Source organism: Clinocottus analis, unplaced genomic scaffold (assembly GCF_023055335.1).
Source record: "Clinocottus analis isolate CAN_PGR_092001 unplaced genomic scaffold, fCliAna1.0.p SCAF_24, whole genome shotgun sequence".
Classification (NCBI taxonomy): Eukaryota; Metazoa; Chordata; class Actinopteri; order Perciformes; family Cottidae; genus Clinocottus; species Clinocottus analis.
This window is the reverse complement of record NW_027175976.1, coordinates 5,610,438-5,682,526: the sequence shown is the minus strand read 5'-3', so window position 1 is coordinate 5,682,526 and position 72,089 is coordinate 5,610,438. Positions and strand designations below refer to the sequence as shown.

Sequence of the window (72,089 nt, the reverse complement as noted above, 5' to 3'; positions counted from 1 at the left end):
TGTTCGTTTAGTAGAGCATGAGCGTGTGTGTGTGTGTGTGTGTGTGTGTGTGTGTGTGTGTGTGTGTGTGCACACGTTTTGGTTAAACAATATGCTAATCTCCGGCGTGGAGTAGAGGGATTTGCTGTATAAAGGAGAGAGAGAGGAGCATGCTTGTTAGCGATAGCCTGGCTGAAGATTCCTACACACACCCACCTCTTCCTGATCCACTTCCACAGGCCTTAGCGTTGTGTGTATGTGTGTGTATGTGTGTGCGTGTGTGTGTGTGTTTGAATGAGAAGGATCTGTCAGTATATATGGTTTCATATATACGTTTCCTGTTTTGTGTCACTTGCGAATGTTGCACATTGAATGATATCCGTGTGATCCATGTGTTTGGTGTGAGCATGTCGATGTGTGTCTATGCATAAGTGCGTGCATGTGCGTGTCTGTGTGTGTGTGTGTACGTCTAAGTGTGTGTACAGGAGGATGATCTGTGTTGGCAGACAGTAGTTGTGGACTCAGATTAAACATGGAGAGGGATTCAGTCTGAGGTATTTACAGATTCTCATTATAGCCTCAGAATATGAGTGCACACACACACACACACACACACACACACACACACACACACACACACACACACGCACACACACACATACACACACACACACACACACACACACTAATCTCATCACCTATAAAGCATAATCTGTTTACTGTGATTAGTCCAAATTCGAATGTAACATATTTCTACTTTTTAACCTGGTGTCTTTGCTGGAAGTGGAACACTAAATCAAAAATGTAAAAACTGAACAATCAAAAGGTAATAACCGGGTTGTCTGCAGTGCATGCTGGGATATTCTCCTATGCGTCGTGGCTAATAAAGACAATGAATAAAAGACTTGTCATTCCAGAATAACGTGTGAACCGTATCTGACCTCCTCGCCAACCCAAATATGTCTCACCAAATCTAATAATTTGATCAATTCAGGAACAAAAGCTGAATTACTCACTCACAGTTTTTCTTCTCCTCTGTCCACATAGCTGCGAGGGTCTGAGTGACTCGCAGTGTAATCGTGATCGCGAGGTACGTGGGAACTTCCTGTGCAGACACGCAACGCAGTAAAAACACATACGAGTATCAGGACCTTCAAAGGTGGTGTGTGTGTGTGTGTGTGTGCGTGTGTGTGTGTGTGTGTGTGTGTGTGTGTGTGTGTGTGTGTGAGGTCAGCAGCAGACTGCAGGAGAGTAATTATCATTTCTGTGGGCTTGTCACAACGAGTGACACCTGTCAAATCACACATAAACTACAGTAATTTGACACATTGTTAATTAAACATATGAATTCCTCTTAATCTTTAGTATTTGATCAGTTGTAATGAGCAGCGCGCTGTTAAAGGGCCGCTTTTTAAATGCCAGAGTCACTTACATACAGATAATAAAGAGAGAATCTGCCCTCTGAAACCCGGCTTGCTCTCCACTCATGTCAAACATCCCCGCAGGAAAGTCAACACAATGCAGACGTTTGTTTGGACAAAACTTTCTCCGTTTATTTTAATTTTTTTTCAGTCGACAACTTGGTCGGTGGAGGGGAAAGAGGGAAGGAGGGAGCGATCGCGAGGGATGTGGAAGGATGAGAAAAAACAGAGGGAGGGAAGAGCGGTGCTGAAACACAACAGGAGCATCCATCCTTTAACCGGTGGGGAGTTATCGCCCAACGACAGAGCCTTTCCAAACGCTTTAAAAAGCACATTTGAAGATGTATTAGTGCATCCCTGAATCCACTTGCTGCCAATAGGGGGCTGTTCGCTGGGCTTTGTGCATGTGTATATGAGTGCGTGTGTGTGTGTGTGTGTGTGTGTGTGTGTAATTTTTTTTTTTCGTAGCTCCCTCCAAATTCCCTTAGCGAGCGTTGCTAAGGTGCTTTAGGGATGGGATTAGCTGGAGGCTCATCACACATTCCATAACAGAAAGAAAAAGTATGGAGAGAGGGAGAGGAGGAAGAATTAAAGAGAAAGAAAGAGGAAGAGAAGGTGGAAAAACTGATAAAAAATGAAATGATGGAAAAACTGGAAAAATGAAAGCAAGCAATCACCGAAAGAAGGAAGGAAGAACGGACGAAAAGTGAAAAGAAATTAAGGAAAGACTGGAAAAAGAGAGAATTAAATGAAGACAGGAAGGAAGAAAAGATGAGGCAAAGTCCAGTCGGAAAGAAATAACAGAACAGAAATAAAAAGAGAGGACTGAATAAAAGCAAACGGAGCAAGGAATGCACTTGTAGGGACGAAAGGAAGCATCAGAGACAGAAGGATCGGGAAAGGATGAAGGAGAAAATGTGAAAATGTCACAGGAAAGTAAAGAGTGATCACAGTGTGGTCGAGAGAGGAGAGACGCAGGGAGGAGAGGATGAAGGAGGGAAAAGAGGAAAGAGTAGGACGAAAGAAGGAAGAGGAGGTAGAGGAAAGGAGGGAGCTTGCCTACTGTTGCATCAGCATGTTAACCGAGGGCAATATGATGAGAATAAGCTGCATAATGAAGCGTGGAGGCAGCAGAAGGAATGTGTCCAGGAAGCCACCTTGTCTCCTCTGCTCTGATGTTACAAAATCCATCAGAGCGGCAGTCTGGCAGTTTGGCATCCTGGTTCACACGACACTGGAGATTAAAGACATGCAGGCAGATGAAACCACTAATCTTCAAGATCCTGGTTTATTTTTGGTGCGATGTTTCTGCAGAGAGAGATCGGCTGTCAATCAAACGGTGTGGGCGGCGCTCTAAGGTCTTTGCCGCGATAGTCATCGCTGCTCTTCCAGCAAGGCCTCCAAATGAAATGAGGAAATGTTGTTGTTTTTCGTAATTGCTCTCCAGAAAGACAAATGTAAGTGTTTTCTCACCAGCAGGACAACAAATCATCGATTTAAAAGTGTGTTCTGATCCTAAAAAGTGTATGACTTTGACACTTAAGACTGCTGTTTGTAGCTGTTTGATATTAATAGTAAGTGTTGGTTACTTTTAACATGACCGCACAACCACGATTCCATCACATTGACCTTTGACCTCCACGATTGTTCCAAATTTGCTCAAGATGTGACCGAGATATTATTTTCACGAGAATATACGGACAACCCGAAAACCTAACGGCAACATGCAGATCTAACTCCGACACAGACGACAAGGGCCGGGCCTGCGTCGCATTTACAATCTCCGTTTAAACCGTTTCTTTTGTCTATCAAGATAAACAAGAAGTTTGTATTCATATTCCATGTGCTCTGAGAGAGTGAAAGATGCATCGTGTCTGTAAAGGGAAACATTAATGTCAGACCTTCAATAAAGACAACACGTGATCTGCTTTCCTTTCACACAACCAGAAAAAAATGTAAATAAAACACAAAGTGCGCTAGCCAGTGTGTGCATGTGAAGCAGGGGGATAAGGCTAATACCTGTTGCGTAGGTGTGGTCTGTTAGCTCTCCTGTTACCTGGTCCTCCACTGCAACCTGAGCCTCCTCTGTTTGGACAAATTGACACACTGAACCGAGCTGACAGGCAGCCAGATTTCCCTCTCTGTTTCTCTCCATGCCTCTATTTTTCTGTTTACCTACTTATCACTCACTTTCTCTCTGGTGAAGCAAATCAACACAGTAGAAGGAAACGAGGACATCAGGATTGATGGATGTGTTTTTTTGGTCTTTTTTTTGTCTTGTCTTGTGATTGTTTCTCTCTTTTTTTTTTCGTTTTGATTCCGAAATAAAACTGTTTAAAACTTTTCATAATTGCTCTGTCATTTTCTCCCTCTCCCTCCCCCTCCCTCCCTCTCTCCATCCGTTTAGGGTTTCCATGATCTCATTATGTGTCTATGAAAAGGGACAGGTAATGCAATCTGGCCTGGCGTGGCACGACTTTGTGTGTGTGTTGATTACCTGAACAACAGTCAACAGAGTCTCTAGTCTCTATTTCACCCACTTATCTCGTCTCGAAATAATCATCTAATCAGGCGCACGCACACACACACACACACACACACACACACACACACACACACACACACACACACACACACACACACACACACAATGTATATTGATATGTGTGTGCACAGCTTCTAATCCTACAGTGCATACAGTGCAAACAGGCATGAACACATGCTGCTCACACACACACACACACACACACACACACACACACACACACACACACCTTTTTGCATCGACTCACATTAATTCCATGGAGACTAAACCATAAACTCCGCCTGAGAATAAGGTCGGTAACACATCAGACTTTCTCGCTATCAAATTTGATGGCGTTGAAATTCTGCAGGCGTCATCTGAACAGAAGCCTTTGATGTGATTATGCCATATGCCATCTGTGTACATGCTGTGTTGCTGCGTGTCGTTGTGTTCTTTTTGTCTTCTGTACTTTCCGATGACCTGTTGTGTATTTTGTAGACGTGTACTGTTCGGGTGCGGATACGTGAATCTAATCTAAAATCTAATCTAACAGTAAATAAAGAAAAACACTGCGGTGAACACACGGCGGCTCGAGGACTGAAAAATAGATCAATCGGCCGATGGGAGAGAGGGGAAAAAGCGGCGAGAAGAAAAGAGAGGTGGAGGGAGGGAGGGAGGCCGATCGACTGGAGCTTTGACCTCTCAGTGCACACAAAGCCCCCCTCCGTGAAAAAAAAAAGCCTCCGAGCCCTCCACAGCCAGGGCATTTTACTGTATCAATTGCCCCCCCGCTCCTGCGCCCTCTCAGCCACCCACCCCACATGGTTGGACAGCCGATAAGTTGGAGCTGAGGACTAAAAGCTCCCGCAGGGCGAGCGACAATAGGACTCCTACAGCCAAGGAAAGCAAAGTGCTCTCTCTCCTCTCCTCCCTCACTTTATTTCCTCTCTCTCTCCACACACAGTGTGAGACGAGGAGAATTAAGAGTAATTCTTCATCACCGAGTTTCTTCCAAAAACGGAGGACCAATGTCACACATTTTACATTTCACACACACACACACACACACACACACACACACACACACATACATACTCAAGGATAAGGTACATTTGTAGGAGTTGAAATCAAATAATGTATTTAGAAAAAGCAAAACTGAATCCTCCCGCTGAGGACTCAGTTTTAAATAATTCTGCATAATGATCAATCGTTGGTGGATAGCAGGCTAAGAAAGAACACCATTGATGTGATGATGCTCATTACAGTGTGAGCACAAGATGAAAACACTGACACACTTGTTGGCTTTAAGACACACACACACACACACACACACTCTCCTGTTAATCTGTCTGCTATCAAATGCTCTTAAAAAGTTGTTCTCCGTCCTGAAAGACAGCAGCTATAAGACGTAAATAAGTTGGAAAAGGAAATGAAGCGTGCTCTGCTGCAGACGAACACGTGTGTGGCGTTCGTCCAGGTGACGCCGTCGTTGCGTTGCTTCGTGCCGACTGCAGCTCTGTGGAAAGCTGCTCTTTCCTTGCCAACATCCCACTTTCAATACCAGCATAAACGCCAGTCGGTGCAAATTAACGGGGAGCGTTGGCCATCAATCACTTTCTAATACGCAGAACTCGACGCGCAAATCACGGCGCCGCAACCCGAGGTGAGCAGTTATACAGGAGAGCGATTCAGATGTCATGAAGAATGATGCTCTGACTCTGTAAAGAACCGGATTTGCCGTAATAAATTTCGAGGCCGGACCAATTACACCTAATCTAAATGTTACAGCCAGGCCAGGTGAGGTTGGCACATAGCAAGCCAACAAAACTGCAAAGACGAGCGTGAGGATCTGTTTGTGCGTTTGCCAGAGAGGCAGACGTTGTCACATGACGGTACGTTTCACATCTCCCCATATATTACATGGCTGGTGATGGCTGGTTTTAAGTGGGTTAATCCCAGACGGACTATTCTGTGAGGAGGCTTTGTTACCAGGTCTTGCATCTCTGAATGCAGCGTCGTTTCTTTAGCTAGCGGAAGTGAGCTGACCCTTTTATCCGGCTGATTTTGAAAATCCATATAATAATTGTCCCTGTTCAAGAAGCACAGAATCTGTTTCTGATGTAAGAGATTTACAATTTTGGGGGGAAATATTTATCCCAGTTTAAATTTTCTAAATTCTTTTTGTTCAGTTTCTTCATGGGAAAACATGCACGAGGTGCTTCATTGAGTTAAGAACGTGAACAAACGTAAAAGTGAAGCGTTATTTGTAAATCTTAGTGAGAAACTGTTCCTTTGCTCAGAGAAAAACAATCTTCATCAGTGAAACTGGATCGCTGCGTTATCGTCATCATCGTCACTAATCGTGACGTTATTGATGCATTTCTCATGTTAAACGTCACCATCGGGTTTCCTTCTGCGGTTATCACCTGTGCCATTGACGTGATGCTCACCAGAAACCTCATTGTCAACCTCATCATCATCATCACCGCTGTTGTCCTCCCCTTCATCATCCTGACCTCTTCGCCACGTTCCTCTTTAAGACCTTTGATTGTTCTGGACCTCTTGTGCCTTTTTAGCCCGTGTCTGGAGAGGGCCTTTAGCTTTTAGGCTGAGCGACTGATGGTTAGAGAGAAAAGGGGCTAAAAAAAAAAAAAAAAGAGGAGAGAGGGCGGAAGAAAGAGGGGAATCGGCTGTAATAGGAGACACACAGCAGGGGGGCTGTTTACTGTCACTGAAGGAGGACAAGAGAGAGCTGGGGGGGAGGAGAGGGAGACACAGGGATGCAGACAACGAGAGGGAAAGATGGAAGATGAAGAAAGGAAGGCGACGTTCAGGGCAAAGAAACAGATTGCACACATCCTATAGCGACAGAAAGTGTTTCTTTCGGCCCGCAGGATGCTTCACTGGAGCGGTCGCTGTACAGCAACAAAGAGCCTTTATGTAACTTCTCCAAAGCAGTCTGATCTGCCAGTGATGTGTCGTCACAATTATTAGGAGTTTTTTAAAGCGAGCTCCGAGCCGGCTCCTCCGTGGCATCTCATGTGCTCTCCCGTAACAGTGTGACTAAACGACGTTAAGATAATGGCGGCTCAGGCTGGAGCCTGCTCACAGACCGGTGACTGCATTCACCGATCATGCACAAACATCACACGACTTCTGCACTTGTGATCCTTTTCCAGCAAACTGGCTCCTCGGTTCTGTTTTATGTTGTTTTTTAACGTCGCACTAAACTCAATTTGTTTTCCCTGCACACTGAGGATTGTATCCGGAGAGAATGAAAATAGATCCTGAACCCTTAGTTCATTCTTTTACTCGTATTTCCCTTTGTAACAACCTGTTATTAGGACGCCAGCTCTCTCCGACTCTCTTCCTGCTTTCTCCTCACTAAACATGAAGTGGGACTCGGCTCCTTAATTAAAACAAGATATCAGGACTGTATCAAACTGTAAACTTAAAAAAGCACACACATTGTCTATTTTTGTGTGCTGACTTACTCAATATTTGTCTGTTGATGTGAAAAAAATAAATGTTGTCTTTCAACTCCAGAGAGAGAAACAAAAATAAAAAAACACTTATACTGATTTGAAATGAACACATTTCCAGTTCTGTATCTGGAATTAGATCGTTTGTGTACCAACACTCTTAAGGAAATGTCTCTATGCTGCATCACACACACACAAACACACACACACACACACACACACACACTTCGAGTGTGTCTTCCAGACGCTGTTGGGAACATTCACACACTGACACTAATGTATGCTGCTGCTTTGAAGATAGCTGAGCAATAGAGTGCGAGGGAGGAGGGAGGGAGAGAAAAGGAAAGGTTGGTGAGGGTCTTACAGTGCTTTCCAGCAATCAATAACAAAAAGTCTTCCAAGAGTAAGAGGAGACGTGTGTACCGGCATGTTTCGCTGCAGCTTCTCAATGGAAACGACTTCGACTGCGTCCTTGCTGAGGACTCGACCTCCATCAGTGTTTACTGTCGAATGCGTTGACTGGATCTTAATTGTTGTCACTTCTTTCTGCTAGTCAAGGATTTAAAAATCAGCTTCAAAATGATTAGCATTCATATTTGTATTTTCATAAATTGAAATGCCCATAAGTGATACACTCTTGGTGTATCGAGGCGGGGCATTAACCTGGCAGACTAATGGATGAATGAAAGCAACAAAAAAAAACTAGCTTGAAGTTGGTGAGCGAGGACATTGACATTAACGTTGGACATTTGCATAAACAAAACATTTTAATGCAAAGCTCCCATTTAATTGAAAAAAAAACATGATTAATTTTGTCATATTACCACATACAGGAGCTCTGATTGACTCGCTTTGCATCCTACTGAACGCGGCCGTGAGTGATTGTGGGTGAGGAAGCTGGTGAGGGATGATGCTATATTACTTGTACTAGACTTGACTTGTACTAGACTAAGTTCAGCAAGTCCTGGGGCTTATGGTACAAATAGGGATCAAGAATACTTGCAGGGGAATCGGTCAGAGAAGATAAACAGCTCTGCTTTCACCGTGTGACATTTGTACATTTTACAACCGAGCATAAAATATTCAACATTGCCTTCATATAAACCGTAAAAAAAAAGACCCGGCCAATACAGATGAACATCAGGTTCCCACTTTGAAAGGTTAGCATTATTCAAACTCTATTCAAAGTGTGTAGGATAGAGAAGAATAAAACGATAACATTTCTGAAAAGGAGCAGACGGCCTTCAACGTGCTCGATGTATAAACGCAGCGTACCAAGTCGGACAACTTCATGTCCAAATGCAAATACCAAACCAAATACCTCCACATGTATTGAAGAGTCGTTCATTTTGAGATGCCAGCAGCTCTCTGGACTTCATTCACAGCGTTATAATTGTGTGGCTGGACTCTGTTTACGTTCAAACATGCACGGAAACCTCATCCCAATAGAAGTATATCTGCTGTAGTTAGTATTAGCCTTCGTGCTAAGCTAACAGTCCCTGGGTTTAGCGTCCAACATGAGCGTGGTAGCACTCTTCCCATCTAACTTAAACCGTTTGTTCCTGAAAAGATGCTGTTTGTAAACACTTCAGATGCTCTTCAGACAAAATGATCGTATCATACATTAAAGAGGGCTTCCTGCTTGTTCACAGAAACACTCTTAACCTTTAAGACTCCTTGTCATCAGATAACGTGGCCCTGGACTGCACCGAGGCCTCACTTTCCACACAAATACATCCACTCAAGCTCTCACCTGTCGAGCTCTTCCAGCGTTCTTTACCTGCCGCTGGGCCCGGCTCCAACAACTGTCAATTATCCGTAAACCAATCCCACAAGCGATTGACAAGCCAGTAGAGCCAGGGATCGAGTTTAGTCTCTTGGGGATCTGTGTGTGTGTGTGTGTGTGTGTGTGTGTGTGTGTGTGTGTGTGTACGTGCTTGCGTGGAATCAACCAGCAACACTACTAAGCTCTGACTTCAAGCAGCTCAGGTTGACTAGAAGTCGATCGGCTGATAAAACTGCCAAGTGTGTGTGTGTGCTAGTGCGTGTTTTAGTGCGCGCATGTGTGTGAGTGTGTGTGTGTGTGTGATATAGGCTCTTGTTGTCTGAAGACAGAGACCATGGGAACACATGGACGCCGCTAATCCTGTAACTACCATCAGGAGAAACCACACCAAACACACACAAGAAGTCTGTTCGGCTCTATTTAACGTCGGTGTTTGTTGAGTTTTCCTCACGACGCGTATATTTCACAAAGTAATGATTCAGCTGGCTTCGCTCAAAGGCCAGAGGGATGATTTATTGACCATGAATATGCACAACTGGGTGTTTTACATGTATCCATGTGCGGGATGAAGGGAAAGATCATTCAATGGAGCTCGTCGCCTTGACCCCAACATAAGGATGGAGATAGCGGATGCTGCATGTGCTGTATGAACATTTCAGACGCCAGGTGACTGTAAGCACATCGTGTGCACCTGATAACCCTCTGTCACATGTTGCAAAGGAGGAAATGGATCCATTACAATGAAGCGCGAGAACAACAGACGACAGTCAAGTCTTTCTCAGATCCCAGAGGATTGGAACAAAGTTATCACTTGAATGATATCAAAAACAAGACAATGTGAACCCGTGGAAAGGTTTAAGGATGGCTCTCAACCTCATTTTACAACTAGTGTGTGTGTGTGTGTGTGTGTGTGTGTGTGTGTGTGTGTGTGTGTGTAGGGCGTGGGGCCGTATTAATGTCCTGCATGCAACACAGTGACTATGCATCTGCTTTGTCTCCATAATACTGGTCTATCAATCATAATCTGACGGAATGATGAATCAAAGAGGAAACTTTCCTATCAGATGACTGCTGGGAGTGATGGGAGGAGACGGGATGAGGGAGATCATTTCCTTTACTGCTCTGCGTATTTATCTGTGTCTTGCAGATGGAAGTGGAATCAAAATAAATGCCCAAGTTGTTGTGCAACTTGACTTAATGCATCTGACATATCTGGCAACTAAAGAAACATAACAGAGTGCATTTTGACGAGTACACTTTATTGCTCTTTCTCACATGGCGTCGCAGCTCAAGAGAGACTTAAAACCAAAGCACCCCTGTTTAAGCATGTTGTAATGTATGTGCCACATCATATTATTCATCGCAGCGGCAACGCAGATGGTTGAGAGGAAAAGTGACGTTGCTGCTGGCTCCGCTCTGGTTTGATAACATTAAGGAGGAACTTGTGGCGCGATACGCATAATCACACACATTTTTTGTTACTACTAGATGCACAAACACCTGGCAGACGGCCATTATGTTGAACCGCACCAACACACCAAGCACTGATTCTACCAACCAAGGAAATCTAGTTACTGGCTTTAACTTGTGCAGCGCCTACTCAAACGTGACAAAATATTATATATATATGTTTTAAAAAATCAGACCAAATTCCGCCAAACAAAATAAAGAATCTTTTAAAATGACGGCGGAGGGTTTTATGAGCAGATGGAGCTCATTCCACATCATTAAAGTTTGAGGCCTTTGCACCTCGATCATAGTCAGTTTAATCTCATATTAAATGCTTGTACTAAACCTATTAACTGCTGTGGTCAGGGAAGAAGCTTTGCGATAATGAAATGAGTGACACCAATTGGCTCTACCTATCGACCCAACCTCCACTGACATTGTTTTCATCTCCACAATCCTTGAAAACTCCCAGAGGTTAGAAAACTTCAGCAAGTACCACAGCTCCATAGACATGGCCCATTGTCAACGGAATAGCGGCTCTCAGAAGCACCCAAGGTTGGAGAAGAAGAAGAAGAAGAAGAAGGAGAAGAAGAAGAAAAAAACAGAGCTGGAGAGGCAAGCGAGCGGAGAGAGAGAAAAAAAAGAGAGACGAGGAAGAAAGGCGAGAATGAATGCAAACAAAAGTGAATACAGTTTTACAAGGCTGCTCAGATTGGATCAATTCAGCAGGGACTGAGGGCTGTGAAGAGAGGTAAACATGTTACATGGTGCGTGTGTGCGTGTGTGTGTGTGTGTGTGTGTGTGTGTGTGTGTGTGTGTGTGAGACTCAAGAGTGTAGGAGTTTTAATTCAGTCAGTGAGGTCTTTGTCTTCAAGTGAACTCAGTTAAAAGGAAGGACGAGGAGAGATGTGAATCATCGGTCCGAGCCAATTGGACACGCTTAACTAATGTAACAGTAAAACATTACTCGGGACAGACAGACGGCGAAAGTCAAACAATGATATCAAGAACCTCTTTTCTCTGGTTGACAGTCCTCGCTCCTTCATCTTTTATCCCTCGGTCGAGGATCGAGTGTGGAGACGTCACATTCCACCGCATTCAAAAGATCGACCACTTCAAATATAATTCATTAAATCAATGCAGGCGATCAATGAGCTGCTTTTATGCCATGTATTCTTGAAGGTTCGTTTTGTGTCTCTTGTCTCAATCCTCTCGTGGCTCTTTAACATGAAGCTGTCGTCAAAGCACGACTTAAATCTAATCTTTGCATTTCGCATATCAAGTTGAACTCAGCTCCCATCCTGCCCGGTCAGATCAGGAGCTGTGTCCCATGTCATGGATCTGTTCCCCCAAAGACTACACCTCATGACCGCCAAAACTCTTACACGCCTTTCTTCCAAATGTGGGGGGACGATCAAAAAGCTCTTTCATCGACCTGTTGGCTTTTAAGTTCCTTTTTTGTTTTGTTTTTCTTGCAAATATATTCCTATTTTGTTAATAATCGTTTCGGGAAATGCAGGCACTTGCAGAGAGTTACCTTATAGGCTACCTGATGGGATGGACATTAACCATCTGGACGGAAAATATAGTTTTAGAGCCAAGAAACAGTGTTCAGCTCAGCACAGACTGGAGGCGGAGGAGGGGAACGGCCAACCAGCAGCACACTGAACCACCTGTTGTGCTTTCAGGGTTTATCTGCTGGACGTTATCTGGGTCGGGCTCTGAACCACAGCGGTGGCCTTTTAAACTGAAACAAAGATCTACCGCCATGCAAGTGAAAGTTACTCGTTGGAGCAGTAACTTCCTGAGTTCATGAGAGAAATACACATACCTGCTGTCGGCCCGGTGCCAGTCAATCGACAGCAGGTGGCGGCGACGTGAGAAGAAGAGCGGCGAAGCGCCAAAAACATGAAGGAAGAAGAAGAATGCAAGCTAGGAAGGATTGAAGTAAACGATGCAATATTTAACTCACCATGATTGTGAAAGTACGTGTGAAAAAAAGGGTTTTGCATAACTATAAACGAATGGAAACTTAATGAACGGATCAGAATCAGAACCATTTATTTCTATGTAAGATTTCAAGGAATTTGTCCTCGTGGGAGGTGCATACGTTTAACATTGAACATAAATAAATATTTAGCAGTAAACAGAATGCAATAATATTTACAATTGAATCTAAAAATCTGAATCTCCACTAGAATACAGTTCATATAAAATATGAAATTCAAGTGAAGGCGTACTCATCACAACGCTCCCGCTCTCCGTCCCCTGAAGGCCACCACTTCACTGGCAGCATCCGGAGAAGGACCATCCACCTGAGGAACACAATAAGCGCCAAAACGTTTTTGATTACATCTGGAAGGTTTTTTGAGGCAAATAATATTCAACGCTGCTGCCTGGGCTTCTCATAATGAGGTCCAAACTGTAATCACAGTCCGTGTTACATCCGATGAGGACGTTTTCTTTTTGAAGCGCTTCTGCCGACCATTCATAAGCGAAGACAGTGGCATTGGACCAAACAGAAAGAGACGCATCTCTTTCACTTCCTTCTGCGAGTGTGTGTCCAATATTTACTTTCAAAAGCTGTATGATTCAGACGGGTCCTCTTGAATTCATTGGAATTGCCTCCTTGCTTTCTTCTTTCTCTGGTTGACCTGGCCTAATTATCCATGTAATGATATAACCCTAGGGGGAAAGGGGATCTCCCTCACACACACACACACACACACACACACACACACACACACACACACAAATAAACTGGGCCTCCCTATTCCCACAGAAAACCCAGAAGCCTGCTGCTGAAAGAAGCGACGGCAGGGAACGCATTTCACCCACTAATTAGACTCGACCCTGCCTCTTGTTCGCGGCGTGGAAGCAGCAACTCGGCCATGAGAAGAGAATATCATCGAATAGGAGAAATACACGGTGTCCAAAGAGGAGTTCACGAGTACATAACTCCCTTTATACGCCACAAACCCTTTCCCGATGAGACAAAGATGCTTCAGTAAACGATGAACAGAGAGATAAATGGGCAGATGCCTTGAAACCAGCAGCACGGCCTTGTGGGATATGATGGACAAACCTGGACCTTCAAAGCGTCGGCTCCTTTCATGCACGTATGTAACGAGTGGGTTGAGCAGTTTTAAGCATTTTTGTCCGTTTCTTTTGTCTTGAGCCACATATTGAACCAAAATGTCAACATTTATCAAACATATACAGATCACCATGAAATTATTTTTGTCAAAAGGATGAACCCTTTTTGATTTTATTGCCGAGGACAATATTTTCCTGTGGTGCCATTTTCATGTTTGAACCTTATATTTAATTGTGTTGACTCAAATGAGCAGTCACTTTACACTCTTATGTGCAATCACAGAAAAGTGATGAAGCGATTCTTTAGCGCGGACAAAGAATCACTTCACTGATTTCAATGAGTGCAAAACGTGTCAAACATGAGCAGAGTTCACATTCCTGGTACTGGCATTCACACTGTTTACCAACCATCTTTGTCTCTTGTCATAAAATCCTTTCTCATCATATTATAAAGGACTGCACAGTGTTTCTCGTAAGACTTCAAACTAATGGATCTATTACTTCCTGGATCGTATTTCATTCTCGCTCGTACCTGAAGCAAAACGCCCAGCAACTCAAATCTGTGCAAGAGTTTAAATGTTTTTGTCTTTCTTCAAAAAAAAATATCAAAGAAAGAAAAATTTTAATGAATAATATCAAAAACACAGTACAGTGTGTTACATTGGGCATCGAAGCAAGTACAGTTTTTTTTCCTCTTTTTCTCTACAGAAGACATCCATCAACAGCCCTTTGAACAGTGAGGCAGGTCAGAGCAATTATGTGAGATTGATAGCGTCTACACTTAAACACACACACACACACACACACACATACAGAGGCCCACGGATAGAGACAGTGTATCTCATGGGTCTTCCTCCAGTGTCTTCATCTATATGTATGTGAGTAGCAGCTGAGGTTAGCAGGTCAAGTTTGTTCTCAGTCGGGTCACAAAGTCAATTTGACAATATGTGACGAGTGAAATTAGGATTTCCTTCTTCAGATTAAAAGCACACTTTAGGGAGTAAGATCACAAACAAGTGTGTTCTTTGTTCATTCCCCTTCTCTCAGTGTGCTACTCTTCTTCTTCTTCTTTTAGACACCGTGACACTGTGGTCATAAGACTTCTGTCAACAAACAAACAAAAGGTGGCTTTGGTGAAAAGCTACCACCAGGAGAGCGATCCACAAAAACTGAATGATGTGGGTTTTTTGTCTGCGGTCGTGTGAAATTGAGGAAAAAGACACTGGCAGGAAAAGCATTCTGGCACATTGTCAAATGGTAAAACATCTGAACGCATTGAAATGACAGTGAAGCGGAAACAGAGCAAAAAAAAAAAAAAATGGCTTTAACAGTTTTTTTGTAAAACGTGCAGAGCTTCAGGTACAATTCGGCGACCGGATTTAAAACAAATCCCAGCATGTGGCCACGACTTGTTTTTATCCTTCACCGACAGATCAGCAGGGTCTTATGTACACAGCACTGGAGCATTACAGTTTTAACATTATCTGTTGTAACCAGCAGAAGTCCCTGGCTGTTGATGATGGAGGAAACACAACGAAGAAACTACTGCGAACGCTCTGCGTCCTGTTTCTGAACGTCAATCGTGCAGTGTTCAAAACAAATGTTGTATGCAAAATAAATACATCTTTTGATACCAATAGACAGACGCCTCTACAACTTAACTACACACTACGAATGACAGCAATGGAGTGAATTATCTGGGATAAAAGATTAAAAAAAAGTAATAGCTGAAGACTACAACTGTGTGACAAAATGTGCATTTGAACTAGTCATCGTAAACAGAAAAACACGAGCGTACTATTCCGTTTATTAAATACCACATGGTTTTCTTTACCCTGTTTTCTCCTAATTCTTGTTCACCGAGCTGCAATGGGCTCTGATCTGCCCCCAGAGGCCAGAAGAAACCAACTGGTCCCCCACAATGAGTCCTCTCACAACTCGTAAATTGGACAAGTGACACAACAGGAGGGTTTCACAGTTCTGCAGAAGACTTTCTTTACCGTACTTTCCCTTTGGAAGACTTCAAGGATGAAGACTAAGTTGTGAGCTTGGCAATAGTACGTCCAGTGAAGAGAAGCACACGGCTGCTGCCCTTGGCTTTTCTGCGAGAACATTTACTGCGTGGGAATACAACAAGTATGCTAAGAACTATCACTCTACAGCTGACAAATAACAAGGACTAACCTGCAGTGTACATGAATGTAAAGCCACTGACAATTCAACAAATTATAAATGTTAAAAGGATTCCGTGTAAAAATTTGAGATTCATGCCCAAAAGATATCAAGTCTCTCGTGATCGATAAGTCAGACTAGTAAAGTGACTAGAGTAATAATATCAAAGGGAACCCATGTGGACTCAGAATAAAGATTTTGTTTTAAGGTGTGTGTGTGTGTGTGTGTGTGTGTGTGTGTGTGTGTGTGTGTGTGTGTGTGTGTGTGTGTGTGTGTGTGTGTGTGTGAGCAGAGACAGACGCCATTTATTGACAACGGCTGCCCGCTCGATAAGAGGAGGCATTAAAATCAATCGACCTGATTGGTAGACAGGAGGGAGGGAGTACAGAGGACTGGAGAGGAAGTCATACAGCATGAAAAGAAGCTTCATTATAAAAATATTTATAAAAAAAAAACAGAACCAATGACACCATGTACAAATACTCTTTTACAAGTAAAAGTCCTGCATCGAAAATCCTATTTAAATGATACGACAGTAAAAGTATCAGCTAAATTTACCAAAAAGTATTACAGCTTAAAAGTACTAATTTAGCAGAACACCTGCCTTATGACTGATATAATACATTACATTATTAATAGTGAAGCATCAATGGAGTGTAGTTTGAACTACTTTGCACTAGTTTAGTCCAGCAGTTGCCAACCTGTGGGTCGGGCCCCCGCAAAGGGACACGAGATTAACCTCAGGGGTCGGGAGACGATTGATGAGAGAGGCAAGGTTTTTTTTTAGCATCGAGACGACAGAGTAGGAAGAGACTGTTTCTCTGTGGCGGTTTCGAAAAAACAAAAAACATTCTGACTAATTGTGATTCAGAGATTGGTGAGAGAGAGGGAATGAGTTCGCGGCTAACAGCGCTGCTTTGGAAGAACAGCAGAGAAACGACAGTTTTGAGCCACTGGCACTTGGACTCGGTTCAGCATCGAGAAGGGGGATACACGCTAATCAGATTAGTTTGTTTCTGCACTTGTAAGAGGAGACAGTCAGCAGTGTGATGCAGTCTGTGTCCCACATTTAGCCTCCACCAACAGGAAACAGGCTATCACCTGCTGTCTGTTAAATGACACTGTGGCCCATTTAACCCCCAGAGGCCAGATGGGGTCAAGCTAAATGAACTAAGCGTTAATTTCACAGGTTGGTGTTCACATTAAACTCAATGCACCTATTATAGATGTGTGACTTACACATGTTTCTCATGTATATTCCCAGCCACAGGCTCGATATCGTTTTAGATTTTGGGTACCGTTTGTATGAAATTGTGTCGTGAACTGCAGAAAAAAGAAGAAAAAAACATTTTGGATTTTAGCTGAATGACAGTAGTGTGTGTCGAGTGTCCATCCATCCCGCAGTAACACTTTGAATGAGTTGTTTCCTGCATTTTCTGCCATAGGTTACTAATTCTCAAAATGTGTCGCCTACGAACGCATATGTGAAATGAAGAATTGTGCGGTGGCCTTGAGAGAAGCCAGCGTGTGCGCACATGTCGTATAATGTTCTTGTGTATTCCAGATGACGCCTGTGCAGCCTCTCAAAGCTTTCAGCGGACGAGAAGTCTTGAAGCCTCAGATTGTCTTGTTTTGTGTGTTATCTGATTCTATTGTGTGTCGAGACATTGATGAGATTGACAAAGGAGAGACAAGACTGGAGGACAGATGGAATAAAGTTTCTGCACAATTTCCCTCGTTCAGAGACTGAAGGTGAAGGAGAAGAAGAAGAAGACACAGTAGGGGCTTTTATAGCAGGACTTGTTTTCTAAGTGTTGCAGTCTCTCTTGAAATGTTACATGTTTGTGTTAATGTTCAGTAAACACTATCAAATCAAATTTAAAAGCTGCCTCCCTGTCCCATCCTCTAAACATTCCTCTTTAAAGGCCAGGCCATAATAATGAGACAGCCTTTTGTGCAGACAAAGGAGGAGCCCCCCACCCAATACCCCTAAAAAAAAAAAAGAAAAACAGTGTGTACTGAGTCATAAACAATTGGAGGCAAATAACTGCAATTTCACAGCTAATTCGTAGATTTCACGTGTGGATGCCTCCATCACCTCTCTCCATTTAATGCTGTGAATAGAGACACACGTCTCACAGTGTGTGTGTGTGTGTGTGTGTGTGTGTGTGTGTGTGTGTGTGTGTGTGTCACAGGTCTTATGATTTAAGTTTGAGTGTCAGACCTCCTGCTGAGCACAGACATGTGCAGAAACACACACACACTCTGTTGTTACTACAGGTGTCAAAATGACTGTATTTGAGAGGAGATTGTTAATTGGTCATTCCATAAAATCCACACAAATCAGATACCATTGATTTTTTTAGATTGTCACTTTCTCCAGAGTGCGTACCGATGTTAAAATACACACAGATGAGCTCACACAATAATTCCCCACAAACACTTGTAGCTTAATGTTTGCTAACAGACCATATAAAGAACGTAATAATGTTTAAATTTACTTTATGGATGTGCTCAGCTCTTGCCTTTACTCATAATCATTGCACAAGTATTTGTGTCGACCCAGAACATGTGGAGTTGAAGCTTCAGCACTGAGCTGGAAGTTGCTGCAGAAGATGACAGAAGACCCTCCACACTGTCTTTGTTGGTGGTTTTCATTCTTCTGTCAGCCTCTGATGATGAGCGGAGGGAATGAGTGACCAAAGGGGAGTGGCCATATCAGATTACATTTAGCGATGGGAACTCTTGAGCTGGAGGAGAAAAGTAAAACGGAGCTGGTGAAGCAAAGTGTTGGGAAGCAAACTAAAGAGGAGAGGCAGAAGAGGAAGAAGAGGAGGAGGCCCGTGACGAAGCCCTGTGGACCTCCTGTCACCGAGCAGCGTGGTTTAGACACCACAAGTTAGCCGGCTGTTGGCTGTGGCTTCACATCTGCTGACATGTGAGTCACAACAATTTTCTCATCCGAGAGCAAATAAGCATAAACTTCCCCAAATGTCAAACTTTTCCTTTAACCTCTCATCTCACAGCGTTAGAGGATGTTGCGCATGGCACTTTACAGGATTACTATTGAATTCTCACATTTTGAACACCTGTTGTCACCTGTTGCTTTCTTGCAGCTTCACACAGATAAGTCCGACTCTCAACATGATGGAAAATGAAGAGATATCTACTCGGCGCCTTTGATTTCTCTGCCAGTCCCATTTCTGTCTCTTCCGTTTCATTATGTCTTTTCGATATGCCGAGTATTTTTTTGCTTGATTGGAGGTGTGAATTCATCTCAATCTAACACACCTTGTTACAGCCCTCAGAAACACACACAGACACCTACAGTACCTTAAAAAGTGTGTTACGTGCTTCAAGCAATCTAACCTGCAGCAGTTCAAGATGAAGGAAGCCTAAATTGGTGGTGAAGAGGTTTTAAAGGACTTGGTTACACCTTGAATTACACCACCCACCTTGCTATATATTTTAAATCTATACAAAGTAATACACCATAAACATGAAATTAGAGGTATAGCTCAATGCATATTTATAAGTTTTTAGTGGCGTTTTGATGAAATAGGCGGTAAAGCATTGAGACTTTTTTTAAAATGCTCTGTTTTAAAATGATTGAATGAGTCATTGCAATTTAGCGGCTGAAAAAAAAAATCCATCTCGGGGATGGTAATGGAGGTCTGTTCAACCACAAAGGGAATGCACAACCACTTTTCACCATCTACTTTTCATATTTATTCTTCTTCCCCACATTTCACCTCTTGACAGTCTTGCCCTAGATATTTCTCCATCCCTGTCAGACACACTAGCAGGTCTCATCGGCTGCCAGCTGTGGAGGAAGAGGACGGGGAGATCAGCGCAGACGAGAAGTGAAAAGGATGAAGAGAATCCAATCGATCCGAAACCTCCATCCTAATCTTGTTGACGTCCTCAGATGGTGTAGACGGCAGCCCTGGAGCCACTTTGGGGAACACAAATCTAAAAATTGTCTTTAAAAAAAACAAAACATTTGCTAAGTGTCATTTCCAGCACAGCTGTTGGTTCAGTTTGAGGAGCATCAGCTGGTTAAATGCTCTGAGCTCTACTCGGGAATGATCCTTTTGATTTTATCTCATCTGTTCCAGATATTTAGAAACTCCTCAGGTGCGTCTGATTCGTCAACTTTGAGCCTTTCAGGCCTCAGACAGGTCTGGCACATCTGAAATACTCTACTGCATCCCTGTGGCTGAGGCAGGAAGTGCAGCGGAAAACAATAACACTCGTGAGAGGGAATCCATATTTATATTTCTTTTATTTTCAAGCAAAAGGTACAGTTGATTGCCATCAATAGCTACAGAAATGTTGGCAAAAATCCACAAGTAAATCTTGATATGACTCCGTTAAAAACTGTATATAAAAAGACCCCAAAACTGTACATCAATCAACATAACTATATTTATATGTATTGTATATCAGTTATAGATACTGTTGTTAATGAGAAATGTAACACTATACAATAACACATTGTAAAAGAGAAAGATAACATTCTGTTCGAAGGCTGTCAGTGTTGTGTTTGTGTTGAAGGATCAGGACAGTTGAGACGAGAGCGATCGGTACAGCAGGACCTTGAATCCACCGCTAATGGCTTTGAAAAGTTTCCACAGCAAAGTGTCCCTCGTCAGACATGTGACGTCCAGTGCGGGGGCGTAACTGAGCCACAGGAATCTGTAGTGAAGCATTAAAGCTACGCAAACGTACATGTCCAGTGTTGCTTTGTAACAACTCAGTTTGCTTGTTCGGATACTCTTCTCCGTGAATAAGACACACGTCAAATACTGTCTCAAGAATGTATAAAAAGATCTCTAACATAGATACAAAAAGCACTACAGGAACCGTGGGCAGTCTTTTGTAATTCACTCAATATGTTGTGTGGCTTCCACAGTTTTATAACGACGCAGACGAACGGAGACACAGGAAGTACCTGATTACCTCTTGCACAGATTACCTCACGGAGAAGGAAGGGTTATGGCAATCATTCGGATATTCTGACTCCCAGATGCCTTGAAATGCCAAAAGTCAGGTTTGATCAGATAACTCCACATCATAAAGAATTGTCCGTTTGTGGTCGATAGTACTCAATCCAGAAAGACAAATTAGAATATTTAAAATGGCTTCTCTCATAATACATGGTGTGCTGGATTTGTTTGCAGATTGCAATAAATTATTCTCCTTCATGACATAAATGACTTTTAGATGCAGAACATTATAATACTTCTTCACTACAACATGGCAAGTGTTCTGCAAACACGTTTTTTTTTTTTTTTTGCAGTGGATTATTTACATGCAAGGCAATATTTAAACTGGAGGTATCCATGCAGATAGTTTGGTTTTATTTGCCAAGGTTTTGAGACGTCGGTCTAATCTACAGACTGAACTGTGAAACGTTTTAATCAGAAATATATCTTTGGTACAACGTGGTTCAGATACAACTAGAGACGAGTGAGAAATATTTTTTCTGTCTTGTTATTTGGTTGAAGTGACGCTTTAATTTGTAAATACGGAGACACATTACGTATATTTTTCGAGGGATTCCAACAGTATGTTCATTTTGCATAAATAGAAAAATAGAAAACCCACATTTTGAGTCAGAGATGTTAAATTAGGAGAAAATATATAAATCCCCTATGTAACTTTGAGTGGTCGTACAGAGCTCTTCAAGTGTCCCATCTCGTTCAAATAAAGGTTAAAGACAACATCGCGTCCGACAGATATCGACCCAGTGTGCTACGACTACCGAGCGAGGCCTTCGCTCACTCTTCTTGGGGCAAAGTGGAAATTTACACAAATATTAAACAATAAAAAATAACATTGCAGAGACCCCATGCCCTCCTTTACATATATACACATTCGGAATAGAAACAATAAAAACAGATATTAAACACAAGAATGATATTGTCTTCGTGGACAAAATGACCCGCGTAAAACTGATTTTCCACGTACACGTTTCACTCACGGGTCCATTCTCCCAGTCACTCCTCAGTCATGCATCCGTTCATCCATCATCAAATGCCTCTTATTACTCGTACATTTACCATAAAGCAAGCAAAGACAGTTCAGCAGAGAGAGAAACTACCACAAGGCACCTAATGTAAAGCAGCTAAATGTATCTCTAGCAGCAGCACGGCTTTGGTTCAGAGAAGTGCTCTAACAACGCAGAGTAGAAAAGGTCGTTTCTACTCGGCCTCACAATGATAGATGGATAGATGGATGGCCGAGAGGATGCAGAAGAGGACACAGGAGAGGATGGTCAGGCGGGTGGAGGCGGCTCTCACAGAGGGAGGAGAACTCCCACATCAGCATCACTTCACCACAGGGAGAATGAGAGAGAGAGACAGAAAGAGAGAGAGACAGCTAGAAAGAAAGACAGAGTGGTTAAATGTTGAAGCAGGAAAGCGTGAGACAGAATTCAGAGACGACCCTTTTCAAGGTCGATCATCTCTTGAGACTCCTGTGGATATTGAAGCACTCTTTGGGTGCGTCGAGTTCTGATTATTAATATGCGATCCAGCAAACAATCAGAGGAGATCGATACCGCCAGAGCAAGTCGTTTTCTCCCGTCATTATGCTACGCTAAGCTAAGCTAACCAGCTGCTGTCTCCAGCTTCATGTCTATATATCAGAAGATCAAATCTCAGATAAATTGTGCTTTCAATTAAGGCATCGAGCAGTCTAGGGGCACTTGACAGAATTATGTTGTAGGGTGGATTATATCTATAAAGGAAATATGGCTGTTTATTTTTAAGGTGCTTTGAGGAAAGTGAACACAAGCAAGTTAAAATAGTATTTTATAAAAGCTCGTAACGGCTTGACAAGACATGCACCCAGTGTTTTTTTTACATTTAACTAAGGCAGCTGTATGTTTCTAACATCATATCTTTAAGTTTCCTCAAAGGACTCAACTGCCCTCCACTTTCATTTAGTGTTGAACAGAGCCATGAGTGTGTTTGTGTGTGTGTGTGTGTGTGTGTGTGTGTGTACATTGACCTATAGATCACACACCTCACCCGGCTCCACAGTTTATTCAGCAGTCGATGTCTAAAGGGCGCCATATTGTATTTTTGTTTCTTTGGTAAAAGGTCTCAGGGGAAGATAATGTGCCATTCAGGTGACATTAAGGCGTTGAGAAACAGCTGGGAAGCCGTCGGCCATTTCTAAGCCGTAAAGACCTCTGTATATAGCTTTATAGATACATGTGAGAAGAAGCTCTACAGTTAAAGTGCTTTTAAGACAACGAGACAGAAAGGGATCCTGCAGACATGAATGCAACAAGCTAACACGACTGCTAGCTAACACACATCTCTTCCATCAGGCTACCTACATGGGAGTTTAAAAGCTTAAGTGTTGAACGTGCAGCTAAAGTTGGTTTTTCTTTCTTTGTTCCTTTAAGACACATTATGCACTGACGTTTAAAACAGGAAAAAAAGACCAACTCAGATCCACTTCCACCAACACTTAGGCGTTACTTCTCTACCACCGCCCTCCTTACAATGTCGTAGAGAGTCCTAGGGAGTATTTCGGGAAAATATGTTTGCACACAGGCAACACCAGTTAGTCCTGAAAAGAGGCAGAACGAGAAAGAGAGAGATGGAAGGAATGAAGAAAAGGAAATGTTTGGTCAGAGAACGCTCGAGCTGGCTAAAGCACTGTTACTGTCTCCATCAGCAGCACAGTCACAACACATCATACTTTCTCCGTAAAGTCATAATCATCATTCAAATTGGAGTAAAGTACACTTCAGCTGCCAGCCATCAAAGGAAGGCAGGATTAAAGGGCCAGTGCACATACATACATACATGTATGTATGTATGTATGTATGTATGTATGTATGTATGTATGTATGTATGTATGTATGTATGTATGTATGTATGTATGTATGTATGTATGTATTTCAGTGATTTCAGAAATCAAAGTGAGTCTGTTTTGTTGTGACATCGGTACGCTGAGCCCTTTGCACGTTGTGGCGGCGAGCGAGGCCCTTGCAGATGGAGTCCTTCCCAGAGCCGACCCACAATGCTTTGTGCCATACTTGGCTGCTGACTTGGGAGCAGTTGTGAAGGTCACTTTCATTGTCAACTCTTAGAGATGGATTACCTGCTATTAGCATCATAGTCAGTTATTCACCTCCAGGAACATAAATAAGTTAGTTTCTCTTTTCTTGCCAGTGACCGCTTTAGTTTCTGGACCAATTTGTTAAATTACTCCTCCGTTGAGTTCAACTCCAAATGGATGCTATTGTATCCCATATCAGAATAGTTGAATAGAGAAAAACACCAGACAGAAATAAACTAGACTGAGGTCTCTGGCCCCGCCCCGCCGTACGCGTGCCCCTGCTTTGAGTGGCGGGAGCCGTCGGCGAATCGGAGGAGGGGGGGGAAGGTGCAGTAGTCTGGCGTTCTTCGCCAACGTGTGAACATGATTTTCTTGTGAAAGGGTTCAGACCTTCGAGGGTTCGGGGCGTTCCTTTGGTTGCCCGAGCCTCGCCGGTGTCTGCCGGCCTTGGACGGAGCGTGGAGGGACTCCAGGGGGGTGAACTCGGACAGCTGGCCGTTGTAGAGTTTATCAGCATTCTGTGTGTGAGGAGGGAGGAAGAGGAGACACAAAGTGAAAACAGAGAAGAATAGATGTTGACTGCACTGAAGAGGAGGGGACATTGTTATCCAGCCGGCCATACATGTGTATGTAGTTATTCATGGTTTGGCCTTCGTTCCCATTGATGGAAATCTTTGGTGGTATGTTACAAGCGTCATATTAAAAAAAGGAAAATAAGCTTTCCTCAAAAAGACTTAAACAGTTTTCCCAGTTTTGTGTGGAAGAACTTGACTTTATTGAAACAGTTCTGCATGTTGACATACAGAACAGCAGATTACAGCATACAGCAGATTAAAGCAGGAGCTTCACCTAAAAAGGCCAAATGAGCTCCTGCAAAAAGCGAGACTCTTTCCTCTGTCAGTAACCTGAACCTGCGTCAGCAGGCAATTCAATTATTTACATGATTTAATTAATAAAAGTACTTCCATCCTATTGGCCAGCTGTGATGATAATATCCTGTCCATCCTGTTCAGACACAGAGCGAAGGAGGTACACACACGAGAAAGAGTAAAATACTGGAACGTCGTACAGCAGCATAAAAAAAGGCAAATAAAACCATGCAAAGGAAACATATTGGAGAAACATGCACGAACGTTCAGTCCAACTGGGTCGAGCCTTCTGCTTGAGGCTGAAATGAGTCACTAGAGGGCGCCAGAGCTCCACATGACGGGTCACCCGACAGGATGCGCGTGCTTTTAGATACCTGGAGGGTTATCAGACCCTCACACACACTCACGCTATACCCACGTGTTAGTCAAGTAAAACTCTCAAAAGCTGTGAAACTTCTCACCGTGGCAAAGTAAACCCCATCACTGCAGGATGTTAACATCACCCACCGTTACCAATACACACACACACACACACACGCACAGTAGCAGGGTGTGTGTTTTACCGTACTGAAGACTTTTAGGTTTCTGTGACAGCTATTCCATCTAGTAAGGTGACAGAGCTCTGGTAGGTCACGGCCCTCTCAGACCCTCTAATATCCTTCACACGCTGTGGACACACGCACACACACACACACACACATAAACACACACACGTATACAATGAAACACAAACATACTAAGGGTCTGACACATTAAAACACGCACAGTCTTACATCATCACTGGCATGCAATCAGACTGTTTGAAAAGGAGTCACTTCATGCAAAACAGCAGCAGGGACAAAGTAACAGGATACAAAAAAAAGGAACAAAAAGAGGAAGAGGGATCGTATACAGGTTACGGACAGGAGGAAAGGCAGAGGGTCACCTCTAGGAGGGCTGGGTTAGAAACTCATTCTGCTGGAAGTCTGGGACAGCATAAAGATGGTGGAGGGCTCGGAGGCGAGGCACCGGCGCTTAGTCTGCCACGGAGGAGAACCAGAGGGAGGAGAGGACGAAGGGAGGAACCAGGAGGTCAGAGGGAGGAGGGAGAGTTAAAGCTCTGAAGATCTTGTCAAAAACGCCACACAAAAGTTCACATTTACAGACGCGAGAACACAAAGCCACATCTGGACAGGGTTCAGGAGGCTGGTCATTAGCTCTCCACCGCCACAGTTACCAGGGAGGTGAGGAGACAGGAGCAGTTTGAGACATGAAGGAAGAAATACGGAAGGTCGTTCAGGTCAAAGGTCAAACCTCACTGCAAACAGCTTGAAAACAAAACACATTTCGCTACACGTGTACAACAAGGTTGACAACCAACAGGCTTGATGGAAATCTGTATATTTTTAACTGTTTTGAGTCTTTTCTTTATTATTAAGAAATAAAGGAGCACTGCACACAGACCGACCGAGAGGCTTACTGACTTCCAACAGAGTCGGGACGTAGTCAAAGCCAGCGTACATCTGCTGAGCCACAGTCACCAGGGAGACATTTCACACACACAGTTCATAAACAGTATTATATGTCCGTCTAGAAAGCTTTAAACCGATATTTCATTTGATTTAGATCGCGTTCAGTGTTGCAAACGTCTAGTTTTTTTGCAAAGTTCAGAAGTAAAAGTGCTAAATTGATTTATGAAACACAACAAGTAAGGGCCCTGTTTTACCGGCGCTTGAAGGAAAAGATTTAATTCGTAATTATTCCCAAAACGATTTAACGAATTTGACGGATAGATATTTAGATTTAAATAATAACCCCATTATTCAATCGTGGACGCAATAACGAAAACCTTCTCATAAGCTTGATGGTAAATATGTACGAGCATGCACCCACCTGTATGCGCTCGGTCGTGGTGGGCCACAGCGTCCTACAGATGACCTTCTTCAACACATCTGGCAGCAGACTGGCTGTTATCAGGAGGATTATGCTGAGCCAGGCCGGGCCACTGGACAACATCTGCATGAACACGTAGTACATCCTCTGGTAGTTGAGGAAGGGCCTAAAGGAGAGGAGAGGCGGCAAAATGAAGAGAATAAATGTATTTTTCTCAGGAGCTTATTAGCTTTCAGGCTGTTACATTAGATCAGGCCTTCATTACCTCAAGAGATCGACATTTTTTAAAACGCTTACCAGATGATTCCTCCCCACAGCAAAGAGAAGACCACAAAGAAAATCAGTGAGCCCCAGATGACAAAATGGTTGATCCAGGTCCAGTAATGAGTATCTAGAGCCAACTACAGGAGAGAGGAGAGTGAACCTTCCGCCTGTCAAATGTCATAGCTCACTTTAATGACGCCAGCGAGGCTCCATCCAGCCTCGCTCGGGTGCTCCTGTGAGTGCAGACGCTGTGCAGGCCGAATGTCCACGTGTGCTTTACCTTGAACGTCACAGTGAAGACCAGCACAGTGAACACGAGCGTCCCAAACGTCCAGTTTCCAAACATCTGCAGAGGCAGACAACAGATGCCCGTTAGCGACACCGATGTTTCTTGCTCACTCTACAGGCCCGGTGTTGATGTGGTACACGGAGATAAACTAAAGGGCAAGTATTTTTATAAGGAATCAATCAATCAAACAGATGGCAGGGGGGTCCGAGGGCAACATTCAGGGGGAGAATATGCCTGATGGGCGAGCAGGTGAGATGAGGGGACCGCAGTACAACCAGAAGAAGTGATTTGCATGTCCGGAGGACTTTGTAGAATAAATACAAAATGTTTAGTCATGTAAATTAGAAACTCGGCAATGCGGAGGTCTCTACTCGGATTTGGAAAAGTAACCTTTTTAGTGTTGCCTTCCAGCCAAAAAAGTAATCGTCATTACCGCAACTAAAGTGGGAAGCGCAAAATGTGAAAGAGCAATATAAAAATCTATTTCAGCCGAAGAGAAAATGATCTCAAAGGCTCTCTGCTCTTTATGACCGAAGGCCACAGGGTTTATGGGAAATATGGCCTAAATTATTAATATGATAGCTCACAATGCCACTGACAGAAGACTTACAGTAATTATAAAAAGGTTTTTTTCCATAATAATCCTGACAGAATGGAGTGAAGAAGATGACGGCCACAGGATCAAAGGTGAGCCCAAAATGTTTGTTCAAACCAACATTTAAACCAGTAACTGGCTCAACTAAAGAAGCATTAATGTAAAGAACAGTTTGTTTGCTTTTCTTTTCTCAAATGTCCTTAATGCGTGAGAAGGAATTAGAGATGTGATGTCTAAATAAATTAAGTAAAAACAAACATAAAGAGAAGCATGAAGAGATGAGAAAAAGAGCTTTTTTTTTTCAGGCCACCTGAATATGTGTTGGTTGTAATGTGAATGTGATAAATGAAATGACAACAGTTATGACTTATAACAGACTTTATGACTGTGGACACATTATAATCTATCCAAACGTATCAAGGGAAAACAATTAAACGTTAAAATGTTTGGATTGCTATTAATTCAGAGATATGATAAGAGTTGGTCCCAGACTTTGTTTATTACGGATCGCAGATCATTCACGTATCTGCAAACCTTAATGATGGAGACAATGTTCACTGGACAAACGTCAGTGTAACTTTTAAAACACTGATCTTTCGATTTAAAGACTGTTTTTCATTGTTCTGGTGTTTTGCCGTGCAGCTTCAAAAAAACGCAAATCCACAAAATTCCTTTTTACTTTCTGTAAAAAATATAAGAAACGGTCCAGCTCCGTTATTTCTTTCCAATGAGGCCGATAAATAGTCGTGACGGCTCGGAGAGGAACTGCGAACATGACAATGTTCTTCTGCTTTAGACAGAAAACTAGATTAGAAAAAATGACCTCACGTCTCCAATGTCATGTAATGGAGTTAGCAGGGCAACTCTTTTTCTATATTCATTTATCCCCTGCTTTTAACTGAAGTTGGAACACACACTCACACACACACACACACACACACACACACACACACACACACACACACACACACGCACACAAGAGTGTTGGATCACTACACCTGGACACATGAGAACTGCACAAACGTCTCCAGCTAATGTGTCTACAGCAAGCACTGAAGGATGGACGTGAGGTGAACGGTGGACGGATGATGAAGGTTTAGTATCAGGCTGTGTGATGGGACCAAACAGGAAATTGGAAACTGAAACTAGGGAGAGGTGACAGAGAGACAGGGACAGGCTTACCATCTGTGTGTTGGTTGTCATTAGCTGGGAGGAGGAAAGAGAAGCAAAAAAGAAAAAGCAACACAAAGGTAAGAGGAAGAGGAAGAGGGAAGAAGAGAAGGCTCGAAGAAGAGAAATCATAAGAAAATAAACAACAGTTTTGTGGCTGGAGAAGAATAAAAATCCAATGCGTAAAACAAGTGAAACAAAGCAACTCAAAGCAGTGGTCACTGTGGGAGCGACGCTGCTGGAAAATGAAGAGAAACAAATAGAGAAACACAGAGGAAGATGGAGACCCGCCATGCTGTCGCTTCTTGGATGTGAATGGGAGACCGGCTATCATCTTTAAAAGGCCACTTGCACTGTCTTTTTTTAAACTGTTACTAACCTACAATTTAGGCCTCTTTAAGTACGGAGTTCAAATGAGAACACAAGATCGAAAATTAGATGCTTCACAGAAATCCACTTTCAAAGCAATTTTGTGTCTTTCAGCGAAGGCTCAAACACCGAAACTGTGTGATAAAAAGGTGAGAATAAACTGAGAGTGAAACCATAAAGAACAACAGTCTTGCTTTATATGTGTTCATCAATGTAAAACATCTTGAGGACTCTGAAAAAGCCAAATGACAAGCAGCAAATTAGATGTGAGAGATGTGTTTTGGAGAGAACTGTACTTCTATTGAAGCATGCCATTTTATATGAATGTATAACATGATGTCCTCCTGTCTGAGACTACATCTCTGGCGCGTGGATGTTACCTGTCCGTTGCTGGTGAAGGTGGTGTTGTCAAACAGGAAGTAGACCCCGAAGAACATCACGATGGCGTCGTACACACCCAGCAGGGTCCAATAGATGAAAATGGGCCAGCGCAGCAACGAGTTCTTCGCAATATCTCTGAAGACAAACACGAGAATATAGTGAACAGAAGGAATGACTCATGTCGACTACCTCACATTTGAATCAATACTACTATGAGCTGCCTTTGGGAGGACCTTAACCAGAAATGACCGTCATAAAATATTCTAATTAGATATAGCTTTCAAACGCAGTAACTCATGAATGCATCACTGATGTCGGCGCCTCATGAACACTGTACCACCAGATGAGACGTATGATGTGAACTCAGAAGTCTCCTTGTTTGTGACAGAAGACGAGTTGGAGACAAAGTCCGGTCATGTGAAACCTTGAGTCTTCTATTAGGAAATATTTGAGCTCTGACTAAATTGGACCCAATCAAACCGAGTTAAAGTGGGAGGGTTCTGCGCTCCAAGGCCTGATCTGATTGTATTGAGCAAATGTCTCTTGTGAATGGATGTAAAAATCAATAGAAAATGTTTATCCCTGCAGTCTATTAGTCAAATTGATTTAGTGTACTCCTTTGCTTTTAAAAATACCTCAATCTTCTGCTATCACTTTGTACATAAACACTCCAATGGAGGGTTTTATGACGAAGGACGTCTGAAATGTGTTCGCGTGTGACTTTTGCTTATGAGGTCTCGGTCCACTGTGTTTGTTGGGGGTCATCTCTGGAGGAGGTCGATAATCCTCAGGATGCCGCAGCGATGGACAGGAAGTCAGCAGATTAAGAAAAGAGCAGCGGGTAACCGTTCCGCATCACAGATGAGATAACGGCAGTAACCTGTAGAGAGACGGGTCCTTCCTCAGGATGTCCATGTGAATGTGCTGCTCGATGAGACTGTAGAGCAGGATGGGCAGCGAGGTGAAGCTGATGTTGTACAGAGTCAAGTAGGCCGTGTCGTACAGCGGCTGGGGAGACGGGCGGAGAGCACGAAGCATTATTTTACGCCTTAGGATTGTTTATGTCGTGTATTTGTGCACCTACCTGTTGTGAGAAGCCACAGAAGAACTGGTAGAGGAACTGGGGGAAGATGAAACAGACATTCTGGGAAAGGAAAGAAAACAAAGGAGATCAATGCAGGCAGAAGGTTAGGAGTTGTCTTCCTGAGTCAAAGTGTTTTGTTTCTTTTAAGTTTTTGCTGAGGCTTGCAGACAGAAGTTAAAAAAGAGATAAATCTAGCTATTCCTACAGTCATAAATGTGCATGTGCAAAAGTTCTAGTAGTTAACTCAGTTAGAACATCATAACCGAACGACAGCCTTACAATCAAACTACCCTGAAGTAGTCATAATCTAAAAGTATACGTAATATACAAACGGACTACCTTGTAGAAGAAGTATTGCACGAGTTCAGAGATGCGTATGTAGTAATAGTGTCCGTGGACGAGCAGCATCTTCTTGAGGTGTTTGAACTTTGGGATGGCGTAGTCGCTGTTCCTCACCGCCTGACGGCCCTCCTTACCCATGATGCCTTGAGACGCGCATAAAGGACACATTACACACACGTGAGGTGAAGGCGCTGACTTCCACGTGGATGAAGCATGTTAGTTTCGTAGTGCGGAGTGGACGATGTCGGGGTACAAACCGATGCCAACGTGGGCCTCCAGGATCATGCTGACGTCGTTTGCTCCGTCTCCGATGGCCAGCGTGATCGGGTGCTCCCTGGAGGCTTTGATCAGCTTCACGATCTAGAAATACGAGAAAGAGGATATCGCCTTTTTTTTGAAACTCCTTTGCAGGTCAGCACAAAGCGTCGCTTACATTTCAATAAAGACGGAGAAGAGCGTCGAAAGGGAACGCGGGTCTTTGTACCTGGGCTTTCTGGAGCGGCGCCATCCGACAGCAGAGCACGGCGCTGCAGTTGCGGCAGATTTCCAGGAAGATCTCCTTGTAGTTCCCCGAGCTGGAGTCCTCCTGGGCGGGCCTCATCACAGCAGAGAGGGTGGCTCCATCGATGATCAGACCATAGTCGGTGCAGTCGCCTGATAAACTGGACAAACAGAAGAACCGTCAAATACAGAACGGCGACGCCACCGTCTGGACAAACAGACCAGAAAAATGCGACACAGCAAGGCGGTTGTTTTTTTTAGTAGAACTCAGCTCCTGGGTGTTTCTCAGTGGACCCCTCACCCAGAGAAGGAGTCCCTGGTCATGCCTCCGTGCTGCCTCAGCACGGTCCTGCTCAGGTCAAACAGGACGTCGTGAAGGCTCTGCTCCTCCGTGCGCTTGGTGGTGAGCTCCAGGATCTGGGTGTTGCGGTGAAACAGCTTGCTGGCGTAGCAGGTTGCAGCCGCCGTCTCCATCTTGTCGCCGGTCAGCACCCACACCTTCATACCGGCCTTGTGGAGGGACTCAATGGTGTCTGCCGCTTTTTCCTGGAGCCTGTCGTGAAGGACGGACAGAGAAAGAGAACATTTCAGTGATCTGGAAGTATTCATTAGGAGATCAAATCAACAGTATAACAATACTAATCATTTTAATTCTGCTTCTTCCTGCACAGGATGAGCTGACTCATGTTAATAATCCCTTTGAAGCCTGCACTGTAATTGTAATTGCTCCAAAAAAAAAAGGGCAGGCGTGCTGGTTATAATAGACTGAGTTTCTATAGAACAAGCGGCACAATGTAAAAGAGATCGTCTACCGGTCCTCCACAGCTGTTGCTCCCAGCAGTATCAGGTCTTTCTCGATGATGTCGTAGGCCTCGGCCAGTCGCTTGTCTCGGTCCTGGAGTGCCAGCTTGGCCCCGTTCAGCAGGCGGCAGACCTCCTGGTACTGCTCGGGACTCAGAGGCCGGTAGGCGACGCAGAGCGTCCTCAGACCCTCCTGGAGGAGAGGAAGGGAGGCAAACGGGGTGAGACTGGGATATCAAGGAAGAATCAACAGATACTATCACTTGAGAGACTTTGGGCTCTTGATGCGAGTGTGAGGTGTGTGGGCAGCGACTGCTCTTTCCATTTGATCCTCATCAGCACAACGCCCACATGCTGCAGAGCTGTCTGTTCCTACCATGAATATATAGCGAAGTATTTATGTAATTCATCTTAAAAGGGCATGCTGAACTACAAACCTCCCACACAGACACTTGTATTCTGTTTCAATCAACCCGTCATATGTATCGGTCCATTTGGAAGCAGTTTACAGCTAACATGTGCACTTCCCTTCTCCTTCTTCTTCTTCTTCTTCTTCATCAATTGGTATTTCCTGCATGTTGGACACTCATATATGTGTGTGTGTATAAAGATGATAATATGTTGACGACTCGCCCAATGAAACCTTGTGATTCTTTCTCTATTTGATGACCTGTAACCCTGTACTGAGCAGAAACGCGTGTTACTCAGCTGCAACGTCCAACAGCTGACCGCCATGTCATCTTTTGTGAAGAGCCACGTCGGACCTTCGATGGCTCAATGAAAGTGGGCCATGTTTCCTGCGGTAACCATGGAAACCACTGTGGTCGCCCACCCACGGAGCTCTCACACAAGATGAATCATGGGAATAATGTTCCAAGAGAGAAATACTTTCCAGGAATCTGTTTTTTAATGTCTTATGTGTGTGCAGATGGGTTTGATCACAATTTAAAAGTCTGATTATCACTGGCATTGTGTGTGTGTGTGTGTGTGTGTGTGTGTGTGTGTGTGTTTGCTCACCACTGCATTGTGCTCCACCCGAGCTCTGATCTGCTCCACCTTGCCCGATATGACCCTGGGGAAGATGGCGGAGTCTGCACCTTTACAGAACAGGTAGAGCTCTCCTGCACAGAGAGGCAGAAAAGAAGTGTGTGAGAAAGAAACCGTATTCATGAACCTTAAACGTGCGCATGTGCAGCTTGAAGCGCGTTACCTGTGCTGGACCTGACAATGACGCTCATCCTCCGCCTGACGGAGTCGAATGTCAAAACCTCCAGCAGCTGAAACCTAGGAAAAATAAAACAAACGTACAAGTATCCTTAAATCTTTTGCATAAACATGTAAAAATCCAATAAATTAACTAAAACATCCATGATCATCAGTTTGAAAGCTGAAGCCACATTCACCCGACAATCATGTCCGTTCACCGCTGTTCTAAATTTACACTCGTACCCACTCGTTGCAGTGGTGACATAATATTACAATAACACACACGCACATCAGATCGACCTGCATCGCGGCTCTGAATACACTCACATCACTGAGTTTCTGGGTTCAAAATGGTCAAGATGGATCTCATCACGAGTGTGTTTTCAAATTAAAATAACAATTACATACAGAACAATAATTAGAAGTACGATACGCGCTGTAATTAAAACAATGGAAAGCTGATGGAAGAACTGCTGCAGAGGCTGAAAGAGATGAACAACATTGTCCTAAAGGGACACACACTCACCTCTCAATCTCATCCTCCCTGTTCAGGATCTCCATGTGGCTGTCTTTCAGTCTGAGATATGTGAAACCGAGTCTGAGGCACAGAGCAGAGCACCAGTATTTGAATTGGAGTGACAGAACTTAACGTGTGTATGTGAGAGAAAAACTGGATGTTTTTTAATGTCTTATGTGTGTGTAGATGGGTTTGATCACAACGTCAAAGTCTGATTATCACTGGCCGTGTGTGTGTGTGTGTGTGTGTGTGTGTGTGTGCTCCACCTCTTCATGCCCTCCACCAACGCCACCTCGTCCGGAGAGGAGGAGATGTAGAAGGAGGTGGACTTGCCCTGGTGGATGCCCTGCTTGATCCCGTCCACCGTCTCCTCCTCCTTCACCTGCACCGTGTGGCACAAACACAGCGCCCGGAAAAACAGCTCCTCGTGCTCCTGCGGAGGACGGACGACATAGTGTTACCCTCACACACAAACAAAGACACACACCCACGTGAATACACTCACACCTAAGGCTATGCTCACCCTGGCCCCAGGACCTGGTGATGTGTCGATCATGTCCATACTGGTTGCACCCGGCATCACCTAGCAAAAACACAAAAGAGTACATTTAAATGAAATGCGTCTAAAATATAGTATGTAATACGATAATATAGTCACAACTTCACGACTAGAGGGATAGGAGTAAGAACATACACATAAAAGCAGAGCCACACGTGTAAAGTACGTATGACAGGTTTGCAAAACATTAATGGAAAACAGTGGATCACAGAGCACCAACAGGAATAACTGATATAAGATGGAGCTTTTTTGTTGTTGTTACAATAAACCAACATTGTGAGACGCAGTTAAAAGGTCCAGAAAAAGCTCTAAAAACACATTAACGCATGACAATACAGCTCGGGCGGGTCTTTACCTGTCCGTTACAGATCACATTCGGTACATAAACGTGTCCGTCCACACAGCACTCGATGAACTCCATGTTGTTCTCCGTCAGAGTCCCCGTCTTGTCTGTGAACACATACTCCACCTGAGAGGAGGGCGGGATACCAGTTACAGCGGGACACGCCCCCCCCCCACGTGACCTCTCTGCATCCTTGCTCCAGGCGCTCTTCCCTACCTGCCCCAGCTCCTCGTTCAGGTCCGACGTGTTGACCACGGCTCGCTCGCCCAGCTCCTCGTCGAACATCTCGTCGTCCCACATGATGAAATAGGAGCCCAGGAACTTCTGCATCTCCACGGTGACGTACATGGAGACTGGGATGATGTAGTTGAACAGCACCATGAAGGCCAGGAAGTCGGTGAACGCCCTGATCACCTGAGGAGGAGGAGGCGGAGAAGGTAAAGAGGGGACGAAGAGATCTATTTTTTTGGAGTCCAGATTGAGGGATCCTCACGAACAGACTCACGATGTGTCTCTGTCTCTCCGTCTCCGTCCTGTCGTTGTACCAGGGCTCGTCTCTGTTGGCGTCGGCCTGCCACGCGTATTTCAGCACCGTGTTGATGAGCGCCTTGCCGATGAGGATGCACAGGTAGACCACCAGGTAGGCGTTCATGGACCTGCAGAGGGAGAAATGTGTGAGCGCATTAACACAACAAATATCTCATAGATAGAAAACCAGGCACGAGGGATTTGATTGTACCACGCAACGTTTACTCAGAGCCAAGTCCATTTTGGCAAAAGGAAGACAAATGCAATTCCAACGAGTTAATCAGGCCCAAACTGTTGCCAAGTGTAAATGTAATCCACCTCCAGTCAGTCCTATCTACAAGCCATCTGGATGCAAGACGCATGTCAACACCAGATGGAAGGAGAGCGATCCAGTCAGAGCAACACAGGGAAGAGATGGCTGGGTAAAAAATATGAATGATAACCTTTACAGATTCATGATACGCATGTGAGAAAGAAAGCGAGAGCGAGAGCCTACTTTTCCACTGCGGACCGTTTCTGAGTCTTGGACTGGTAGTTGAGAGCCATCTTGGTTTCCATACCGGTGTAGATGGCAACCGCTGGACGGGGAGGAAGACAGAAACGTTTACTCTTTGACTCAGTGTCCTTTTACTCGATTGTTCTCGAGTATTCAATCGCATGTAGTGTCTTCGTCAGCGGATCGAGTTTCCATATTTCAATTTAAGGCAACCGAGCAAACTCCATCTGCCGAGGGAGGGAAAGGAAGAAGCGGCTGAAAGCTCATATGGTGGCTTATTAGTTTATTTCATGTGATAATACCGTAGATGTGCTCCGTGTTCTTCAGTGTGGCTCCTCGGAGCAGCAGGTTCTCTGACCCTAACGGCCTGAAAAACAGACAACAGCTCATTGTTGCACCGTTTGATCGCTCTTATTTTGAAAGGGTTGCAGCTCTAACTACGCCCCAGCTCAGGGACACACGTGATAAGAAACTGATTCAAACTAATTTAGAGACACGTTTTGACTCAAAAGAACAGAAAAGTAACAAAATACAACCATTTTCCGTATGGAAAAATCTGAAATTCAGAATGTCTTCAAATAAAAGTATCAGTTATACTCAGCCATCGGAAAAAATATATAATTTTCAACATTTCTCCACTGAACTGACTGTGTGAGAGAGCTGTGACTAAATACTATTACTTGTAAAAAATGATCATACTACTGTGAAACAGTACCTGGCCACTGGCTCGTTGTCCATGTAGATGTTGATCCGGCCCACAAATCTGTGTCGGGAAGACGGAACGGGAAAGAAGACATGTTTCACACATGCATCTGTGTTTTCCAGGCGTGTGCGTGTGTGTGTCGTACTCACTTGTACAGGTCCGGCTGCGGTTGTTCACATTCAATAGTAGCGTGGATGGAGTCCACCTCCATCTCAGTGTTGTAAGCTTTGGTGTCCTGAACCGCATGGTATGTCTGCAGAAGAGAGAGCGGGACTTGAATGAAGTAGGATTCGGGGTTTGGATAAAGTCAGCTGACCGGTCTGTACATTAATACACACACACACACACACACAGACACACATTGTACACACCTTGTGGCTGCTCTCTCCATCCAGACTGGCCGTAGTCACGAAGCAAGTCCCGTCATCTCGAGATGTCGACAGAAGGATGAGGTCGCAGGGAAAAGTCTCATTTTCTTTAATGAAGACGACGTCTCCAACCTGAGACACAGACAGAGGAGAGGCGTCTCATTGCTAATTGAGTTACAGTTACGCCGCGTCTGGAGCTCCTAAATGTCGCGTCTTCAAGGATGTCGTTCATCCCGTTAGTATTGCTAAAGCAGCTCGCCTAACAAGCTAACCTCCTGCCTCGCCGCATGAAAGCCTCTCAAGTTCAGCCAACAGTCGCAAACCTTTGTTCTCTCACGGGACATTCGATGCTGTGCATCTGGTATTTTAACATATATTTATATAACAGATTATAAAGGCTGAGTCGCTGTCAAATGCCCCCCCCCCCCCCCCAACACACACACACACACACACACACACACAGCTTAGTTGTAGGACATGAGCCGACATAAGCCAATAAAACAAATGCACTAACACGCACTCCACCTGGAGTGAGATGTCACGTGACACACAAACGTACCCGGAGCTTGCGACTTTGCTTGCGGACGACTTTCCCGTGCTGCACCACGTGGACGGGACACTGGTTGACAGAGTTGTCGGCTTTGTGCCTCAACCAGTCCTCGTAGCCCTGACGGAGAGGGACACAGAGGGTGGAGGTGTGACGGTGTCGCGGCGAGGAGGAAATCAAAGAGGTGCTGAGAAGCCTCCGGGTCTCACCTGTTTGATGGCGGTGACGGTGATGACGAAGAAGAGCGGCAGCCCGCTGGTGATGGGACTGGTGGGAGTGTCGATGATCAACTGTACACACACACACACACACACACACAGAAAGGGAGGGTTCAACGGTAGACATGGATTTAATGTAATACAGCTAAATAAATGATGGCCTGTAAAGGCCTCTACAGGGAGACAATAAGAAGAATAATACTATTTATTTTAAATACGTTAGATAAAAGTTGTTTTCTTCATGTAAAGAGGATTACGTGAAAGTTGTATTATTTGTATTCTTAATTGTTTTGCAGGTTTTGTACTTGTTTGGTGCAAAATAACAGGCCACTCATAATACAGACATGAAATCAGAGATTTAATTAAAGGATTTTTTTGATAGTTTCTATTTGAGAGCTGTGTTACCAAAACGAGTAAAACAGCTGTATTTGCATCGGAATAAGATCAATAATTCAAAATGCATGAACCACAAATAATGTAACGACATCATGAATGTCGAAATGTACTTTGCAGAAACAAAAGCAGCGGAAAGACACGTTTAAAAACGCCTGTGATTAAATGTAGGAGGTTTACCTGAACCAGAAATATGATGAGGAAGTAGAAGTTGGCGACTCTCCTGAACTGCTCGAACATATTCTTGGGGACGAAGTTCCAAAATGTGTACTGGAAGACACGAGACAGTTCAGTCACAACAACACAAATCTGATTTCCAGCTCAAGAAACACACTCAGGATGACGCAACACAATGACAATGTGTGTGCCAAATGAATTAGATATTTGATATATATATATATATATATATATATATATATATATATATATATATATATATATATATATATAGACCGGCGACTAAAGAGGCTGAGCAGATTAGATTTAATAATTTAGATGTTGAGAGAGTCCCATTATCCACTCTTTCCTAACTGTGTCCCGTTACCCAGAATAACTCACTCGCGCCACATGCTTTGCTATTTTATTTCAGTGTTTTTGATCGTTGTGCGCCCTCGCTGACCTTGGAGGAGACGATTCTGTTGTCGGGGAATCTTTGCTGTATGAAGGCCTCCGTCCCTGAAGGAGGCTCCTTGTGTCCGATGTAAATCGTCCTGCTGTCCACCCAGTTCTCCTCACCAGCGCACTGCGGAGGGGGAGCAGAAGATCACGCTTCATGTTGGACGTTACGTCGTGAGGTGTATTCAGTGTGGGTCGGCGGGCGACGCATACGTTTAACCAGGTAAATGTATGACGGGCCTCCACAATCAACACACTCCAACGCACTGATAACAGGACACTGTGTGGCACTGAAACAGACGTTTACACAGAGTCAGGATGAATGAGTAACTTCTGCTCTGTGAATGAGAGCTTTTGTTTTCACGGATACACAGACCTCCATGTGACTCAGACTGGAATGCAGATTACACACACACACACACATGCACACACACATACACATTACCACACGCAGACGCACACAGACACCTGAAAGCGGTTTCCACGATATGACAGACAGTTATTTCAACAATAACTCATTTAAATTAGACTGGAGAAGCCAGTGTGGGATTCCAATACTCCAGTTTAATCTGAGTTATTTGAGCTGCAGGTATTTTTTAGGCAAGTTTGAACTTGTCCTGGATTCACACACTCCTGGGAATTTGCTCAATGCAAGGAATGTTGAAAAAAACAAACAGTTGTTATGGGCTAAAATGGAAAATGTCTACACAAATAAGTGGGTACAATGTTTAGAAATGACAACGGTCAGCAGGGCGGGTTGAACCTCGTCCGGAGGACTTTTCTTTTTCCCGGCCGGCCGCAGCCATCTTTAAGCAGCCGGTCACTTTGAACTGCACACACACACCTCATCCTCATCCTCTCCCTGTGACGTCTCGCTCCGTCAGCCATCAAAACCTTTCCTACAAATCTCCGACGGCAGCCGTCAATCGCAACGAATGAACCCGGCTACAGCCGTTTGATTCGCCACTAAATAGTTGTCTACACACACACAGACACACACATGCGCGCACACACACACACACACGGGCTAACGAGAGGTGACAGTAATCTGCGGCTGGTGAATGAGATGAGTGTGTCAAGGGGGCTGCATGGCCCAGTTTCTACACACTCGCCGTCTCTCTCTCACACACACACACACACATACACACACACACACACACACACACACACACACACAGGGACGGGTTAACTCACTGATATGAGATTACTCTGTTTAAGATGGAGAGCTATTTGTAGCGCGTGACCTCCAGCTATTTATGGAGCGAAGGGGAAATGACACCGGAATAGAAATGTGTTGTAAACGTATTCATCTATGTGTTCTTCTCTGCCCTCTTTTTGCCTTTTTGAAGGCCGGTATCGATGCGGTCTCGACACTGACCCAACATCAGATCCATCACATCTGCGAGGCCTCTTACGAACCGAGTGCTATCTGATTTCGTGTGAAGGAGGAGATGAATATCAGAGCGCATGGAGAGCTTGCCAGCGCTGTGTTATTGTTCCTCCTCTTCTCTCCCACCTGCCGGCTCCGTCTGCTTCCCCCAACACGTTTCCCGCTTCCTGTTAGTCGTCTGCGTACGAGCCATAAATATAGACAGAAACACACGTTATGGAGATGCTAGCAACTGCTATGAGCTCGTTAGCCGGATAATTACTTAATTCATGACGATTAATTCATGACTCATCGTACAATTTTCTTTGGTTGTGAGGTTCTCTCTTGGTAATGATTCAGATATTTAGGATATTTGAAGGTTTTTACACTTTCCAATTAGCAAGACTGAATATTCTTAGAGCTTAAAAGCTATCATTATTGTGACAGAACTAATTAGAGTGACGATTAACAAAACAATAGATTTTTTTTTAAATTATTTGTCAGTAAGCTGCAGCACTAATGTTCTAAAAGGCAATTATATTAGTAATAATAATAATAATATAATTATTTGATAGTCTTTTAATTCAGTGCCGTATTCATAAAACAGTACAAAGATTATCTTTATTAGTATTATTCATGATTTGCCATAAAATAATTGACTTCTCGATGTGTTTGTTTTTTAATAGTTGTTGACGATGACGATGATGTCATCACTTTTGTGCCGGCTGTGTCAACATTTTGCCATGGAGATCAAAACTTTGCCAAGTTTAGTGCACAGACTGAGAATCTGTGGGCCTCCTCTCTTCCATTTTTATCCCTAATGCAGCTTTATTGGTTTTCTCACCTCTTCCCTCTCCATCGCTCACCACAACCTGGATGGACTCTAAGCAGACGACCGCTCGCCTATCGATTACGTTTAGCTTTCATCCGGATTCAGGCTTTTTATATGAAAGCCTCTCAGTCTCTAATCAAATAAAACAGCATCTTCGCAAAATAAAAGCACGGCTTATAAAATAAAACCGCTCGGGCCTTCAGCCGCTTGGATGTAACGGGAGACTTTGGGCTATTCTGGAGCTTGATAATCACTTTTAGCTGCGTTTCACGTTACAGGACGCGGCGGGTTTCAGGGTGTATTTATAGTTGGAAGGGAAACATTTGTGGTGAGGAGAGCGGGATGGAGAGAGCTCGCTGGCTTTGTTTCTGTTTGTCCCACTCAGCACCCACATCCATTTTCCTTTAAGCCACATTAGTAGAAAGCGCAGGGATCACACACACACAGACACAGACACAGACACACACACACACACAAGCAAATGTACCTTGCAACATCAAACATGTATGAGAGCAGGAACAATGACACAGAATGTTACCTCTGTAGTCACTGCTGGTCCACAGGATATATTTAGACCAGCAGACTGCGATTCTTCTTGTGGACTGTGTGTGTGTGTGTGTGTGTGTGTGTGTGTGTGTGTGTGTGTGTGTGTGTGTGTGTGTGTGTGTGTGTGTGTAGGTGTGTGTGTACAAACAGGTGCACAGAGGACTCGTGGTGTTTTATAGAAGTGAAAGTAACACTTTGAAGGTTATTTTAAAATGCATTACATCCTATGTTACGTCAAAATTGTCTTTTTATACAAGACTACATTTTCACTCTTTTCATTTAACTCTGTATTTTGGAGTTTTTGCCGAAAGCTCAAAGTGACGTCCACCTCCTGAAGATCTTCATGTCTTTGTGCGAGGAGACATTTTTTTATAGACTCCACTCTATGTGAACGATGACTAACACTCTCAAATAAAGAGAGACAAGGGTGAAGCAAAATGGGATTGTAACTCTCAGGAAACAGACACTAATTTTTAATTTTTTTCAATCATTATTGTTTTGGTCTAGAATATAAACAAGTGAACTTTAACTTAAATACGTGTGTAATGAACTGAGCCTGTGCTGTTTGTGTTCCTAGTCCATATGTTTCCATTTCAGTTTCTCTGTTAGATTTGAAATCATATGCTTCCTTTGCAGCGCATCACATTTAATGGCCAGAATGTTCATTGAAACGTTTTAAAAATAACACTAATTATTCCCACAGGGCCTGAAGGCAGCCTTACAGATCCAGAAACTGAAGCACCACAGTGATCAGGAACAGAAGACCGTTTTGTAAACAGGAAGAGCTGGACTCACCCACACACCCACACACCCCCACACACACACACACACACACACACACACACACACACACACACACACACACACACACACTCCCACTTCCTGAAAGAAGCAGCTGCCCACCCCCTTAACTGCCATCCGACCCACCAGACGACACAAAGGCTCAGAACAAGAAAAGACACACAAGAGAGCGATAGTTGATGTGGAGCATCACATGGAGTTCAAGGAAAAGCAGCACTGATGTTGCTAAGATGTTAGTCCACTGAAAAAGAGATGCCGTCCTGATCAAAGACGCACAGAAAACTTTGAAGGCATCCTCCAAACTCCCCCTTTTCGATGAGACGGCAAGATTCGAGGCAGGAAATGTGTTTCCACAGCCGGGCGATGACAGATACTTCCATTCAAAAAACATTATCACACATGATAACACGACCAAGACACACATCCAAGACACACATGGATGTCATGTGTGTCTTGGATCAACAACATTGCCGAGGCAAAGCAACACAAACCATCACGTACATCAGAAGATATGTGAAACAGTTTTTTGTGGGTGAACTCTGTCTCGTGTAAAATCTAAATAGTGTTCAGTCTCTGCAAAAACTGTAGTTGTTGCTGCTGCACGATGCCTGGCAAGGAAAGATAACATTTACAGAAAACTGTGAGCAGGAAGAAGGAATCACTGCAACACACACACACAGACGCACACACACACACACACACACAAAAACTATTGTCAGCTTTAAAAGCTGAGCTGTTGTTCGACTGATGACCAAAGTGTTTTATCTCCCGCTGCAACAGGCGTCGCTGAAAATAAGTCCTGACGAAAGCCGCCGCCGACAACCTGCTCTCTCCGATACCGCAGGCATACACACACACACACACACACACAAACACACACACACACAAATATCCCTCACACACGTCCACATCTAAATACTGTGTCACACATCAGGGTTGCATGTGCAAACATGATTGGGACACATGGACACGAGCTGCAGGAGCGTGTATTATCCCTCTGCTGCCACTGAGCTGCGGAGATAAGAGAAACCCTTCACTAAATCATTAGGCATTAAATACAGACATATACTCTGTGTGTGTGTGTGTGTGTGTGTGTGTGTGTGTGTGCTTGTTGACTTCTGCTCTTGAGATCACACTTGGGCTAACGCGGCTAAAGTGGTAAATAAATGCAGGGGTGTGGGGATCGTGGCAGCCCTCTCTGTTTCTTCTCAGGATGTAGAACAGCTGAGCGTCACCACTTTCTTCGCAGCTTCTCCCGACGGACTCCAGAAGTTTAAAAGCGGCACCGGGGCGGGTTGAAAATAGCCGCCGACGCAGACGCAAAATGCACGTGGCGATCTTGTGGTGAATCACTGCTGCGGTGCACACTGCCAGAGAGGACGCGGAGGATTAAAGATGCATTTGTGCGCGTTGGGATGAACATCCTGATGTCCGTGTGCGCGCCACCTGAATCACGGATTAAGATGCCAGCCGCGCTCCCCATCTGTCACCATGGCGCTCAGCCTCACGCGGGCCGGCAGTCAGACCAAACGCGTTCATGATGAACGCTCGTCGTTCTCCCTCAAGCGCCAGCCGGCAACCTTCAACCGCAACGGTGCGTTCACGCTGCCGGCGGAGCGCTTTGAGCCGGAGGGTCCAGGAAGAAGGTGAAGGGTCAGACAAAAAGGCAGATGAAAGGTGCCCACGGAGGAGCCTTCGGGGATCAGCAGCCAATCAGAATTCTCCGGTTACATTTTCTTAAATTCAGCCTGAATGAAAAATTCATGTGAAGGTGAAAAAAGAAAATCTACGATTGACATTTCCTTTTTTTCCCCACTATTGGAACCTCACTATGTTTTTATGAAGGCCGTCAGTCTGGTTTCAACTTTTGAAGTCTCTCCGGGTTTCATTTAATAAAAAAAAAAAAAGGTGCACGTTACACCCTTCAAAGCGATGCTACTGTGTGTGTGGGGGAAACACACGCACACACACACACACACACACACACACACACACACACACACACAGATCACATGAGAGCACTGCTGGCGTTTATCAGAACAAGTCAGACTTTAGGAGTGAGCATTTGTACTGGTGGTACGTGTGTGTGTGTGTGTGTGTGTGTGTGTGTGTGTGTGTGTGTGTGTGTGTGTGTGTGTGTTGATATTATCATAACTCTGCACATGCATGTCTTTACAAGCCCACATAGCTGAAGGAGGGAGAGAGAGAGAGAGACAGAGAGAGAGAGAGAGAGAGAGAGAGAGAGACCAGCAGTTTGTTCGACGACAGATTTAAATAAAGCATATTGTGTGTATTGTCACTGAACTACTACCATTCATATTATTAACGCTACTGATACATTTAGTGTAAAGTAACTTACGATCACTTCTTGCTGTAGTGCTACTGTAATATTTGCAATAGCTGCTGTAGTTGGTATCACTTCTTTTTTCTTTTACAACCACTACAGATCCTCCTCTTCCTCCTTTTCCGCACGACTCGACACACATCAACACTTCAGCTTCCTGCTCCTCCTGTTACTGCCGATATGTTTGCGCAGCTCGGCTTTCCCTGCGCTATCTTCAGTTCAAGCTGCAGGATGTGGGCGTGGCGGTTGCAGGGACTGTGTGACTGTTTGGATTTTAAAAAATCAGGACGACAGGCGCCGGTAGCGACGCAGTGATCAGTGTCGTGGGTCGCTTTGGACCCGCTTGGCATCTTCTCCAAATCAAACGGGGCTTCATTTCAGGAGAAATGTCTGAGCATCAACAGCAGGGCCGCCGACTCTCTGGAGCCCCTCCCACATAGATACTCACCTGCTGCCATTAGCTATGTGGGTCAGCAGGCCGCTGTGTGAGCGCGTCACAAACAGCGTAAATACTATTATCTATTATTAAAGAGCACTTGGTGAGCGCGATTCCTGCAGCCTTTGCTTTTAGTATTTCTCGGAGGCGCCGACGCACTTTTCTTAAAGTTTAATCACGTCTGCAGAGCCATGTCCGGAAACTCCGAAACATCACGGCACCGTCTCACAGATGTGTGGTTTTTTTTTATTTTTATCTCACCTCCACACACACACACCACTCCCACAGGAGCGGGCCCGCCTCGCTGAATCACTGCTCGCCCTCTTTGTCAAACTATTGAAGCTGGGAGAGGAGCGACCTTTTGACCTTCTGTCAGCTATACAGAGAACTTCATTAGCCTGGTTCGCACAGAGCAGATCTCAGTAGGGAACAGGAACGATGCGCCTGCGTCGCCACACTGCATGACTTCTAGCTCCAGATTCAACTTCTACCACTTCGATAACTCAAAATCGCACACAATTACAACATACTGGAGGTATTTACTTGGAGAACCTCTTTAGCAGCATCAATACGCCTCTCCACTCAAAGCTACTGGCGGCATCGCTTGTTACTGCCCTCAATGATGGCGGCCGACGGGCCGATAGTGGATCCACTGTGCCGCTCCTCCGAGCGGGAGAGAAGAGCGCCGTTGTGGAGTTCCTGTGGATAAGCGCGGCCATTCTTCGGATGTCGGGGGGGAATCAACTCGCACGCTGTTCATACTCGCTTCATTGTGTCTGCTGCTGAGCGCATGTGAGAGGGAGGGGCTGGAGGGGAGGGCTGCTGATGGTCACATGGTTCCCCCATGACTTCACCTAATGCTGCATTCAGGTCACATGAGAAAGCAGAGGAGAAAGCACCAACGTGGAAGCTTTCAGTGCTGTAGGGAGTCAGTAAGTTCCCGTGTTGGAACCCGTTGGAAGCTGAGATGGACGGCACTTTTGAGTCTGTGCAATTATTTCTACAAATTCGACACAACAGGAAGCCGTTTTAATCTTTGCTCTTTGTGCGTCATTATTCAGCTAAATGCCAATGATTCACCCTACACATGGAAAACAGTCAGACTCGGACTACTTCTCCCCAGCGTTAAAAACTAATCAAACAAACAAACATGGTGTTGACTATCTTTGGACGTCCTCGTGAAAAGGAATACAACCAATTCCAAACCGAATTAAAAAATAAGTGGTACAGAAAATGAAGTGTAAATGCATCTGGAACAAAGCGATTTCCCTCGGCAAGCTCTTCCATGCCTCTGTTGGTGCACCCGGGTCACACTAAGTGACTGCATTGATCTGTGGACACCCGGCTCGCTTTAAATAACCCCAACTCTGCTCCTGAATCACACCACTCAGCTTTCACAGGCGTCCTGAAGTGTAAATATAAAATATTCAGTAGATACAGAAAAAGATTTTTCCTGCATGATACAGTCTGAATAATAACTTTTTTCTAAACTATCAATTAACTCAAAACAAATGCTCCGTGTGCACAGAAGCTGCAATTAGTTAGATTGATAGTACACTAGTAGTAGAAAAAGATTCTTCTTTCATATTTTAAATGTGTGTTTTTAACTGACTTGACTCATCCAGAAAGCACTTATGGGAAGAAGCTGTAATGCATTCATATTATTAGGAACAACCTTCATTCAGCGAGTCCGTTGTGTTCATGGGGCTTTTCTGTTTTCCTCTGGTGACGTCCCATTAGCTGCTGGTGGAGCGCCGTGCGCGTGTTTTACATCCCTCTTTCAGTGCTTTCACTTCCTGCTGGAAAGCAATGCTGCCTATTGTCTCCGACGAGCTCAGACACAAGCACCAGAATGCTTTTAATTTTTTCAATCTCCCTCCGATGTGTTTATTTCCAAACTTTTCAAACGCCCCTCTCCTTCTCGTTAATGGCAGCACTTATCGGTCTTCCCTAATGTCTAATGTCTGTCCTGTTGGGACACGGCTGCTCAGTGGAGCATTACACAGTTTGTGTTGCCGGTAATCATTAGTTCACTTGACAGACAAACACCGAAAATATATATACACAAATAAATAAATAAAGGCTGAGTCTGCAAGCATCTCAAATCACAAATTCCAGCTGCAAAAAAAAAATGGCATCAATCATCAATTACTCCGCCTATAATTTCTTGTTTATTCAATTAATTGATTCTCCTTCATAAAGTGGCCGAAAGCTGTGAAACATTTTTTCATGCATTCCTCATTGTGTTCCCACAGCATGTGAAGTTCAAAGTCTCGTCTTCCAACAAGTGGAACAGGACTTATGGAAACCATGAGCCTTCTGGGTTACGATCCACAGACAGCGATTAAGCGTTTCTTTGTATTAATTCATTCATTTTTTCTCCTCCCGATTATATTTGTACTATCTCTTACTGTTCTTGTCTTATCTGTTGTCTATGCCGTTACATTATTCGGCACTGACGTCATGCTAAACACCGATGCGTCCTCTGCTTTGTGCTGCTTTTAGTTTATTCCCCTTCATCCGAGTTCAATTTGCTCTGTCGGGTTCTCAGTTGAGCCTCGCTGCCCCCCGTTCTGGTCCCAATGGCTCACGGTCACATGTCCCCATGAATCCTGCTGCCCTTCGGTGTCACCTCGGGAGACCAACACAACTCAGTGTGAGAGAGGGTGCAGGAGAGGAGAAAATTACTAGATGGTCAGTTTGTTCTTCATTATCTCCCCGACAACCACGAGACGAACGGTCCCGACAGCGACGACGCGCAGACTGCAACTCGGTTTATTTTAATCCCCCCCGGTCCCTGAAACTGCTTGGCAACCGGTGTGATTACACATCTCAGCGGGAGGGTGGAGATCACAGGACGAATCAGAGGGACGAGGGGAACCAAACGGCATCATGGGGCCCTCGTGAGAGCCGTCACGTGACGAGGGCCGAGCCCCACGGTGGGAATGGATTTCCAGAAGTGGAAGTGAGACCCTCAAAGCGGTTAAAGTTCAAAGACGTGCAGCAGATAACTCCAGCAACACCTTTCTTTATCGTCTGTGACTGAAGGCTTTTATTTACATCGCGATTAAATGCACTCTGTGTCACACCGCTGCAAGAAAATCTTTATTGCACACAAGACAACGTGAAATCCTTCACCGAGCAGACTGCAGTTAAAATATACACAAATGCACTTTGCAATGCACACATCCTGGAAGAGAGCCAGAGGGCCCCGCATCCACTCCACTCCTGCCACCAGTGCTGACCTCAGGTATTTACAAGACGCTGCTGCTGCAGTTGAATTTACTGTGTGTGGATCTTTCAGACCACTTATAACTTCAGAGGGGAGTTTACTTTACGGCAACAAAAGTTTTGCACCTTTAAATATTTCGAAAACAGGAAGCAACACACTGGCAGGAGTTCAATCGGTGCAGGATATTTACTCTCCTGCACCACAGCAGCAGCTACTGTGGTGCGGGTCCTACTTTTAAAAGTGAGAGCAACATGCAACAAGGTCAATCAATCCATCCTGCAGATTTAGTGCCTCGTCCAACCTCACGGTAGAAACAGGACTGCTGGGTTGCAAGTTTCCCGGTGGCCTCTTTCGTTCATGTGCCAATTACGCTCAAATATTAATGCGCCGATGATTTATTCATATTAAAATGCTACACAAAGCACATTTAAAAAGGATGCCGTGTTGTCATTTGGGTTAACTTTGTGTAATGGAGATCTACTCGACCATAGTTCCATTATATAAATATTATCTTTGGATTTTTTTTCCCTGTTTGTGCAGTTTCTGCCACCAAATTCTCAGCGGCCTTTCTTTTTTTTTTCGAGAATCCCTTCCAGCGTACTGCCGGTTAAAACAGCGGGAGCCTTTGTCCTCATATCCATCACATACTGCAGAACACTGACAACGTTTCGACCCAAACTTCCAGATTGAATAACAGTAGTCTCGTCATCATCTAGTCATGTGGAAACCTCAATTGAATACATCTATGAAGCGCAGATGAAGGACACTGCGGCTCTAATGTGACAACATGCCATCTCAATTCTATAAGAGACATTTCCAGGCGCAGTGATCTGTGTGATCTCTGTATTATATCACTTGGCGCTGCTCTGCTCGGGCAGCCTGCCGGTGTGCGAGGGAGGATCGCAGTCGTCTCCTTCACGGCGGCTGCCAAAGTGCATCGATAACATGACAGAATAATCAATGTCGTTTCATGTGCGCGAGTTGTTCGGCTACGGGAATCACTGCGGCGCTCGGCAGCTTACATTCGCATGCTATTCCCCGCCATGCATCATCTGCCGCTTCCAGGAAATAATAAACACAGGTTTGTAGCTTGTCGCCTGGCAACAAATGCACATTCAGGAAGAGGATCTTTTATACGTTGTTGCGCTACAGCCTGCTGCATAAGTGGCTTCACAAGTGCTCCCTTTGGATGCCATTGAAAAGCTTTTAACTCTGCTTCAGGAGCTCCATATTCTGTGAAGGAAATTAGCTCAAAACGCACTCAAACGTCAGTATTATTCAAAGAAAACAAAGATACATGCAAACAAAGATGAATCAATCCTCTAACGACATGTGGTCAGCTTTCCATTTTGTGTGGATGTAAAGGATCTCAAAACTTGTATTTTTGCAGAAGTTACAGAGAAGACAGCAGACTATACTTCTTTAACAGCCAAAATCAAAACTTAAAGAGGGGTTACACAGAAATAAACTGATTTAATACACTTCCTGTATTTGAAAGCAGAACCATCAATAAAAGCTTGAAATGATCACAGTTTGACTTCACCTTTTGTTCAATTTTGCATGTAACAAGATCAAATCCAATTTGTCCATCCAGCAGAACTGAAAGTAGTGGTGCATTTTGAAGTCCTGCATCAACCGATGACACAGTCTCATCACTTCGCTAGAATCAGGATGAACACACACACACACACACACACACACACACACACACTCACACACAGTGAGAGAAGGCAGAGGCAGCACGGATACGAAACAAAGTCAGGGAGAGGACGAAGCAAACAGCACAAGACGGATACGACTTCACTTCGGCGTCGCGCCAACTGAAGCGTGAGGCGGTATCGTTGAACCTGAACCAGACGTTTGTCTGACGCACCGAAGCAAACGCCAATCAGCTCCAAAGGCCGCACATTTCTCCCCGGGTGAGTTCCATCACAAAGACAACACCAAATGAGCTGCTCGCCAGTCACTACTGCTGTATTACGGACAGATGTGCGTCAAACTCTTAATGGGACTAATGGGGACGAGGTTAACCAGAAGCCATCAATTTCTTGCAAGATGGGAAAAAGTAAATTCTGCTTCCCTACAAACCAATAATCCAGATAATCCATAGTTCTATAATGATGCTGGTGTCTCAAGAGTTGGGGCTGAAAGGAAGAGTGCACCGTCAGCATTTAGGAAGAGCGGGAGGAGAGGGGGGCGGGGGTACACTCCCTTCCCCTCTCGTCCTCTCTTCCTCCCTCTCTCTCTCTCTCTGACATGAGGGCCGGGGGGAGTCGACCAGCCATCACTCGCTCAGAGAGGAGAACATTAAGGTGTACCTGCACCTCTCAGCACTTTCACCGGGCAACCCAGAGCAAAGTTATTATGATGACCCAACTTCCAACAGCTCTCTCACTCGTTCTGGATCTGCCTCCATGCACCATTAACCCGGGCCCATCCATCATCTGTCCGCTTGTTCAATAGGCTGTAATACACCGTTAATGTTACCGCAACGACACCGAGACAAGCCCTTAATGGAGCTCACGCTCCTCAGCCGGTACCGTTTGGGCCAAGTGAGGAGGAGTTTACCGCTTTTAAGAAGCAATAATACAGGAACGTATGTATCAGCAGATTGGACGCTTTAAAAAGCCGCTTCAGAAAAGGAAAAGACAAACTAACAACACGACATTGGCTGGATTTTAACGCTTTTTCTTCCAAAGTCAAACAAAAGGTTGGGAACTTTATATAACAAGAATATATTTGAAAAATATTTAAAATAACTACTATTTTGTTTCACCGGCAGCCCAAAAAGCTAAAGATTTTCAACCTACAATGATATCAAACGCAAGTGTTCTCAATAAATAACCCCGATACGTTGTGTATATATATTTACAGAACATGTTTATAGATGCAAATAAGCATTATATATACTGTACTAAATGTGACTGACAGTGAAGCAGCAGCCAGTCGAGCAGTGGAACAATCCAGAGACCGAGTGGCTTAGTGAGAGCAGTAAATCCTGCAGGTAAAGAGGTTAACCCTGCTGCACTTTGTGGATTGTGGGCAGTATGGACGTCCAGGTGTTAAATGATTAGCAGGAGGCTGAGAGGAAACCTGCCACTGTTGGTACACACACACACACACACACACACACACACACACACACACACACACAAAAGCTTCAAACGCCACTATACCGCAACAATATTGATATCCTTTCGAATAAAACACCTTTTTCACTGAGTCATAAGAAAGAACGTGTACAAACGCATCAAGAGACTCATGCTATGGTTTTTTAAATCAATATTTGCCACGACTATTGAGACTTGAAGTGATTTGGCTACTTGAATAGTATTGGGTTATTCACGATTATTATTATTATTATTATGTTTAGAGATAAATACATTGTTCGTGGGAAGTTTATTTTGCTTGTTTTGGGTGACAAGTGCATCAGAAGAGTCACCAAATGACAAAAATCCTTCCTGGATCAAAGTGCTGCCAGATTGTTTCATTATTTGACTTTTACAGCACATCGTTGCTTTTAGTACACTGTGGCTACTAATTAAACCTGTGACACACACACACACACACACACATGCACACACGCACACACACACACACGCACGCTGTACGATGACCCCATAAGTAGCTACACAGACGTCAGCCCACATTATCAGCCAGTCTGCTTATGAATTATTGACAACCAGACAGAGCCGGGAGTTCATATGATCCGCTGCCCTCTGCGTCACCTGCTACTACTGAATTCCACCGGCTCGCTTACCGGGAGCGCCGCGGAGACGACCGTATGGTCACCGGCCCCCGACTCCGGGCGGTTATTCCTGCCTCGCATGCACAGACCAGCTAACACGCGTCCACGTGCCAATTAGAAAATGCAGCAGGTGGAAAACAGGCAGGAGGAGATAAGTGATAGCTGTAATAAGGATTAAGTGTGCGAGGGTATAGTGAACACCAGTAACCCTTTAATCCACCATGTGGAGGCAGGAAGTCAGGCGGAGAGACAGGAGACTCACTTCCTGTCCAGGAACACAGATTCCTCAGCAGCAGAGGAATGCGGCCCGGCTCGTGACTCAGCGCCACACAGACACCAAACAAATACTCGTTTCACTCACGGCTGCGAGCGATACTGCAACTGTTCATTCTGCATTATTAAATCATTGATTGCAATTCAGATGCCATTACCTTCTAACTATCTAGATTTCATCCTCTTTTATATGAACAAGAGAAAATGATACAAATGCAAAAAAAAAAAAAAAAGCTCAACAGTCATTTTTAACAAGCAGCAGACAGATTATTTTCACCTGACAGCTTTAAGTGCTGTTTAACGACCGGAAAGCGTAAACAACCAGGGGCTGGTGGAACCAACGGCGAACTTGTTAAGCACATATGCAACCACCAGGAAACCAGTAACACCGCATTTGTGCTGTGTTGTTTTGAAAGGAGCCGGTATGTGTGTCAATGTGATGAGCTGGCTTCCTCTTCCTAAAATAAATAGGTGGCGAGTGAAGAGCCACTCAAGGGCGAAAAAGAGACGTACGCTGGGTTTGTCACGTGAAGAAATGAAAGACATAGGAAACCAGGATATCTGAGAAATGAAACTTATTTGATTTCTTTTTTTATATGATTGAAGGTAACAAATAAATAAGCTTGATTAAAAAAAAAGGACTCAGATGATGGAAGCAAATGGTTATATTGTGAGAAAAGCAAGAACAAGAACACTTTGTCTATATTGCAGCCTGATAAATTGTGCTTTCTAAAACTTTGAGAGCCTAAAGGTACCCCGAGAAGAGCAGAAGAGTGCGAGTAAGTACAGTACTCGTACACCAGGTCTCAGTGCTCCTACTTGTCACTGTGATTACATTTTGTTCCCGCTCAGCCCGGAGAGCAGCGACAGCCACAACCATTACGACTCCTCACACTCTCAAAGATAGCCGAGGGCTTACGTAACATCCTCCGCCTTCTCCCTCCATCGGAGACACAAAGTCACCCGGCGACGCTTCAACTGGCCGACCTTTTATGAGAGTCATGAGTTCATGAAGACATCGGGCGAATTAAAGAATGCTTTCACATCGGTGATTGTGTAATTAAATGCATATTTTAAAAAAAAAGGTGAGGGTCTGGGGCAGCAACTAAGAAATGTCTTCACTGGCGATTAATCGGCTCATCATCGCCTTGATATCGATTTGGCTTGAAAAATAACGTCAAAGATGAATCGAGTGTCAAATAATTTCCCCCGTAATTCAATAATATTTTATTAATGGACGAATCGTTTCAGCTCCGTGAGTCTCTGGAAACATGTACACCTCCTGCACACTGACAATGACGAGAATGACACTTTCTAAACAGATAAAAACACATTTCTGAGGCGCACCGTGTCCCCTCTGATTGTTTGACATCTTGTGAACATAACATACTGTTTCTAGTCTGTTAAGTGTCCAGTTAATGGGCAATTACCTGGAAACGCATCGCTGCAGGTCATGTGTGCGATGTGAATCACATCTGCTTCATCTCTTTGTCTGTGTCCTGATAAAAGATCAAATCTCAACATGCTCAAAGCGACAAGGACGCCGTTTTAAATCAACTGCATCAAACGAACTCTCGTCGCGTGCCATTTTTCCTTTAGTTCTGGTTCAAAAAATAACTTCTACATGCGCGTTGGAGCAGAGCAAATGGAGACATTATGCCTTTGAATAAAGAATGCATCTCTAATTGGCTTCATTTACAGATGTGGTCATCTGGACCCTGCATCTCAACGCTGTCTCCTGTTATTGACCCATATTTCATAAAGTACTGGTATTGACAACCAGATAAATGTTCCTAAGCCTCATCTTAAGCATTCAGCGGTCTCTTTACATCCGGGTTGTTGTTGTTTTTTTTTGCTGCAGCAGTGCAATCACTTTAACCCAAACCCATTTGTCTAAAGCAGTTATCCAGATCAATTACAGCAGCAGACCTCATCAGCATCCCACATCCTCCCAGTCACAGGCATGTTTCTTACGATAAAGCTCCATTTCGCCCTCCACGCGGCCGGGATTTGATCTAATCAGCCATTTGCAACAGTTGGGAGACTGTGTCTAAGCCCCGGCTGAGCGTGGAGCCGGGGCTTAGACCTCGCCGGCTCTCCTGCGAGCGGGGTTTGCTCCGTTTGGATTATTGTGGAACACATTACCGCGGAGCCTAATGCAACTCTTATGGGCCGGCTGCTCCACTGCTGAGTATCGATTGGACCAGAAGGGGGAAAACAACTGGATTACATAATTCATGTTTCCATTTGTAGTATGATTCAACTGGGAGAAGACGCGAGCGAATATGAGTTCAGCGAATCTCCAACACAGTCATTTTTATCTGATGCTAAACAAGTTTGAACGCAGCTGATGTGAACATGGCGCCAAAGTAAATCATTTGTAAACTCGGAAAGTTATTTTGTAAATATGAAATCGGTCTGCAAATCCAAATATGCAAACACATTAAAAAATATATGTGAATACATTATAATGTATTTGAAAGCTGTCAACGTGACGAAGATGTTCACACACACTTTTATCATGCATTTGTAAATAATTTGAATGTATTCACAGATATTTGTGGAGTTTGTTTGTGTATTTGCAGATCAGTTTTATAGTTGTGAAATATAATTGTGAGTTTATACATTTGAGGAAGGTTTGTGTTTCCAGACTACATGTTTGTCCACAGATTGATCTGTTCACACGGATATTATAGAGACATATCCTCCCCCACATGATTTAACCTTCTGTTCCATGACTTGATAATTGTTGTCTGTGTACGTCTCTTTGCATGTTCTGTCATGAACATCCTGCCTCACAACTGATAACTGCTGCTGTGACTCCTCCTTTCATTTATCTGAGCACCATTCTGATTTGTTTGACTGAATGCGGGTGTGTTTGAACATGACGAGCTACAATATTTAAATGAATATCTGTAGATGCTAAATAATAGTTGGAAATATTTACATCTGCCAAATCTCATAGTAGTTATCAACAAACCCCCAAATAGCACTTCTAAGAATATTGTAATAGTTTTACGACACACCAAGGTGACTGTTATGACGATTGGTAAATAGGTAATCCACTATAAAACCAATAAAAACATAAATATTTGGACGGGGTTTTGAACTCTTTAAATTGATGTGTATGTGTAAATAAACATTTTAAGACACAACAATGATTCATGTCGAAGGTGTTTTCTAGAGTCAGTTTCCCAATCGTTTCCCAACGAGATTATTTCCACTCCCTTTTGCGTGTGTAATTTAATCTGGATGAGTCCGAATTTGAAAGCAATTATAATACAAAGTATTGTTTTTTTAAAAGCCGAGAGTACACGCGTAATAACAACTCACATATCTGCTGATGAGGTTCCGCAGAGTGCTGAAATCCATCCCCATCCTGTTCCTCTTCCTCTCCGGACACTTCTCGAGGACTCCTGTTTGTTTCTTTCCCAAAGGTGACTTTACTGGAGTTGCTGCTAACTTCTCTTTAATTCTCCTCCTGTGTCCATGACTTTTTACTCCCTTCTCTTCTTCCTGGCGAAAAAAAGGGCTCGGTCCGACAAAAGCTGCTGCAAACAATTGTAAAGCTCAACTCACCTCCGGGGACGGAGGCTTTACTAGGAGCTGGAGGAGTTTGTTCCTGCAGGCTCAGACAGGCTGCTCCTCCTCTCACACCAGGAGGAAACACGAGTGACTGTCTCTCGCTCTCAGCCTCTGCGCGTGGACTAATAATCTGCTTGTCTCGCGCCGCGGCCAAAGAAGCTTTTCTCTCACTACGTCACGAGAAACCAGGTGGCGGCGCCGACTCTAGGTGGGCGCATGCGCACTGTAGTGTTTTTTTTTGTTGTTTTTTTTTGTTGCGTAATTGATCCAATGTTTCAGTTAATTGATGTGTTTCCTTGTGGCTGCCACACAAGACTAACAATTATTTTAATTAAACTGATCAAAATGCAACGAGTGAACAGTGCTTATTTACATTGTGTGTGTGTGTGTGTGTGTGTGTGTGTGTGTGTGTGTGTGTGTGTGTGTCCGTGCGTGCGTGCGTGTGTGTGTGTGTGTGTGTGTGTGTGTGTGTGTGTTTGGGGTGTTGTCCAGATGTGGGACACCCAACTGGTGCTGTCCACTCAGACAGTGCTGAATTCATTTAAAATAAATCTCGTGCAGTCTAATAACACATTTTAACTATTGTGACGCAACTTTTTCATTTGATATATTCAACAAGTCCAATTCTTAAGTAGACAACTGCAAATTAGCAGAGTTTAAATAATCTTTTCAGATATATTTTATGAATTATTGACGCATACATAATATGTAAAATAATGAATGCATTAGTTTGTAAACGTGGTTTGTATCGGAGAGGTCAGAAGGGTCAGAACTACAAATTATAATGCTTTGTTTGGGGGGGATGTTTTTATCTATTTGTCCAGCCTCTGTTTCCTGGAGACGTTTTCGGCGGGTTCTGCTGGAACACCAGCGTCAAAGTTGCTACAGCAACTACGACTATATCCGGTTTAAATTTTCTAAATAAAATACATGATAAACTTTTGTCACCTCGTACAATAATTTTGAATAGATTAAATTATATATATATATATATATATATATATATATATATATATATATATATATATATACATATATACATCTATATATTGATATAGATGTATATATACATAACCCTGTTCAAAGAACATTTACGTGCATTCATTAATATGCTGTATTTTCTCTCTCTGTGGCTTTTGGAGTATCATTTAGACAATAATCACATGTAGTAAATAGACAGCTTGTATCTTGTGTAATCTGAGGGTAACCTATAAATTAATATTTGTGATTCTTTCAGTAGTAATGTGTAACAAAAAAAGTTGAACAAATATTTAAAAAAAATAGTAATCAGCAGATTTGAGAGATTATGTTAGAATTTAGCTGTTATTATTGACTTATACGTGTTATATTGATCATTACATTTAATATTATACAATAATAAGATTAATTCATTTCATAGCTTCAAATGTTATCCCTCTTCATTCATGCTTTCAGATTGTCGAGATGTTTGCAAACAGAGAAGTGATATGCTCTTATTCTGAAGGAAATGTGCCGCTCGTCGTTGTCATATTCTTCGTGGCTTCATTCAACTTGTCAAGATGGCGCTGTTCGTAGTGGGAGACCTGAGTTAGTTTAGATTAGTCACTGCCATTTATTCAGTTATTGGGCTACAAAAGCAACACTAGCCACGACAGCATGGCGACCTTGGATCAAAAATCGCCCAACGTGCTCCTCCAGAGCCTCTGCTGCAGAATCACGGGGAAAAGCGAAGGTACATCAGTTATGGTTGAAGCTAGCGTGCTCTGCGGTCGTCCAAGAAATGTCATTCAAAACTTCATTTAGAAAATCTGCACTTTATCGTTGCTTCTTCCAGCTCTAATCCTCCATGTTTTACACACAATTTAAAGTCATCGACTGAGTCATTATCGTCTACTGAAAAAATCGGCTTATCATTTACACACCTAGCAGTTCATATTTTGATAATAATCCAAACTTTTCACACCGCTGGCGCCGAACGAACCTTCTGTGTTTCTGTGACGTAAAGTAGTAAAAAACGGTGTAAATTCTGCTGAAATTTAAGCTGCGTGGTCTTTGTGACATATGCCGAATTATAGAGAGCATATTATTAATGTGTTACCCGCCTTGCAATAAAGCAAAAGCGCCCTTATTTATCAGACTGATTAAAAATAGAGATGCATCGATGTTGGTATCACTTTAGCTGTGCTGGACCGCGGTAGCGGGGCTAGGTCCCCCGTAGCTGTCAGTCAACGGGCTTGGCTTGACAGTGCACATCCCGCTCAGCAGCTTCCAGCTGTCACTACAACACCCTGTTAGCTTTGGTTTAATAACGTGGGAAGTTGTTTACTGAAGCTTTTTGAACTATTTGCTCGCTCTTGTGATGACCAACAGTGTGCACGGTTATCGGATGCACCCGCTAGCTGCAGGCCTCCTTCCGGTGGATGCATGCAGCTCATGGCTGCACGATTGATTACAGATAACATAAACATGTCTTTGTATCCATATCTTTGTTTTTGTTTTTTTTCCAGTCTCTGTAACGCGGTTGCAGCTTTCATTTCACCATCAGAGACGCCAAAGCTTTGCAGTTTGGACACAATGATGTTTGTGTTTATTCAAAACCATTTTCAGAGAAATAACTTATTTACACCAGTGTCATAGTGAGACTAAAGTATCATACACTTCACTAGCCGTCAGCATGTCAGTCATTTGTACTTTACTTCAAAGTGCTGCTTGCTTGCTTTGAGTTTTTTTAGTCATTAGCTGTTATTGTTTTTATTCCTTCAGCTGAAGTTGCCCACCAGTTCCAGTATGCTGTGCGAGTCATTGGCAGTAACTACGCCCCCACCATTGAGCGGGATGAGTTCCTGGTGTCTGAGAAGATCAAGAAAGAACGTAAGTGCCTTTTGGTCTAATATCGTCCCCCAAAGACCACACATTCATGCTCTCTGTTACATGAACACTGTAAGAACAGTACAGTATATTCTTCTATTTAATCTGTGGGACATGTGTCTTGATACAATCGGCCCGTCTATGTTGCTGTCAGGTGGTTAACAGATGAGCTCCTTATTTGCACTTTGCCTTTTTTTAATGTTGGAGCCACACCACAAAAAAAGTCTAAACTCTTTAAAAAAAAATGCGGGGGTTATGGAGTTTCCGTTGACATCTGTAAATTAATGACATCAAACTTAAAAAAGGTATTTTTCTATTCATCGTGTGATGACGAAGTACAGAATGAACAGACCTCATGTTCCTCACCAATTCATATGCTCTTACTCCGCGGTTTAAGTTTAGATCCCAAGTAGGCTTTTTGTGGGAAGGTTTGGTTATTTTTTTGTCTCGATGCCGTTTCAGTGCTGAAGCAGAGGAGAGAAGCCGACGCTGCACTATTCTCAGAGCTGCATCGAAATCTTCAGACGCAGGTTGGGGTTTCTTCTAATAAAGGGACAATTGCTCTGATGCAGCATGTTTACCGAACCCAGATTATGCCTTTTGTTTGGAAATACAATGTACTATTGATCATAACATTTAGATAGAATTATACCAGGATATTGTAGTGCTTTGATATCTACCCAACAGATCATGATTGAATTTCTCCTGTTTGACAGAGCGTTCTGAAGCATCGCTGGTCGGTTCTCTACTTGCTGCTCAGCCTCTCTGAAGACCCCCGCAAACCTTCCGGCAGGGTGAGACGCACACGTCTTCTGTATTAAGAACTTGATGCTGATGAAAATAATAAACGTATAATAATAATAAAGCATGTGTCCCCGTCCTTCTCAGGTGGGAAATTACGGGGCCCTCTTTGCCCAGGCCCTCCCAAGGGACGCCCACTCCACCCCATTCTACTGCACCCGGCCCCAGAGCCTGGCCCTGGGCTACGGGGACAGGAGCACCGGTCTGTCAGCCAGTGTGGGGACCAGCGGCATCTCCAGTCTGGGAGTATACACTCTGAACGGGCCCACGGCCACGCCGCAGTCACTGCTGGCCAGGTGAGCAGGCCAACGTAGTCTTTTTAGTTATCAAGTTACATCTTCGTAACTGATTCACACTTGTCAGCTGTGTTTAAGCAGATTCACTCTCTGGAGAGAAGAGAGTTATTTATCCGACGCTCGTCCTGTAAAAGCACTCAGCGCCAGATAGAGGCATCAATTAGCGCCAGAAAATACACTTGCCTCCCAGTCCGACCTCTTGGAAATCTGTTTTATGAGGCATCAGAAGGCCATTTCATTCCATTTGTCCTTTTTAATAATGCAAGAGTCCTTCAGTTACAAATGACCGTGAAGCTCTCTCCAGGCTCACCTTTTCAGTCATGAAAGGGCAAATCCTCACTTCGAACATAAAACAAGGTCTCATGGGTTTGAAATTTATTTCACACTCCAGAAAACACAAAGTAGCAGTGCTTCAATTAAACCAAGATGAGTGCGGGCTTGTTTTATCTGCTGTTTCACGTGCTTTGTTCAACTGAAGACCTTTTCAAATGCATGCTAAGGCTTCTTCTGAAATTTCAGACCCACATCATTTTCAGACCCACATCAGAGCAAAATCCAGATGTTAGTGAAAGGACAAATGTCGAACTCTTAACAGTAAATCTGTGTGTGTGTTTCAGTCAAGCTCCTCAGTCTGCAGCAGGCAGCCAGCCTCTGGGGTCCCGGCTGGCCTGGGCTCTTCCTGCGAGCTGCTCCCCCTCCTCCGCTCTGGCGGCGCTCGCCACGCGGCCGGCCCTCGGACCTCCAGTCCCCTCGTCCAGAGCGATCCGTCCTCGGCCAGACGGTGAGGGACATGTATGAAACCCAGAGTGACGGCAGGTCACAGGCTAGACCGGAACATTAATATGTTGTGGTTTGTCTGAACTGAATTGAAGGCCCCAAAAAAGTCCATATTTGTTCATAGCCTTAACTTCCACTGTGACCCGAATGCTTTCCTTTAAAACAGAGAGCATTTACTGTGTTCCTAGTACATCGTAACTTCTGTCCTCTCGTCGGGGCAGGGGAGGTGAGCGAGGCGGCGCTGGTGCGGGACATCCTCTACGTCTTCCAGGGAATCGATGGCAAGTTCATCAAGATGAGCGGCCAGGAGAACTGCTACAAAATAGACGGCAAGGTACGTGAAGCCAGCCCCGTAAAACCTATTTAATAGACCGCTCGGTGGACCATCAACCCAGAGTCACCTCTCAGTGCAGTTCAGTTCAGGTCATCACCTCAGAACAACTGTGCAGATCATGTGGCGTATTTGAAAGTTGTTGTTTTTTTACATTAAAACAAGCAGTTTGTCGACTTTTGGGGATAATTTGTTTCCGTGTTGGACAGGTTTTCCTTCAAGGCATGGTTAAAGTAATGGCCCCCATTATGCAGAGTACAGTAGCAAACATGACATCAAGACGGTTGTTGTTGATTGGACATCAAAAGAATTATTCAACAGATCAATATGAAGCTCTTTGGCTACGGGCCACATCGACCTCTCTTTTCTTTTTTCATCCCTCCTTTTATTTTCCTCTCACGTGTTATCGATGGGAAGGCCTTCGATGTAACCTGTCCCATATCCGCTCCGTGGTGCTAAACTTAGACTCCTGTTTAATCTGCTGTCACCGTCCTGATGGACACGGAGCCACTGAGGCCGAGGATGGAGATATTTTGGACTCCTCTGTTTCCTTTTAACTTCCCTTTTGTAAAGCTCTCTGTATAAGAGGTTCCGTTGAGCAGATAAAAAATTAATGTATCTTTTAAACGTAAAATCATACTCAGCCGGAAAACAAACCTGTTGCAAGGCGGCCACACAAGTGAGTGAGGCTACATTATGTTATAAATCTGTCAGAGCTTTCACAATGAAATTTGTGATGGACGATGCTTGCTTTAAGTGTAGTTACGTTTTTGTCTCCCTATCTAGTCGATGCCATTCCAGTGTGTAATACTCCTCTTAGTTCCTCTTAATGCTGCAAAACACAGAGCTATTTTACTGTAAAAATATACACATTTAAATCCAGGTTTGAAATATGTATTACACAGCTGTATTGTTACGTAAGGAATGAAATCATTCATAATAAAAATAGAAATACAGTTGGGTTTTTTTGTTGACACAAACAATCATATGCATACTATCCTTCCTGTTATGTGTAATGTGCGCTGTGCCCCACCAGGTGGTGCTGTGCAAGTCCTTGAGAGACACCAGCAGCCGGCTGGCCGAGCTCGGCTGGCTCCACAACAAAGTCAGGAAGTACACCGACGTCAGGAGCCTGGACCGGGCCTTCGGACTGGTCGGACAGGTGTGTCTGCGTTTACCTCGTGCTCGTTCTTTCTCCATCCAATCCACCGCTGACGTGCATCTTTCCGTCCCCGTGTCCTCCTCCTCCTCTCTTCTTCTCCCCCCTCAGAGTTTCTGTGCCGCCCTCCACCAGGAGCTGAAGGAGTACTACAGGCTGCTGTCTGTCCTCCACTCCCAGGTACACGGATCAAACCGCACCTGGCAGATTTAGACACAGGCAAGATAATAGAAACGCTGGTGGATAATTAAACTGCTATAATGTGTGTGTGGGGTGGATTTAGTTGCAGGTGGAGGACGAGCAGGGTGTGATCGTGTGCACCGAGAGCAGTCTGACTCTCAGAAGGCTCCTCGTGTGGATGTACGACCCCAAAGTCCGACTCAAAACGCTGGCTGCCCTCGTCGACTTCTGCCAAGGTGGGTTGGGCGTGCCTGTGTGTGGGTTTCAGAGAGTGAAGGTTGACACACTGTTTAATGTAGTATTTGAGTATTACGGTGTGTTTCATTCAGTTTGTCTGTGTGTGTTCAGGTCGGAAAGGAGGCGAGCTGGCCTCCGCCGTCCACTCTTACGGGAAAACGGGAGACCCGCAGATGAGAGCGCTGGTTCAGCACATCCTCAGCCTGGTGTCGCACCCCATCCTCAACTTCCTGTACAGGTGGATCTACGACGGAGAGCTAGAAGACACCTACCACGAGGTACACACTTGGTGTTTTTTAGACCTGAATGTGGTGTCCGAAGCTTAGTGTGAGAGATGCATCCTGCTTCCCGGAGGTCCAGCGGGGATTTACTGGTCATTGTTCCATTCAGCTGCTCAGACGTTTAAACCCAGAGAGAAAGAACATTACAGAGAGGGCGAGGGGGGGGCAGCTTCTTCAATGAGGACGGATGAGAGGAGTGTAATGGAGACCCAGGTGATGGATGCTTCTCCTTTCTTTCCCCCTGCGCCTCTTTCTGCTTCTTTCTCACACACACACACAGTATTTATGTGTCCAGTATTAACCATTAGTCACCACTGGACTCTGGTCTTAAGTGCTATGTTGAGGAAGACTGAGACAAAGTTATTACACCTTTCAGAAGGGAGATTACCCTGTACATCACAGACACACACTCACGCAGTGTCTGTTAATATACGTGCCATAAATAACAGCTGTAATTATGGAGTAAATACGAGAGGTTTTAAGTTGCGCCATGAGACACAAATTAAATCTAGATTTTCTGTTCAGCTGCATTATGTTTTACACTCGATGCATGTATTCAGTATTTCTTTATAGCGCACGAGGAGCCGAGTTATGCGAAGGCGGATCCAATTTGTGTGACTTCATCTCTTCTCATGAAAGATATTGGCCATTAAATATCAGAAACCCATTTACTTAACCAAGCGTGTCATGACTTGATGTAGTCGGTACACATCATTAACAGCACATGATTTTTACTTCACTCTCGTCAAAGGTTTCACGAGGATCCTTTCAGTTTGAGGTTTTTGTCGTCGTTTGATCGATTCTAAAGTAATATGTGATCATTCTTTTGTGTAGTTCTTTGTAGCATCGGATCCTAACGTGAAGACAGATCGCCTTTGGCACGACAAGTACTCCCTCAGGAAGTCAATGATCCCCTCATTCATCACCATGGACCAGGCTCGCAAGGTAAACACACACACACACACACGTCTCTGTGTGCATAACCATAGACTGGCTTATCGCGCCACATCCATCCGAGACCGTTTACCTGAAGTCACACAAACTTATTATCTCTGTCCCCTCTAGGTTCTGCTCATCGGTAAATCCATCAACTTCCTGCATCAGGTCTGTCACGACAGAACGCCGCCGAGCAAAATCACGCCAGCGTCCACGTCTGCAGACACGCCCAAAGATGGTGAGAGACTCACTTTCTCCCTCGTGTTCTCTCGCTTGTTTGCAGCGGGAAAAAAAGATTTCTCAGCATGTTTATATCTGTGCTTGGTTTCTGGGTATAATTAGGACTGAATTAACTTGTGTTAGTTCAAAGCGACATGAGGCAGAAGCAACATGCTGAATATGTAAAAGTATTTCTGGCTTCATTGGATCGCTGCTGTTTGGTTTCTTAACTGCATCACTGAGCAATAAGACGCCTGTCCTTTTTGTTTTGTCCTCGTATTGACAGAGTTATATTGATGTCGGCTCCTGGACACTGATCGATGCTCTTACGGCTGGCCTTGTGCTGCTCTTTCGACTATGAAGAGGAAAGAGGCATACTTAGCTGTATTTTATTGATTCAGTCTGAAGGACTTTATCTGACCAGTTTGATCTGCAGCTTTTACTGTATCTGCAGAGGAACATCACGTTCTCTTAATCGTCCAGCAGCGGTGTTTTTGCCAGACGATGTATTCAGGCTCGACCCCAAAACGTGTCTCTGCATGGCGTTGTAACAGACGGCAAACAGCACAGACCGCTTATATGTGCACCCAACAGCAAAAACTAGAAACGTAAAACTAATAATCGGCCCCAAAAAAAGAACCTTTTCATGTCTCGTCCCAGCTGCAGAGCTGCTGTCAGACCTGGAGGGGGCGTTTCAGGAGAAGATCGATGCCGCCTACTTTGACACCAGCAAATACCTGCTGGACGTTCTCAACCGTAACTACCTGCTGCTGGAGCACCTGCAGGCCATGAGGAGATACCTGCTGCTGGGCCAGGGAGACTTCATCAGACACCTCATGGACCTGCTAAAGTTAGCATCGTGCACACCTCGAATACATCCTGAGCTGCCACTTTGTGTGTCTAAATCCTATCATCTCATCTGATGGTTTTCCCAATCTTCTTTTGTCCCAGGCCGGAGTTGGTGCGTCCTGCCACCACGTTGTATCAACACAACCTGACCGGCATCTTGGAGACGGCCGTCAGAGCCACAAACGCTCAGTACGACAATGCAGAGATCCTCAAGAGGCTAGACGTCCGGCTGCTCGAGGTAATGAGTGTGTGTGTGTCTGTGTGTGTGTGTATATCTGACTTCTTTATCTCATTATTTTTTACATCTGTTTTTGTGTTGGCTCCAGGTGTCTCCTGGTGATACAGGCTGGGATGTGTTCAGTCTGGACTACCACGTTGATGGACCCATTGCTACGGTAAAACACACAGACACACACTTCCCAACATATTGTCAATGTATCGCCGCTGCTATCGTGTATTAATTCAAATATATTTCTGTGTGTGTTTTTCAGGTCTTTACAAGGGAGTGTATGGGCCACTACCTGCGTGTGTTCAATTTCCTGTGGAGGGCCAAGAGGATGGAGTACACGTTGACTGACATTTGGAAGGGACAGATGTGTAATGCCAAGCTGCTCAAAACCATGCCTGGTACACACACACACACACACACACACACAAAGATGTTTTTTATGGATGTTCAGATGAGGATTCCTGTAGTGAGAAACACAATCTGTAGTATTTTCTTGAAGATGTTTTTGTCATTTCCAAGCTTGTCTTTTCTCTGTTTTTCACCTGCCTGATTGCTTTTGACCCTCCAGAGTTGAACGGCGTGCTGCATCAGTGTCACATCCTGGCCTCCGAGATGGTCCACTTCATCCACCAGATGCAGTACTACATCACCTTTGAGGTCAGACCATTGGCAGCGCCGGTCTGAGCGCAGGCTGTAAAACACGAGTAAAAAAAAGAAGTAGTAATTACAGCAGGAGAGGATCTGCTGCGTCTGTTAAAGGCGACGCAGCATGAAAGTGATTCACAGGATCAACAGTAGCCTTAAAGTTAGTGAGGTTCACTCTATTTGAGAAGGAAATCTTCCTTTTTTAGCTAATTTAACCTCAGCTTTTACTGTTGTGAAAATAAAAGTAGCGATTTATACAAATTACAAGCACCGTATTGACCTTACACAGAAAGGTGCCACCATCACATCTGATTATTATTAAAAGGGCAACTTCATTCCCGGGGGTTTGTGTAGGTGCTGGAGTGCTCCTGGGACGAGCTGTGGAACAGAGTGCAGCAGGCGCAGGACCTCGACCACATCATCGCCGCCCACGACATGTTCCTCGACAGCGTCATCTCACGATGCCTGCTGGACAACAACAGCAGGGTAACACACACACACATGCACAGTTATTATGTTTTATTTCTCCGCCTCCCCTTTTGCTTATACATACATTCCTTGAGCTCTGCTTCTATCTGTCCACCCAGTCTCTTTTGAACCAGCTGAGGGCCATATTCGACCAGATCATCGAGTTTCAGAGCGCTCAGGACTCCCTCTACCGCTCGGCACTGGAGGAGCTCGCCCTGCGGCTGCAGTTTGAGGAGAAGAAACAACAGCGGGAGGAGGAGGTGTGAGGTCCTCTTGGAGACAGATGAGCCTGCGATGGAAACAGAATAGTATTTAATATGACACCGTCATGTCTGCTGATTCAGGGTCAGTGGGGAGTGACGGCCGAACAGGAAGCGGAAGAGAAGAGGAGGATTCAGGAGTTCCAGGACACCATACCAAAGATGCGCTCCCAGCTCCGCATCCTCACCCACTTCTACCAGGTAAGCAGCCTGCGCCTCCTCCAGCAGCAGCTGTCCATCTTGAAGCCAATGGGCTGTTTTCTCCTTTTCACACGCTGGCCTCTCCGTCCTTCAGAGCATCGTCCAGCAGTTCCTGGTGTTGCTGATGACCAGTACAGATGAAAGTCTGCGGTTCCTCAGCTTCAGACTGGACTTCAACGAGCACTACAAGTCAGAACAGGATGCAAAACAAATATGAATACAATAAACATCACAGGTCTATTTGTTGTACGACCCCAATATTTGCTTATAATTCTGATTTTCCTTCATCTTCAGGGCCAGAGAGCCGAGGCTGCGGGCGTCACTCGGCACCAACCGAGGGCGACGGCCGTCCAATATCTGACGCGACGATGGCATCGACAAGCGAGGCTTCCAGTCATTGGAGCATTGGGGATGACATCACAGGGGCGGGCCCGGCCAGCAGACTTGAAGCGCCTCATGTCGAGATGATGTCATGCCTTGGAGGAGCGACCACCCCCCCCCCCACACCCACCCCGGCACTGCGATTGCCAAGTGATGACATCACAGCGGATGGATCCCTGCGGCGGATCGCAAAAGGAATAAAGTCCAGAATATCAAACTTTTCGGAGCTCGCCGTGACACGCAGAGCGGACTGCTGGGAATTCTGAAAAACGTGAGGTGAATTTGGGGAATTGGAGGTTGAGGCGGTGAAACAGTAGCAGCTGTCAGACTGAGCTCCCCGAGTCACACAGGGCCACCTAACATGGCATGCCTTATTCATGAGAGCAAAACAAAAGCGTTTGCGTCGGCGTGGTTGCCAAATCTAGTCCCAACACACACATAATGTATGTACATAGAGTTTATGCAACTATGTATGTGTATATAGTATGCGTCTTTACACGTCAGCTGTTACTTTGCATCTTCTCACTCGGGTTCAACCGATATGGCTCTGATATTGATATTTTTTCAATTTTTGTATTTGTAGCCGCTATTAAAATGAAAAAAAATTGAACACTTTTTAGTTCAGTTCTTCCTCGGGACGAAAGGGATTCGCTCTCTGTGAAGACGTCCAGCATTCACAGAACGTCTTCAGCTCATTGACTACTTCTGCTCAGTATTGGCACACCAGTATATCGGTCTGACCCCAGAGCTCCACTCTCCTGCTTGAGATCCAGGTTTTTTATTTTTATTTTAGCGTGTCAGGTCAGCTGTCCAATCACAATCACACAGAGGATTTGCATCAAGCACACGCCCAACGGACAATCCTGCTTCCACTGACATGAAGATGAACCTGGCTCATACAGAGAAAAGGTCTGTTTACCACTCGTATGTTAATATCTGACGTTTTGCTTTGAATAGATTCGTTCAGCGTTACATTAGTGAGGATTTGGAAACATCGCGACGCTTCCGGCTTCACCTCGACTGAGAGCCGACTAATGTAAAGAATGTTATGAAGAGGATTGTCTAGAAGTGCGGTTTCCCTGCTCTGTGTCCTTCTGTCTGTACGAGAGATGGATCCTGTCAGAGAAACGATCCTCACAACAACCACAACAACCTCACTCTTCTCACATACATAAACAATAGCAACGATATAAATGTTCGTGTTTCTTTAGAATGTGTAAATATCCTGAAATGAAACCATATTTAAAGAAGTTAATGGTTATAAATGTCGACTTGAGCAGTTTATTTTTTCTGAAAACAAGTATATTCTGACATTGTAAAGAAGAAAGCAGAGAGTGTTGTTTGTAGTGTTGTGTGAAGTTTGCTCCATGCGCAGTGAGATGAAGATGCTGTGGTTCAGTATAGTGGAGCAGCTCCCCAAACGGATCACTTTTTATTAATTTGACATAATATTTGCTGGTAGAAGACAGTCGAATGCTTTTTTTGCTGTTTATAAAAGGCCAAAAATGTTTGAGATTAACATTTTAATCCTCCAGTTATACAATCATATGAACCGCTGTAAGCATTGAGCTCTGATCCTGGGTCAGAGAGGACATATATCTAAAAGACAAAAGGTGAAAACCACACAAGCGTAGTTTAAAGGACATGGTTAATGTAGTATAAGAGAATCAGAGGGAGGATCTGGACCACAGCTTTTAAGTCAGTGAAACTAACCGATGCTGCACCAGTGAGCTGCTCTCTGGCGGTGAGTTCCTCCATGAACATGAACCTGGGTCAGCACTCCTGCTCCGTCTATTCTCTCCATTGTATAGCACATAATGTATAGAATAAAGGGAAACAAACCATCCCGTTCCTCTTTAATAAAGTTTTTTATTCATGTGTTCTAGTGTGTGTCTGAGCTTTTTCCCATGATGCTCAGCGGCTCGGCCGCTGGGTTCACAGGAATTAACTTGAACGGACTGCCACCTACGGGCCAGACATCAGAGAAGATGGTTGATCAAGTCGTGGTGAACTTCACAGAATCATTTCCACGTTTGATTTACGGTCTGTGAGTTGCAAGATGGAATATAATTGGTTTCCTCATCTGAGCTGAAAAGTTCTCCACCCAAGCTTAAAACACACCATTATAAGTCAATGAATCACTTAGAAAGTTACTACTTTAGGCAGCACTCCATGAATGTGTATTATTGTTCCTAAAATTAGTGGATTTGAGAGGGATGGATTAAATCAAGAATAGTCCAAATTACAGCAGAGGCGGTCGAGATATCCAGACCTGCACCTACAATTTTAGTCCATAATCATAAACATGCTTCAATATAACCAAGTGGATTGTGCACTCGGGTATCGGACATGTTTGCCCTGTGTGTTTCAGACTGAACTGTGCAAGAGGAGAGCCACCAGAGGGAGTACCAGCTCCTCTTTTCCAGCCTCCATCCTCAGTGTCTTTTCTCCTGACATTAAGGTGTTCTGTAGCGCCGTCCTACATGGACATAACTGTTGCTATTGTTCATTTGCTGCTGGAGGTTTGAGGAAGACGTTCACACAATGCAGAGGGAGGTGTGAAAGTCCCATCACACACATGCGGTGTGACCGTGAGCCTCTTCTCCCTGGAGAAATGTGTTCAGTCTGCCTTCATTTCTGTCTCAAAAACAACGTTCTTTCAGCGGTGTGCGCGTGAATAAATAGCAGTTCATTTGTCCAGAGAGCCATCTCTTCCAGGCCGATGCATAACAACCCTTCTTCCCTTTGCGGATAACACTTTGAGAAAATTGTCAATTTGGAAAGCCAGAGTACGTAGAAGATGAGTCCTGACTGCTCGGCTGGAACAGACGGACTGGGATCCTCGTTTCTGATTTTCCTTCTTTCCTCTCCTCACAGCTTCTCTATGTGATGTATTGACGTGTTTATAGGCGTTTGTCTATCACGTCAAAATGGTTTCTGATCACTTAAGACATCCTTCCCTAGTATTCCCAGCACCCCTCACGTCATTTTCTCTCAACAGAAATAGCTTCACTCTGCCGACCTTTATATTGAGCAATTCATCTCCGACAAACTGACCTGGTATCAGTTAATTCATGTGTCAGTGGTCTTTGAGCGTTTGACAGCCGTGGATTTTTCTTCCTTTTTTTTTCCTCTTAAAACATAAACTCTGACTGTAACTCTCATTATTTGACTAAAAAGTGATTAGTAGAAATTGCAAAAGTAGTCTAAATATATGTAATGACTCACGACTGACGATTCTCTCGATGCCCTCTGACCTGTGGCTGTGTGTCCTCGTGCAGTGAACCCTTCCTAACACCACAGACACACATCCAGCTGCCGCTCACAGACACATCTGCACTTCCACCAGCTGCAGACTCGAGGTCACACCAGCTGACATCCAGACAATATGTTTGATACTTTTTCTGGACATTTAGCAACGATTGCGTTCGATAAACGCTCAAATATTATATGTTTGACTTTTACATCTTGATTGCCGACATAATAGTTTAATAAATAAAGGATTCTGTGCGTTTTGGCCATGATTTTATTTTTAGCGTCAGGCAGCTTTTAATTAGCCTTTTCACCTTTATGATTATTTTTTTCCTTACAATGTTCCAGAGAGTTTCCTCGACAGAACCATCTTGTATTCACTTCAGGTGAAAGACAAAGTAAGTTGTGTTGAGTTATACAATGAGCTGCTGTTAGTTTTTAGAGGAATAAGCATAATTTAAAAAATCTACGCTCTTACAGGCAGTTAAATGAGAAGATATATCCTCTCAGATAGCTTAGCTTAGCATAAACAGGGGGAACAGCGTGAGCCTGGCTCTGTCTATAGGTAACAAAATGACCGCCAATAGCACTAATTAACATGTTACATCTTGTTTGAACTATTCTTTTGGTAGTTGATTCCATTAATAAGACGTGATTACATGAGTTGTTCACGAATCTCATGAAAGGTTATATTTTGAGTTTCTACAGAACAGCGCCATGAGGATGACACATGGCCCGTTTCCTCAGCAGCAGGCTGTATTTATCTCTGTTCGACCCGCTGATACAAAGCAACAAGACCAACTGTCATATCCCATCATGCATTAGCCGGGCTGCAAATGTATGAATACCAGCTGAAGAATAGTCCGCCAGTCCTCCTGTCCCCTCACTGTTCCTCATTATATTCGGTGAATGTCATTAAAGCAACGGCTCGTTCATTTCCCCACGACTGACTCGAGCCCAGATCCTCTTTTGTGCGACCTTCTAACGCTGTTTTAAGGTGAGACATAGAAGGAAGAAGAGAAGAAAAAAAATGCTTGTCTGTGTTGTCGAGCCAGAAAATGACAGCTGACATTTACTGGCATTTCTGGCATCAGGTGTATTTGAGGGAAATCGTGTTCCTTCTTTTCATCCCTCTTGTCTCTGCGTTGAGCGCCAGCTGTACCCAGAGTTTGCTTTAGTTTAACACAATGCAGGAAGCACAGGCTAATGCAGAAACGCTGTAATATGCACTAAATATGCCCAAACTTTCTGGCATTGTGTGCGGGACCTCCACCTCCTTTGTTCCCAGTTGGCTTTAACAAGAGTCTTGAGGATAGATGCGCGGCATTAATTGGACATTTGCATATATGGGATTTTAATGAGGCTAATGAGGCCAGAAGATTGTTGCTACCACTTAGAGTTTTGCCCAGTTACTGACCGAGGTGGGAAGTGCTCTCAGTGGTGGATAATTGTCCCCTTGTCCAAACCTCAACACTCTGTTTCTCAGGTCAGATTTTCAATGATGTTGCTGATTTGACACTGATTATGAACCAAAGTTCAGGAAATCCTCAAAT

The 72,089-nt window shown here is 44.2% G+C and overlaps 2 protein-coding genes across 3 annotated transcripts; one reads left to right on the top strand and one right to left on the bottom strand.

Annotated features, from left to right (window-relative positions):
• Positions 1-20,242: 20,242 nt before the first annotated feature.
• On the bottom strand, positions 20,243-56,245 carry atp11a (ATPase phospholipid transporting 11A). Of its 2 annotated transcripts, XM_068590403.1 has the most exons (32): positions 55,936-56,245; positions 39,026-39,148; positions 38,587-38,676; positions 38,005-38,085; positions 37,808-37,915; positions 37,252-37,380; positions 37,030-37,133; positions 36,893-36,940; positions 36,480-36,544; positions 36,178-36,259; positions 35,659-35,809; positions 35,370-35,567; positions 35,166-35,279; positions 34,775-34,834; positions 34,518-34,684; positions 34,261-34,332; positions 33,739-33,812; positions 33,546-33,649; positions 32,540-32,721; positions 32,029-32,280; positions 31,711-31,888; positions 31,484-31,586; positions 31,224-31,369; positions 30,885-30,944; positions 30,681-30,808; positions 29,800-29,935; positions 29,063-29,086; positions 27,277-27,342; positions 27,030-27,133; positions 26,733-26,898; positions 24,382-24,509; positions 20,243-23,496 (listed from the first exon to the last, which is right to left on the bottom strand). In XM_068590403.1, exons 1-32 carry the CDS (start codon positions 55,978-55,980, stop codon positions 23,445-23,447), a joined length of 3,540 nt encoding a protein of 1,179 aa, XP_068446504.1. In that variant the 5' UTR covers positions 55,981-56,245; the 3' UTR covers positions 20,243-23,444. The 2 variants fall into 2 exon arrangements, with proteins under 2 accessions (XP_068446504.1, XP_068446503.1); XM_068590402.1 differs by lacking the exon at positions 29,063-29,086 and having other exon boundaries at positions 20,243-24,509.
• A 1,471-nt stretch (positions 56,246-57,716) lies between these two features.
• Positions 57,717-69,162, top strand: tubgcp3 (tubulin gamma complex component 3). The gene is made up of 23 exons (XM_068590952.1): positions 57,717-57,898; positions 58,930-59,037; positions 59,497-59,564; positions 59,751-59,828; positions 59,923-60,131; positions 60,749-60,912; positions 61,130-61,242; positions 62,276-62,401; positions 62,510-62,578; positions 62,682-62,814; positions 62,927-63,093; positions 63,931-64,041; positions 64,162-64,270; positions 64,912-65,101; positions 65,203-65,338; positions 65,427-65,495; positions 65,592-65,727; positions 65,898-65,986; positions 66,329-66,460; positions 66,562-66,702; positions 66,787-66,903; positions 66,998-67,092; positions 67,198-69,162. Exons 1-23 carry the CDS (start codon positions 57,823-57,825, stop codon positions 67,262-67,264), a joined length of 2,703 nt encoding a protein of 900 aa, XP_068447053.1. The 5' UTR covers positions 57,717-57,822; the 3' UTR covers positions 67,265-69,162.
• Positions 69,163-72,089: the final 2,927 nt, after the last annotated feature.

Coding starts and splice junctions, on each gene's coding strand:
- atp11a (XM_068590402.1), bottom strand. CDS start 55,980: ATGGGGATGGATTTCAGCACTCTGCGGAACCTCATCAGCAGATAT. Junction 34,333..34,517: donor TTGGTGGAGGGCATGAAGAG/GTGGAGCACACA, acceptor TCTGTGCCTCAG/ACTCGGTTTCACATATCTCA. Junction 30,945..31,223: donor TGCAATACTTCTTCTACAAG/GTAGTCCGTTTG, acceptor TTCCTTTCCCAG/AATGTCTGTTTCATCTTCCC.
- tubgcp3 (XM_068590952.1), top strand. CDS start 57,823: ATGGCGACCTTGGATCAAAAATCGCCCAACGTGCTCCTCCAGAGCCTC. Junction 65,987..66,328: donor AGTACTACATCACCTTTGAG/GTCAGACCATTG, acceptor GGGTTTGTGTAG/GTGCTGGAGTGCTCCTGGGA. Junction 66,703..66,786: donor AACAACAGCGGGAGGAGGAG/GTGTGAGGTCCT, acceptor CTGCTGATTCAG/GGTCAGTGGGGAGTGACGGC.